Raw genomic sequence first — 71349 nt, forward strand, 5'->3', positions numbered from 1 at the left:
TCACAACCCTGGGTTTAGCAGGCCAATGCTCAAACCACTGAGCTATCCCTCCCTTGAAGGGACTTGAAGGGACTCGGCGGCTGGGCAGGTTCAGAGGTGGGTGCTTAAGCAGTTGACAGGCTGGTTGTGTTTGGGAGCTGACACCCAGCTGGCATAGGCAAGACCATCGGACTGGAGGCACGTGGCAACTCGGCAACTCCCAGCCGGGGTGCACTGAGACACGTCGCACCAGTCACCCTATGACAGGAGGTAAGCCCGGGGGCTGTGGGGAGTGGGGAAGGAGAGGTATTTAAACTAAAGGACAATGTTGGCATAAACAAATGAGGTAAACTGGTGAGGAAGAAATTGAGGCTGGAGCTTAGAAGTAGGTTTCTAACCATCAGAGTGAGGCTCTGGCACAGCCTCCCAATGGAAGCAGTCAGACCAAACAATCGAACTAGCTTTAAGTTGGAGCTTGCTAAGTTTATGAGCAGGGTTCCATGATAGGGTTGCCTGTGATAGCAGGGGATGGGACTCTGTGACCAAAGAGGTCCCTCCCAGTCTGATATTCTTAATGATGGTCCTGCAAAACTGGCTCAGTAGAAGCCCATTCAGGCCCATTGGGATGCTATGGCCAGAAACCAGTGCCGGACACTTGGAGGAGAGGAAGGTGATCAGGAACAGTCAACATGGATTCAACAAGGGCAAGTCATGCCTGACCAACCTGATTGCCTTCTGTGATGAGATAACTGGCTCTGTGGACATGGGGAAAACAGTGGACAGGATATACCTTGACTTTAGCAAAGCTTTTGGTATGGTTTCCCACGGTATTCTTGCCAGCAAGTTAAAGAAGTATGGATTGGATGAATGGACTATAAGGTGGATAGAAAGGTGACTAGATCGTCGGGCTCAACGGGTAATGATCAATGGCTTGATGTCTAGTTGGCAGCCGGTATCAAGCAGAGTGCCCCAGGGGTCGTTCCTGGGGCCGATTTTGTTCAACATCTTCATTAATGATCTGGATGATGGGATGAATTGCACCCTCAGCAAGTTCGCGGATGACACTAAACTGGGGGGAGAGGTAGATGCAATGGAGGGTAGGGTTAGGGTCTAGAGTGACCTAAACAAATGGGAGGATTGGGCCCAAAGAAATCTGATGAGGTTCAACAACGACAAGTGCAGAGTCCTGCACTTAGGATGGAAGAATCCCATGCACCGCTACAGGCTGGGCACTGACTGGCTAAGCGGTTCTGCAGAAAAGGACCTGGAGATTACAGTGGACGAGAATATGGATATAAGTCAACAGTGTGCCCTCGTTGCCAAAAAGGCTAACGGCATATTGGGCTGCATTAGTAAAGAGCATTGCCAGCAGATGGAGGGAAGTGATTATTCCCCTCTGTTTGGCACTGGTGAGGCCACACCTGGAGTATTGCGTCCGGTTTTGGTTGTCTCTCCCCCCCGCCCCCACTACAGAAGGGATGTGGACAAATTGGAGAGAGTCCAGCGGAGGGCAACAAAAATGATTAGGGGGCTGGGGCATATGACTTCTGAGGAGAGGCTGAGGGAACTGGGGTTATTTAGTCTGCAGAAGAGAAGAGTGAGGCGGGACTGGATAGCAGCCTTCAACTACCTGAAGGGGGGTTCCAAAGAGGCTGGAGCTTGGCTGTTCTCAGTGGTGGCAAATGACAGAACAAGAAGTAATGGTCTTAAGTTGCAGTGGGAAAGGTCTAGGTTGGATATTAGGAAAGACTATTTCACTAGGAGGGTGGTGAAGCACTGGAATGGGTTACCTAGGGAGGTGGTGGAATCTCCATCCTTAGAGGTTTTTAAAGGCTGGCTTGACAAAGCCCTGGCTGGGATGATTTAGTTGGGGTTGGTTCTACTTTGAGCAGGGGGTTGGCATAGATACCTCCTGAGGTCTCTTCCAACCCTAATATTCTATGATTCTATGACACTAGCCCAGTCCATCCCAAGTTTGACACACAGGGAAAAAACCAGTTAGATTAATACGGGAGTTGAGTTGCATGTTAAAATAACAGGGCTTTGTTTTCTTTAGACATGTGGGCCACAAAGAATAAACAGAGTGGGAGGGTTAGATTAGAACAAAAAAATGTCAAGTTCAAAATGCCTATGTGCTCTGCTTGGGAGTTTTGAGTCATGGATTCCAGCAGGGCTTTCTGATCTGTGCGGATCCCCAGCCACTGAGCCATGGGGAGAGAGAATTGGGTTATGAGTTACCCCTCCATTCCGGCTGCCTGAGTACGGGATCACGTAGTGGGATAATTCCTTGTATGTCAAGGGAATGAAGAACAATGAAATGAAAAGGCTGATTTTTAAAGAGTGGCATCCCCTAGGCTTCTATTCCCTGCCCATATGGCTGAATCACACTGTGTCATTCGTCACTGAATTACGGAACAAAGGCCTCAGAATCCAGCTTAAGTAAGACTTAACTGGTACCTTGTACTGGCCCTCTGCACCGGTGTAGAATTCACCCATGGTGCATTCTGCATCCATATGGCATGTGTGATGTTAGCCTCCAGATAAGGGACATCCCTTCAAATACCCAGGGACCCACCAATGATGTGGACAGTTGTCCCACACCGCCATGTGGTGTTGGTGTCAGATTGGGAAATCTGACCTGAATGGGAGTAGCCAAGTCAGCCCAATGGAGCTAATTACTATTTATATTGCAGTCATGCCCACAGGAGTCAGGTCAGGGCTCCGTGGTGCCGGGTGCTGTACAGTACTGAGCTGCAAAGTTCAGCTCTGGAGTTCAACCCCTCCCCACAGGGATGTTCCGGTCCCAAAGGTTTGTTTCAGCCCATTGTAGAGAGAGGGGTCTAGTGCCCCATTCAGATCTGAATTCAGAGTCTGAGCTACCCTGGACTTTGAGCATGTTTGGATCCAGGGGTTTGGTTCAGGCTCAACTCTCCAGCATTGGGTCCTCAGAAGCCAGGTCCTTTGTGATGTCTTGAGTTGCTCATACTTAAGCCTGGCCTTTTCCTCTTGCACTTTCATTAACTGCACTTCTGAGTCCATCTCAAAACACGTCCACATCAGGGCACACAGAGCCTGATGTGTTATCGGGTGCACAGTGTGAGATTCTCTGAGGGGTTCCCTCCTCCGCTCATTGCTTTCTGACTGCAGCATGCAAAAGAGAAACCTTGGATAAAAACCCAGGTTTACCAGGCTATCAGCATGAAGGAGGGACTCTGTTTAGCGGGGTTAAATTAAGGCTCTTCCGAGCAGTTTGGAAGGTCTGACATGAAAAATGAAGTATGAATTCCCGGCTGAACTCAAGTCACTGCTGTGTTTTGGCTGGTGTACGAACAGAGTTTGATTCATTAAAGTCACTGAGTTAATTAGCTAAAATTATGGGTTCATCAAGTCTGATTTTTGGGTCACAAGTTCAGCTTGAAGGTAGTTTACGGGGTGACCTGATGGTGAATCCAGTCAGTGGTGAGATCCTGGTGCTAGGACAGACGGGACTGTAGGCCGAGAAGCTCAGTCTCCCTTAGGCAGCACTGTAGGTTTGTATTTTGGAAATGCATAAAATTCTTCTGCTACCATCACTTCCATGCCAAAGCCTTTAAATCATATCAAAGCCACCATGTCTACAAGACCGGCTTAATTTACCATTAAATCAACGCGGTGGAGTAAAAACAAGCCTTTGCTTTGAACACGTGACTTATGTATGAGCAGCTAACTGTAGAGCATTATTTAAATGCATGTGTCTAATTCAAGCATAAAACCATTTAGCACGGAATGAGAGAAGCCAAAGATGGAAAAAACCTCTTTGGTCACTTTGTGCATCCCTCCCAATCAGTACAGGATTGTTCCACAGAGGACGATGGCCAGTGCTTTGGCAGCTGATAAAGACACTATAGGCCCAGATTCTCAAAGGATCAGTGGAAGTTAGGAGCTTAAATACATTTGAGGCTCTGGGCCTATGGACACTAATGCACAGAGAACCAGATACATACAAACAAACACAGCCTCTCTGGCAGCCCTTCCCACATGAGCGAGGGTTTCAGGATCAGTCCCAAACTGACTAGGTTACACACAAGAAGGCCTGAGCCTCAGCTAGTATTAATGTTAGTGGAGTGAGGTTGGTCTGCGCCAGCTGAGGATGTGATCCACGTTCTGCATATACATTTTCACACATACCTACGTGCTCAGACACCTAGACATAGTCAGGTGTTTATACCCGTGGGCATTCGTCACAGACACCCTCCAGGAACAACATGCGCAGTTACATCAAGGCCACACAGACGCTCGCACGCCCAGAGATCTCACAGTCTCTCAGACACATCTACATACACTCACCGTACGCACTTGTACACCCAGTCGTGGGTATATCTACATTTACACTCCCCCCCGACACCATTCCATACATCTATTGATGCTACTCCAATTCAGCCAGGCACAAGAGCAAGTACATGACTTTAAGCATCATTAAAGTCAAAGAGACTCCTCGTGTGTGTAAGCACCACGCTGAATCAAAGCCAATGTGCTCATTGCTGTAATAGCTTAATTATTATGATCACTCCCAAAGACTCCAATCAGGATCAGGGCCCCATTGTGCTGGATGCTGTACAGCACAGAGTAAGAAACAGGTCTTGCTCCAAAAAGACTGAAGTTTAATGCAAATCAAGACGCAATAAACATGCAATTAACAATAGGAGAGAAGTGGGGAATGAGGTACTGGAATTACAATGCCAGACAAATAGCCCAAGGATTGTCCCTTGCATTGGGACGTGCCCAGAAAGTATGTGTGCTAAAGGTTTTGTTTGGGGCAGTTATTGTCAAAGGCACACAGGTTAAGATTTGCAAAACAGTGCAGGGGATTTAGCCGCACATCTTCTCTAACATTAAACCCTGCTCTGAAGATCCCACGTGTCTTTACCATGGTCCAAATTCTGCCACCTTGGTTCATTGGGCTAAATTGTGACTTGGATAGCACATCAATGCAGCAGAGTAGGAGGGAATAAGAGCCCCCCCCCCCCCCCTTATGCCCCAGGGCAACCCAGACCTTGAGCCTGAGTGTATACATGGCTAAGTGCTCAGGTGGGGTAAGATTTTCAAGCACTATGCATCCAATGTGCCAGGTTGCTTTGAAAATCCAGCTACTTATTTTGGTGCCTAAATGAGAGCAGAGCTCTTCTGAAAATTCCAGCCTTTTCCCATCAAGGCAGGTGTGTGGGGAGGGACATAGGTGGAGACTTAGCCCCACCCCCTCCATTAATTGATTGGTGCAGCTAAGAGTTTGTGTATTAACTGATTGTTGATATAGGCCAGTAGCAAATTACTAGCTCCCAGGAGGCTGGTGGGGAGCAGAAGGGAATTGTGATGGGGGGCAGGCAGTTAATTGTTTTCTCCTCCTGTGAGAATTTTCCAAATTTTAAAAAAAATGTCCTTGTCCAGGATTGGGCCAAAAATTAAAATCTTGAAAAATTTCATGAATCAACAAATTATTATTATTATTTGTTGTTTGGGCCAATTGAAATGTTTCCCTTTGATCACTTTGAAAGGTCTCATTTTGATTTTGCCCTTTTGTTCTTTCTTCAGTTTGTTTTTAGTAGAAATGAAGTGAAATTTCAAAAAAGACAAAAGTCGGTTTGAACCGTAAAACCCAAAGTTTTTCCATTTGAAAAAGTCGAAATAGGACCTTGTGACAATTTCAAAACTTAATTTTTTTTCAATGCTTTTTCAAGTCAGGAACTTTTTCCAAACCAAACTGGGCGACAGGGGATGGATCACTTAAGAATATAAGAACATAAGAATGGCTATACTGGGTCTGACCAAAGGTCCATCTAGCCCATTGTCCTGTCTTCCAAGAGTGGCCAATGCCAGGTGCCCCAGAGGCAATGAACAGAACAGGTAATCGCCAAGTGATCCATCCCTGTCGCTCATTCCCAGCTTCTGGCAAACAGAGGCTACAGACACCATCCCTGCCCATCCTGGTTAATAGCTATTCATGGACCTATCCTCCATGAACTTATCTAGTTCTTTTTTGAACCCCGTTCTAGACTTGACCTTCACAACATCCTCTGGCAAGGAGTTCCACAGGTTGACTGTGCAATGTATGAAGAAATACTTCCTTTTGTTTGTTTTAAACCTGCTGCCTATTCATTTCATTTGGTGACCCCTAGTTCTTGGGTTATGGGGTCACCAAATGAAACTAATAGGCAGCAGGTTTAAAGCAAACAAAAGGATTCCCTGTTCTGTTAATTCCCTCTGAAGCACCCGGCCACAACTGGAAGACAGGATACTGGGCTAGATGGACCTTTGGTCTGATGCAGTATGGCTGCTCTTATGTTCTCACATTCTTTCCCTTTCTCCACCCGCAGTCTCGGATTTGACAAATTGGTATTTTGGGGTGAAAAAAACATTTTGTGGCAAAAATTCCAGCCAGTTGCAACTGTGATTCTACAAGCCAATATTTCTTCCTTGGGACATTCTTGGGGTGACACTGTTATATGCTGTGTCCTTGTGAGGAAAGCTAGCCCACTGATTTCAGTAGGACCACTGGCAGCTGAAGGCATTATTCAACAAATGCAGGGGAGGCAAGATCAGGCTCTGGCCCTGAGGGGCAGAACTCCGTGTAACACTAATTTTAAAACAAATCTCCAAACTGCCAGGGCAATGGCAGAAAGGTTTCTTGTTTAAAAGAACCTTTTTTGCAACCAGAAAAGGAGTACTTGTGGCACCTTAGAGACTAACCAATTTATTTGAGCATGAGCTTTCGTGAGCTACAGCTCACTTCATGAGCTGTAGCTCACGAAAGCTCATGCTCAAATAAATTGGTTAGTCTCTAAGGTGCCACAAGTACTCCTTTTCTTTTTGCGAATACAGACTAACACGGCTGTTCCTCTGAAACCTGTTTTTTGCAACCGGTGGTCAGCAGTGAAGATTAATAGCTTCTCAGCAGGATAAAGCCAGCACTAATTAGGAGAAGGGAGACACAATGCAGCCTTATGCAGCCTGTTTTGGACTATCTAGTGCATTTCCTAGCGAGTCCTCTTACATAACATGCCCTTGGCACTTCTTCTTGAGCTGTCAACACTTTGGGAGGGTCAGAACACTAAGATCTCGTCTCAAAGCAGCCACAAACAAACACAATAATAAAGAAGGACAACAGACACAGGGAAGCCAGGACTTTAATCAAAAACAAACCCCCCAAAACAAATAAAAAAACCCCCCCAAAAACATCAAAGCTGCCAAAACAACCCCAAAGCGGAACAAAGTGCAAACCAGCTGCAGGGGAGGAGAAGGGGAGCAAAGACCAAGAATAACACCAGCAACTCCTTGCAGTTTTGTAACGAGCTGCTCTGGCTCTTTAAAAACTTGCAGCCCTGTGCAGTGATGATAGTATTTGGAGAGCTACAAGTGGCTGAGGGCAGGTCCAATAAGCGCCCTCAGCACCTCCCCCCCAAGAACTCTGGTTACAAATCCTCGCTCTTTTGCCCATGACAGAAATGTATATAAACCCCCGGAAAAGCAGATGCACTTGAAAAGACAGGTACGGGGGGCGCGGGCTGGCCCCCTCCACGGGCGCTGGAGTTGGCGAGGCTGGTGCTGACAAGAGCGCGCTCCTGGGGGTTCCCGACAGCTGGATTTACCGGTGCGAGCGGGCTTGGGGGCAGGTTGTGATTGCTTCTTTCCCCCTCGCACGCCTGGATCAGGCTGCTGCTCTGAAACTGACCACCCCTTTCGGCAGCGCCCGGGATCATGCTGCGGCTGCTGGGCATCTTTGGGCTGTGCCTAGCTGTCCTGCCCTCGCTCGGCTCCCCCCTGGAGAGCGAGATCGTGACCCCGCTCCGCTTAGACCCGGACATCAACGGCCGGCACTATTTCAAAAGGGGCCCGGAGGAGCCCAGCCCCCAGGGGGTGATTTTCCAGATCTCCGCTTTCCAGGAGGATTTCTACTTGAACCTGACTCCGGACGCGCAGTTCATTGCGCCCGCCTTCGCCATCCACTACCTGGGCGCATCCCCCAGCGCGGCCAGGGAGCGCCCCGACCTCAGGCACTGCTTCTACTCCGGGGATGTCAACTCCGACCGGGAATCCTTCGCCGCCCTCAGCCTCTGCGGGGGGCTCCGGGGGGCTTTCGGGTACCGGGGGGCTGAATATCTCATCAGCCCGCTCCGGCAGGACGGCGGGAACGGGGCGCGGAGGAACAGCCAGGGCGAGCACCTCTTGCAGCGCAGGGGCGCGCCCATCCAAGCCGGAGACCCCACCTCCAGGTGCGGCGTGGGCTCCAGCTTGAACCCGGCCATCCTGCAAGCGCTGGAGAAATACAAAGGCTCCCAGGCGCCGCGGAAGAAGCAGCTGAACGAGACCAGGCTGCCCAGGAAGAGCGGCCGCTCCAAGCGCTTCGTCTCCGTCCCCCGCTACGTGGAGACGCTGGTGGTGGCCGACGAGTCCATGGTGAAGTTCCACGGGGCGGACTTGCAGCACTATCTGCTCACCCTCCTGGCCACGGCGGCCAGGCTGTACAAGCACCCCAGCATCCTCAACCCCATCAGCCTGGCGGTGGTCAAGTTCCTGGTGATCGGCCAAGACGACAAGGGGCCCAAGGTCACCGGGAACGCGGCGCTCACCCTGCGGAACTTCTGCGCCTGGCAGAAGAAGTGGAACAAAGTGAGCGACAAGCACCCCGAGTACTGGGACACCGCCATCCTCTTCACCAAGCAGGTGGGTCTGGGCTCCGCGGGCCGGGAGGGCAGGGGGAGCAGCGGGCCAGGCTTTCCTGCCCTGGCCCTGGCTGGGGCAAGGCCCGTGGCACGGCACCCTGCCTGCCCTGCCGCCCCTTGCCCCCTCCTGCCAAAGCTCGGTCCGCTCCGGTTTGCCGATTGCGCAAAGCAAGCCCCCTTCCCGTGTAAACCCGGCGCGGGCGTGATTTTGCAAGGCCACTTAACTTACTGTACTTCTTTTCTGGTGGCTCGTGCCGATACGGCCCCGTCTCCCCCAGCTCCAGCCTCCCAGAAAGCGCCGAGCGATAGACACCCCCAGCGTGGCTTGAGCAGGGAACCTGCGGGGGGCCGGGGGGGGGGGCGCCCCCTGGCCAGCAGGAGGCGCTCCAGGGATGAAGAGTCGGGCAGCGAGCTCAGGCTCTTCCCCCTGAGCGGCGCGTGTGGGTCTGGGTCATGAGCTTGGTGCGCGGTTTCCGAGGCCGGGGGACTCTGCTGGGGAGCAGCCCTCCTCCCAGCCAGCCAGTTACAGAGTTCTTCAAGGGCCCGAACTCGGGCTGGGAGAGCAAAGATGGTGGTGAGGGCAGAGGGTCGACTCAGAGCTACAGGGCAAGGCCAGGGCTTCTGCTGGATGCATGGCATGCCTTCCCAGCAGCAGCCCAGAAAAATCTCTTTGCAACCTGCTTGAGTCCATCTGAGGACAGCCTCAGAAGCGGAGCAAGCATCCGGCCCTGGTTTCCGAGCCTTCCTCCTCAGCTGGGAGTAAATGGAAAGCTGAGCCCTGGAGCTGCACATTGCACCTGCCAAAGAGAGAGCCTCTCCCAGCTTCACACTTCCTCTGACTCATTCGCTTGAAGAGCCCCACGAGAGCCTGGAACTCTCTCTCCTCTACTGGTCCTGAGTGAATGGAGTGCTGATGAAAGGTGTCAGATCCCTGCAGGCTGGAGTCCTCTCTCTGTCCACAGAACAAGTACGGTACTGGCAGCTGTGGGCTGGAGGGAGACCCTCTGAGGCTCCGCTGAGAGATGGAAGCATTCCACTTGATGCGTTTCAAGCTCTTTCTCTTTGCCTCATTCAGTCCTTGGACTCAGCTGATGCTGCCTGCAAGGGTGCCAATGTCCATGCTGTTTGGGATGATTATTTTGCCGCATGGTGAACTGTGCAATGGGAACAAGACTCAGAGCGGCAGCTCACTTTGCATGGGCCCCAAAACAGCCAATAGATGGGAACGAGTGACTTTCAGTCACTGCCCACTTGGACTGGATGCAAACAGATGACATGCTTGAAACTTCCTTGGAGAAACTCTGCCACACTCAGACAGCCTTTGGGCTCCTGACTGCCCTCGGTCCCTGGGAGGAATCCCACTTCTCCGCATGGGAAATGCTTGCACACATCAAGCTTCATATTTGCCCCTTAAAATACTCAGAATACTTCACCCCAACTCATTAAAGCACTCTGGGCTTTGCATTCCCCTTTCCATGGCTGCTATTTGCTGATTCACATCACATTGCTTGAAGCTTTCTCCTTTCTGCTACAGTGATGAGTGCTATTGACAGACTTAACTAATCACCTCCAACTACCTACCTAGGCCTTCAGTGACTCCAGACCGACATAGGCTAGACTGTACTCTTAGCTACCCCTCTGCAGTCCTTACACAGTGTGTAAACCAAGACAGAATCTGGCTCAGTGGACCAAATCCTCATCCTGTTGTTGAAAGCAATGGGAACTTTGCCACTGTCTTCAGTGGGACCAGGATTTAGGGCAGTGACTATGATACCGTGTGGCTATAGCCATTAAAGGGGTGAGATGTTACTTGCTGAATTTGGAAATCACCGATGGAAGGTGTCACGCAGAAGAAAGAGGCTAGTCAGCAAGAGAGGAAGTGTCTACGAATACACAATATCATGGCAATCAGCTAGGGTGGGTTGGATGATAGGGAAAAAGCACATAGAATAGTGACAGTGATTCTTCAGTTCTCTTTTCTCTACCTCCCTCCCACCCTGTTCTCTTTATCCTGGGGGATCAGATCCCGGAGCAGATCAGTAACCCCTTTGGAAGCTGTGGGGGCATTTCCGTAACTTGTGTCCTAGTACACTCATGGAAGGAAAGGATATTGATGACCACAAGACTTAATGATCAAGAGGATATGAGCACCACTGACCTGTGACACCAACTAGCGACCTCTGATCTACCCTGGAATGGTGGCAACACAACCACTGAATTTCAGCAGTGGAAATTCATCTCTTCAGATCAAGTCCTTTAGATGGACATGAATCTCTTTAAATGGGAACGAATACAGACGGCCTGATCCAAAGCCTGCTGACATCAACCACTTCAATTGGGCTTTGCATCAGGCCCTGTCTGGTTTATGATTGTTGCAAGGACTGGCAGCATGTTGACCCTGTCCCTAATGGGCCAGATTCACCACGGCATAAACCTGCTGAAGTCACTGGAGTTACACCAGGGATGAGTTTGGCCTTAAACATGCGTGTGCTGCCACACTGGCTGCATTTTTGACGCATGACAAAACCGTCCATTCCTGAAACCCCAATGCAAGCTCAGCGCAAGGGCACGTGATCAACGGAGACATCTGCCTTCCCTGAACTTGTCCATCTGTAGTCTCCTGGTACCCAAGAGTTTATCTCCCTGCCAAAAGGCTGTTACATAAACCCTTAACTTTTATTTAGTCTAAAGGCCAATTGATAGGCAGTTTCCAGTTGTAGTCAGCAAGTCGCTGATAGATGGAGTTGTCCTTTCTCAATCTGGCATCAGGAGCTCCCGCACAGCCTTGTTTTCTATGATGTCAGTTGCTCTGGATTGCGGATATGTCCTTGGTGAACTCATTTTGTGCATCTGGCCAATTCAGGTCTGCCAAGCAAGTGGGAGCAAGAGATCTCGTTCTTCCCACGTTAGCTGGTGCTTGAACAAGGGGCCATTGGAGCATACGGCATTAAGCTGCACAGCTGCCCTTTGTGACTACACCTAGGGAATGGAGATTGGTTCGGCAAGCGGCGTCCAGTAACTTGGCTGCATTGACAACCATCTGGAGACTGATGCTCTGCAGCTTTGTCCGGATTGACATCAGCCAACGATGACCATGGAGGTTCTTAAAATGTCTACTGCCCGGTCGCTAAATGGATGGCTTTGCCAAACAGCTGTTCTCTTTACTGCTGTGCACCAGAGGCGGGAGACGGTATAGAATTCCATTATCCATGAACTCAAGGGTGGGGAGCTTAGAAAACATGCAGCTGACAATGAAAAGCTCAAGTACCTTTGAGTCAGGCTGACCCAGTTGTGTGTCTGTGGAGGGAGGAAGTTCCATCCTCAAAGTGCTTGACACAACTGCCGCAAGGTTCCCTGCAGCCAACTTGCAAAGCATCTGAGAAAGACGTGGATTAGGAATCACTGGGGAGGCGGCCACGCCTGGTAGGAGAAATCCAATGGGACAGCAGCACAGTGGTTGCATAATCCTGAGTTTTTCTAGTGGGGATAAGGAGAAAGATGAGTATCATGTGGGATTATGGAGCCCATGGGAGATGGGACCACAGTCGCTGTGCTTGGCTGGTGAGAGGCAATGGCTCGGGCCCCACGTGGAGATGGTGGCATCTCTGTAGAGCTTGCCAAACTGTGGCAATGACAGCTTGTGTAGGCTATTCTCCAACAGCCACACAATGGAGGGGGATGAAAGAGGGTGGGCTAGGAAAGTCTAGGAAGAGACGGAGAAGAAATACGTCTGTTTCATCTTCCACAAACGCAGCTGGGCAGGGTCAGAGAATGGACTAGCTGTTAGAGCAGGGAAGGATAGGTTCTCTTGCCTTGCTCTGCCATTGACTCTGTGTCACCCCGGATGAGTTACTTCATCTCTCTGTGCGTCAGTTTCCCTATTTGTGAAGTGGCTGGGAAATACAGGGTTATGGTGAGGCTCTGGGCCTCGGGATGAGAGGGCTGTTGGAGCAAAGTATTATCACCTTGTAAAGGACCAGTGGGCAGAGCCAGACCAGGAGAGCTGTGTCTGGATCAGGCAGGGAGCTGGCGTGACAGACAAGGCCTTAGTTTACTGTAAAATCCCATTCTTGGACCGGTATTAGTATCATTTTCAGCATAGCCAAGACGAAGTGAAGTAATGAGCATGACTTATCTGTGAACATTCTGCAAATCCCATTGGATGCAGCAGCTGTAACTGGGCTGTTTCCACCTTCCACCCTTTCCCACCATAGCCAGATCTCCGGGGATTTTAAATGGGTGACACTTGCGTATGCGGTTAGCATTTTCCTGGCTTCCAGTGGGATGGGAAAGCTCTCCTTAATCCAGGTTCGGATGCTTTCAGCCCCCTCTCGAGTTTTGGTGGAGTCATGTTACATGGCTTGATGCTGGAATCTCTGGGGAAATTCTCTGGCCTGTGCTGTGCAGAAGATCAGATTAGCTGAGCCTAAAGAATCCATTAGCCTTAAAATCTCTGTGGATTCAGGTAGGAAAGGAGACTGTTTTAGGGCAGGCAGGAATCGTTTGTTTGCGTCTTGCTTTGGATTCTTCCTGCTCCCTCTTTCCAGCATGTAGTCTGCCTATCTAGGCGTCTATAATTTGCCATCCCTGTAGTACACAGCTCCTGCCTCTTCCCTGTAGTCCCAATAACCATCTTCCCGCGCTTAGGAATACGCTTTGCCCAGCTGCACAGTTTGGGCTTGGTCCTCTCCTGTCTTGCCCCTGTGCAAGGCGGGTGCAAAACGCTGCTAGGCCAGGAGCCTCCACTTGCTTGCCCCAGTGGTGCAGTTTCACACCCACACATTGCACAAGTGTCAGTGCTGACAGAAGGACGTGGAGGGTCAGGCTCTTTGCATGGCAAACTCGCACTCTCTTTTCTCTTTTGTTCTTCTCGTTTACTCCCCCTATTTCCTTCCCCTCCTCTTCTCCCCCACCTGTAACCCTGTCTCCTCCCAACTGCCCCTCTCTCTTTTCTCCCGCTCCCCTCCGGCTCTGTGTAGAGTCTTTCCCCACGCAGAGGAGATGCTATCCCATTGTTACTCTGGGAGCCCCCAGATGCATTCCCAATCCCGTGTTTTGGAATCTCTTTCTCTGCTGACTCCTCTTTGCAGCTCCCCTCGCCCGGAGCCCCTACGCTGACCTTTCTGACCCAGGCTTGGGAGCTGGCTGGATCTCCAACGTGGCTGGAGGAGGGGTTCTCCGGGGGGGGGTGAGGGGCACGGCAGGTGGTTGTGGTGCTGCCATCTGGCATTTCAAAGGGGAATGGCACCGGGAGGGAGGCTGAGGTTCACATTTGAACCCGGGCCCAGAGGTTAAAGGAGGGCCGGGTAAGAGCTGCTTGTTACTCTATCCCTGCAGTCAGCGGACAAGGTTCGCAGCAGTAAGTGGGTCAGTGTGTCAGAGTGCAGGTGTTCGGCAGGGAGCCAAGAGCCGCTCTCAGCCAGCAAGGAAACAGGAACTCTTAAAAGAGCAATGAGCAAGGAGACTCCAGCCTCTTCCCGCCGTGTCCCCACGGTGCCCTCCCCACTTTTAACCAAGACCATTTGCCCTCGGTGGCTCTGGCTGTGGCAGATACTCCATGTTCAAGCAGACTTACCCAAACTACAGCCCTGGGCTGCTTTGCTTCTCGGTTCCAGGGGGGAGCAGATGAGCCAAGAACCGGGAATAAATGGTTGTTCTGTAAACACTATACCATCTTCAGCTCAGCACACAGCACGGGCTGGTTCACAGAGTGCTGAGAAGGGGCCCAGCGTTTGGCTCTGTCTGGCCGGTTTGCGGCATCAGCCCGTACTCGTACAGATATGACCACAACTCTGCCCTGACTAGTAGATTCCGGGTGTAGAGCTCCACGCACTTTACAAAGTGAAGGTCAGTTTCAGTATCCCATTGTCCAGATGAGGAGGGTAAGCTGCAGAGAGGGGAAGTGAACTGGAAAGGGTCCCACAGCATATCTGTGTCTCCTGACTCCCAGTCTAGTGCCTCATCCATTGGATGCTGCTGCTTCAACCTTCACAAATGTGCATATTTCCCCTATATTTATGGAAGGCATTTATCTGGCCCCTGCTAGCATAGTACCTGAGCACCTCATAACCTCTAACAAATTTATCTTCGAACACTCCTATGCAGTAGGGAAGTGCTTTTATTCCCGCTTTTACAGATGGGGAAACCAAGTTACAGAACAGTTAAGTGACTCACAAGATGCTGGAGGCAGAGCAAGGACTTGAACCCAGGTCTCCGCTAGCATCGTAACCACTGGACCATCCTTCCAGGGGTGACGTTCAGAAGCAACGCAATAATCCACAGATTCACACCTCCTTCAGTCTGTGAACACCCAGACCTGCAGCTCTCAATGCTCCCAGGAAATGACGATGGGGCTTTCCCTCCCTCCCCCAACACAAACCAGGTCCTAACACTTTGGATTTCAGAGGGTCTGGTTCTGATCTCACTTACCTCCGTTCTATGCAGGTCTGGCTCTGTTGATTTCAGCAGGGTTACTCCTGATTTGCACCAGCATGAGTGAAAGCAGTCAGGCTCCATGGTCTTCATGTTGCTCACCGTTTCCCTTGGGCAAGATTTAAGAAAATGCAAAAGCAGAAAGAGTGAGATGGAAAGTTAAAGGGCATAAAATAGGAGCGAGATCACAGAGATCCGACTGGCTTGGCAACACACAATCCTACTTTATCTAAACCAGATTACATTAGACTAAGCTAAGTCCCCTCTGTCCCTCGTGGGAAGCTGTGCCGCAGACTAAAGCAGGTCACTTACCCTGTCTGGGCTCCAGTGTAAAGCGAGGCTCATGATACCAGGGGGTATGAAGATTATTTCCCTGGTGGTTTGTTAAAGTGCTTTGAGTCCATCAGCTGTGAACGTCCGAAGCACTGTATGAAGGGAAGTGCCCAGGTGCTCCTACGCATTGCCGTGATGCTCACCAGGCACATGGACAAGTCATGCTGCTGATCTTCCGGACCCAGGGACAGCTGCAAGGGCAGTGTAGAGCCAGTCTGTCTGAGGAGTCGAGATCGATGTCCATCCCTGGCGGGCAGGATACAGGGGCCTGGCCATCCTGGCAGAGGCATCAGCACGACTCCCTCTGATGTCAGTGGTCAGGAGTTCATGCAATGGTGATGCTGCCCACACGTGACGGAGAGACTGTTGGCCTTAGGCCTATGGAATCCAACAGGGCCCCGTCACCAGGAACTGACTCAGCACAGCACTGCAGGCCACTGCAACAGGTGGGGAGGAAACTGGCTAGGTTTCCTCATGCCTCGCTGCACATAGGCCCCCAGAACCTAGGGCTGCCCCTTGGAGATCAACAGAGACAGAGCGGTTAAGCCAGCTCTCCTGAATTCCTCAGCAGCCAACAGGCTATCTCGGTGATGGATTTGCTGAGTGCCCTCTTGTACCCTGCCTGTCAGAGAAAGAGAGATTTCCCTCAAGACATATGAGCTACAGCCCTCAGCAGTCAAGGGAAGAAAGCTCTAGGAGCCTCCTGCCTGGGCCAGGCCCTGGAGATAAGCCGCCAGTTGCTCTCTGCCCAGTTGTGACTTTAAGCTTCAAAGATCAAATGAACCAGATCAGGCTTCCACTCCCCCAACTCTGTCCATGCACTTTCAGGGTCAAGACCTTCTGCCCCTCCTTCCTGAGACTCCCACTCAGCTCTGCCAATGCCCCTCAACCCTGATCTGCAGCAACCCATACTATTCCTTCTCCGGGTTCCCCGTATGGCTCTGCCAGCTTCTCTCTCATATCCGAGTTGTGGTCCTCTCCTTGTTGCCGGCAGTGTCAAAGTGTGGGATGGCTTTGTGATGCTGATATATTCTCACCAGGGACCAGGGTGAGCCTAACACATTCATTTCACACCCAGACAAGTGCAGGTTTGTCCATCCAGTTCTTCAGTCGTGAGAGGCTTGCTTCTTTACTATGCAAAGGACAGCCCTTTCCCGACAGATTATTACCTTGATGTTTTCAAAGTATTTAATGAATTCTCAGCCACATGCTTTCTACTAAAGCCAGTGGGGCAGGGCCAGAACCCTCTGAAGTTGTTGACATTGGTACTTATCGAGGACGAACCTTGAATAAGCCCCCAATGGTTTAGGTTCTTATCGGAACTGCAGTTTGGAGATGACCTAAGCCTCTCTTGTGCGATTACACAGTATAAGAATGGCTCTACTGGGTCCGACCACTGGTCCAGCTAGCCCAGGATCCTGTCTTCCGACAGTGGCCAATGCCAGGTGCCCCAGAGGGAATGAACAGAACAGGGCAATTATTAAGTGATCCCTCCCCTGTTGTCCAGTCCCAGCATCTGGCAGTCAGCACGGGGCTGTGTCCCTGACCATCTTGGCTAATAGCCATTGATGGACCTGTCCTCCATGAACTTATCAAATTCTTTTTGCTGTTGGCCTGGAGAGGAATGCAGCACGAATCACTCTTATTTATTGTGTGATAGCACCCCAAAGGCCCACCTATTGTAGCTTGATCCCATCCATATTTAAGGTGGGAGAGATTCCCTGCCCCTTCCCACAGCTTGTCCTGCGAACACATCCTCTCCTGGATTCCTGCGTCTCCCAGCTTGATCTCAGAAGATGATAAAAGGGTGAAAAATGATGCTCAGATCTTCACAAACAAATGAAATGTCAGCGTGTAAATTCCAGGGAGTTACTTCTCTTCCCAGACTCTCCCCTGTGGGTGCACTTCAAAGGAGAAGGCCGCACAGCCAGGGGCGAGTCCAGGGCTGCCTAGAAGGGAAAAACTGAGCGGAGCTGTCAAGTGGAATCTGATAGGAGAGTCCTGGAGTGAGGCCGGCACTGGGGATGGGTCATCCTCGGTAGGTTTCCTTAACCCCCTCTCTCCCTTGAGCTCTGGAGAAAGAGAATAGTGTGGGGAAAAGGAGGAAGGACACTTTGTGCTTACGCAACAATAATACTGTGTATTTGAACAGTGACTTATCTGACCGTATGATTTGTATTACAGTAGCACCTATTGGCCTCAACAGAGATCTAAGCCCCTTTGTGCTGGGCCCTCTGTAGACATATAGTGAGGTACAATCCACTGGCCTTCCTTCGAAGAGCTCACCATTGAAATAATCAGAACAAAGGCTGGGAGAAAGGGAGTGTGGTTATCATTATTTAACAGATGAGAAACTGAGCTAGAAAAATGCTAAGTGACTTGCCCAAGGTTATCCAGAGAGTCTGCGGCAGAGCCAAGAATCGACCCTAGATCTTTCGCTCATGGAATGTGATGGTCCAAGCACCTACAGGGATTCTGGCCCCAATCCAGCCCCCTTTGCAGACAATAGCAAAACTCCCACAGATTTTAATGATACAGGAGCTGACCCTAATTAATGCATTCTCACTCCACGCTCCATACCAGGTGTGTAAGGGTCGCCAACTGCCTTTTACAGATGGGGAAATTGAGGCACTGAGAGGTTAAAGACCCAAACCTTCAAACTGGAGTACCAAAATCCATATTTTGGCATCCAGATAATTGGTCTGGTTTCACCAGAGGTGTTGAGCCCTGGCAGTTTCCATTGACCTTAGCAAGAGTTGTGGGTGTTCAGCACTTCTGAAAGAGGGGTTACACCTCTTGTAACCTGGCTCCTTTCACACCCACCCCTCCTCTGGAATTTAGATTGGATGCTCCTTGGGTCAGGGACTGTGCTTACCATGTCTCCTGTGAAATGTTGAGCATGCTTTGGGGGTGCTATAAGATAATCAATACTGTGTCTGACTTTAGGCACCTCAGGGTGAAGTTTCTGGTTTAAGTGATTCATCAGTGGCAGAGGTGTGAGAAGAACCCAGGAGCCCCGACTCCAAGTGCCCTGCTTGGATTGCAGTTCTTTCAGACGGGAAATTTCCCTTCCCCCATGGCTGTGCATCCCCAATGTCTCTGTTATCTCTGTTATGTAGCAGACTATTAACGTGACTGCATGTGTTCTGGTTTAAGGGAATTCCAGGCCCTGATGTAGTTAGCCAATCTGGTTCTGTTCACCTGTGAGCTACAAAATAAGGAAGCAATTTATATTTGGCAATGGTACTGCTCAGCTGAAGTCTATATACCAGCCTCTGTCTCCATAAGCAACATCTGCTAGACACAGTCAGTCCTGGCTCCTAACAACTCCAGCAGAGAGAATCTCTTATGGCATAGATGTGGCATAACCCCCTGCTTGCGGCTTCTGCCTTTGGTGGCTGTCACTATTGTCTTCTTCAGTGTGTCTGTGTGGTCACATGGGAACTAGGGGGAACAGCAGGGTCAGACCTAAACCTCCCAGCCTGGGAAAAGAGGGGAATGGGTTACAAGGAGAGCAGTTAGTTGCCTTCAGGGCTTCCAGCTGGGAGATAAAACTTACCTCTCTGGTGTCAACTGGGAGGCTGCAGATTTCCCCAGCTGCAAAGAACCTTTTGGCAGCACCTCATCCGAGCAGGAGAAGCTTCCTCTATGAAAAGCTGTTCTGGGTTTGACAGAGATACTCCCTTGTTTCTCTTTTTGGGGCTGGGGATCATCTCCCCACCTATCTGCTTCCTTAAGTCTATTTGCCTCAGGTGCTTAGAAAGCCCCCATCTCCTAGGGGTGTGACAGAAACAAGAATCAAACCCCACTCTCCCGAGCCCCAGATGAACATCTTAACCATTGGACCACCCTTCCTAGTAGTTGCAGTCTCACAACTGCATCCTTCATCTCCAGCATGGCTCCCCCAGCTGTTTCTGTGATTTCTTCCTCTGCCACTTCCATGCTTATTCCTTCTGAAAGGTTCTCCTTTGGTGTGGCACACAGACACAGCACCAGCTGGTGGTGAGAGCATGGGTATAGGTCCCAAGATACCTGGCTTCTACTTCCGGCGCTGTCACTGGTTTGCTGTTACTTCCGGCGCTGTCACTGGTTTGCTGTTACTTCCCTACTCTATGCCTCAGTCCCCACATCTGTAAAATGGGAAGAGTGATGCTTACCCTCTTGGAAATGTGCTCGGAGATCTTAGGATGAGTGGTGCAAAGTATGATTATCATTATAAGGGTTCAATCCATTGGTTAAAAAGGCAGCCATTTCCTGCAAGCTTCACAGAATGCCATCTCCTCCTTCACAGAATGAATCATGCCATTCACTGGCTAGTGTGAGTTATCTGTGTCTGGGAAGCACAGATAAACTGCAATGACCCATGAGGGCTGAGAGCTGCAAATAGTTTGTTTAGGGTAGGGGAGTTTAAGCAAATGTTTGGGGAAACTGGTGCACTGTTTGCATATGTGAGGGAGGAAGGCTGGTCTGGTGGTTAAGGTCCTAGCAAGGGAAGCAGAAGGCCTAATTTCAACTCCTGGCTATAGGACAGACTTCCTGTAGGACCTGGAGCAAATCACTTAATCTCTCCAGTCAAGATTTACTTATGACTTTGGATGTCTCAGTTCTTGTGGAACCAATCTGAGATACCCTAAAGGGACCTAATATTCAGAGAGCAGATGCTCAGTGCTTTCTGAAAAATCAGATCTTGTTTAAGGTGTCTTGAGCTGGGCACTCAGAATCACCAATCACTTTTGAAAATCTTGGTGTCTGTGTCAATTTCCCCAGCTGTCTCAGTCTCCCCATCCTTTGGCAGTCTGGAGCATTTAGTCTCTAAACTCTTATAGGCAGGAGCTATGTCTGCCTCTATGTTTGTACAGCTCCTAGCACTCTGGGGTCTTGATCTCAGCTGGGGCCTCTAGGCACGACAGTAATACACATACTCAATAATCATAATGAATATGCATGTGTATGCACTGTGCCTATAACAATAAGCATGCGTGCAGAATATTTTGATGATATCTTGCCTATGCTTAAAAAATATCTCCACTGTGCAGAAGCCCATTCTGAGAGCGGACAGACACTCTACAACAGAGGGCATCCTCAGGCTATCCTCTGGCAGGGCCTAGTCCTGCTTTGGTTTCATTCAGACAGACTAGCCCTGGACAAACCTCAGGCAGTTCACAGATTTGGTTCAGATAATCCCTCTGAAGCCTGGCTCCTCTGAACCCTGCAGGCCTCTGGGATTTGCAGAATCGGGCTGGGAATCTGGTGATCAGGTGGTTCTTTGTGCCATTTCTGACATGCCCAGGAAATACTCTCCTATGAGTTCACAGTTCTCCAACGCTTCTGGACCCATCCAGAACTCGGACAGGCTGGAGTCACTATGAACTGGAAGGGGAGACGGAAAGGAATGGAATAATCTTTTGGCCCTTAAAAGGTCAATTGCAGTTTGAATTGCAGGCAAAGGTGGGCCCAGTTCTTGTTTAACTCAGACTGCCTGCCTGTTCCCAGTGCAGGGCTGGCATGGGGCCTGAGCCAAAGCCCACTGAAGTGAATGGGAGCCTTTCCAATGAATTCAACAGACTTTGGCTCTGACCCATCAACCTCTCAAAGCCAAGCAGAGGTGAGAAGCTGACCAGTCTCCTTCCTTTGGGTCTGATCCAAAGGCAGGAGCCTTCCCATTCACTTCAGGGGCATTTGGGTCAGGCCCTTTGTCCTTTGGAAACAAAAAGAAAACAGGCTGCCTCCCCTGGTGTTTAGGCTGGGCCCCTCCCTGGCTATAGGGCCCTTAGAAGTCAGGAATCCGTGTCACTGAAGACTCAGGAAGATGTTATATATAAGCTATAGCTGGTGCCAGGGTTAAGTCCAAACGTGTCATTTCATCGCACTGGACAGTCCAAGGTAGTGTGTATTTTAGGTCAGTGTGCCACAAAGGGTTCCTGGCTCCTGCTCAGTGTGAACAGGGACGCACAGTTCCTATCCTGTAGTCTCCTATTGTTCTTGTTTCCTAGGGGTTAGTTAGTGCAATGACGAAAGCCACGTGCTGGCATCGCAGAGGGGTTTCTCTGCTGCTGGCGTCTCCGGGTCTGCAGCATCGGTGCGATTCTTGCCCACCGCTAACTGGCCCCATTTGTCCTCTCCCCACGTTCCCTGTAGGATTTGTGCGGTTCCACCACCTGTGACACCTTGGGGATGGCCGACGTTGGCACCATGTGTGACCCCAAGCGCAGCTGCTCGGTCATCGAGGACGACGGGCTGCCATCTGCCTTCACCACGGCTCACGAGCTGGGTAAGGGGCTGAGGTTCGGGGCAGAGCATGCCCGTCCCCTTTCGGGGTTGCTCTCTCCTTTGTGTGCGGCGTGGCTTTTGGGGGAACAGAATTTTGGCTTTCTGGACTCACCCCTGTTCCTCGACTTCACAGATCTCAAAGCATGTGGCACCCAGTGGGAATCTGAGATGCAGGGGAGTGATGTGACATGCCCCAGGTCACACAGGAAGGCGGAGCCAGGATAGAACCCAGGAGTCCCAATTCCTAGCCCACTGGAATGTGCTGCCCTGCTGATAATAGCATGACTGCGTTTTCTTGTGCAGTTTGCTGACTCTCTGTTCCCCTTGCTGTACAATGCGAGTGTCACCGGGGGTGTGCTTCCATGAACCGCACGAGTGTCCAATCTCCCGGGCAAGCCATTCATTCTCTGGGTTCTCAAGCCTCCGCCTTGCATGTTGTCCCTCAAACAGTTGCCAGACCATTTCTGGTTTTAATAGCGAACGCCTCCATCCATCATTCTGTGGCTTAGAAAGCTGCCACTTTAACCAAACCCACAGCAGAGATGTGGAGCCCCAGGCTGCGGTTGCCACCTGGGGAAAAAAAAAAACAAAACAAAAAACCCCACACCCATATCCCAAACCTGCTAATGTTTATGGCTCCATAGGAGGGAGGGAAGCCTGAGCTGTTTAAAATAACCCTGAATTGCAGCCTCAGGAAGTTTAGACAATAGCCAAGTGTCCGGAACAGCTTTCAGGGGAAACTCCACCTCGGGGTGAGAAAGTGACATGCACCGGCTTTCCTCCCAGTGCTTCTGGGAGGTGAGAGAGGAACCGTTGGAAACCAGCTGCTAGGAAAGCAAGAGGGGCCAGTGTGGGCGGGTCAGCCGGCCCAGCTATATCTTACTGTTGTTATTGCCACTTTAGTTCAGTTTCCAGGATTCGGGTGTCCTGAAATAACACAGCGAGGCTGGGATGCATTAGGCACACCCCTAAATCCAGAGACACTTGTAGTCTCTGGGGGGTTGAGCAATGACATCGCTCCCTCTCTTCAGTGTTTTCTTTCTTCCTTTCCTTCTTTTCTCTCTGAATAACCCGCATCCATACAAGAAGCAGAGGGTGTGTGTTTTGGCCAGCAAAGTGCCGGCTCAGAGACCTCATTGGCAGGCTTAACGTGTGTGAGAACTTGTCCGTCTTAAGGACGATCTGATTTAAACACAAGGAATGGAGCTTGTGGAGCCCGGGGTGGCGGGACAGGACACCCAGACCATTAACCACCGAGCTGCAGGCATTTTAGAGCCATTAGTCGCACGAGCAAAACGATTTCTTCTGGCTTAGCCACAATGGCCAAGATCTGGGGTGATGTGTCTCATTAGCATCCGGGAAGAACACACGGGGTGGTGGGGAGAGACATCAGCTGCTGAGGCTCTGGTGGTTTTGCTGTTACAACAGGGCCCATATAGGTGTGGTGGTTCATCAAAGCAAATGAGGGCTCCGTGGCATTAGCTAGAGCAGGATCTGTGCCAGGATCCTAGGGGACTAGCCAGATATGTGTATAAACTGAGACTAAGCGTGCTATCCATGTACAGGAGACTTGGTCAGATCAGAGCCTCCTGCTAGAGAAGGAGAGGTTGCCTTGTGATGAAAGGATGGCCTTGCAGCTTCGGCATGGGCCTCCCGGGTTCTCCTCCTGGCTCTGCGCGAGGCTTCTTAGACAAGTCACTTGGCTTTGGTGCCCCAGGCTTCTCAGCTGTAAAATGGGGATAATGGGACGGACGTTGTGAATTGGTCCAAGATCTACAGGTGAAAAGTTCAGTGCGAGAGCTCAGGATGACTAAAGGCCCCTCTCGCTCTTCCAGGGCACGTGTTCAACATGCCCCACGACAACGTGAAGGTCTGCGAGGAAGTCTTCGGCAGGTTGAAGACCAACCACATGATGTCACCCACCCTCATACAGATCGATCGCGCCAACCCCTGGTCGGCCTGCAGTGCCGCCATAATCACCGACTTCCTGGACAGTGGACATGGTGAGCTGGGCATGCTGGGACGGGGGACGCGGCTGCAGTTGCTGACGGCGGCTCACGCAGCTCTCAATAAAACAGACTTAGCGGCAAAATCCCTGCCCGGAGGGGCTTACACTGCTGCCGGGGGACGGGCCATCCAGCTGGTAAGGGTTCAGACACAAAATGTGGAGACACTGCGGGGAGGAGAAGCGGGTAAGCAGCGAGTGCAGGCGTTGGGAGCCTGTAGCTACCTACTCCTGTGATGGGATCCATGCTTGCTCCGTGGTGAGATCCGCTCCATCCCAGTGCTCTGGGTCAGTGCGGCCTGGGCTTTCATCTCGCCTTCTCCCAGCTGCAGGTCACCTGTCCCATTTCGCCTGCTGGGACCTGCAGCTGGGAGACCCTGCAGCTCTGGAGCTTTAAGTGTGAAGAATTAGAGCCTTTGCCTCTCACGGGGATGTGGGGGTGGGGAGAGAGGAAGCGTCTGTGCTCCTCACACCAGATGTCTGCAGCCTTGAAGCCCTCACACAGCTGAGCTGGGACGTCCCTTGGCTCCACAGACTCCGGCATGGTTCTCCCTTTTTAAACAGTTTACTCTTGGCAAGCAGTAAATCATATAAGCTGTGTTCGTGCAGGGGGTCAATAGTGGCCGAGGGCAGGTCAGCTTGGGCCCTGGCTAACTCGGACTCAGTTGTTTCTTGGTTTCAACCTGATTAAACCAAAGCCAGGTCAGGCTAGAGACCTGCCTCTGCCCACCTACATCCCCTCCCCCTGCATGCACCATCTTGCTGTACTCATTCCTGTGAGGTCGACATGATGTAAGGGCTAGATACACAACTACTGCAGCCCTCTCTCCTGAGATGCGCCTCTGAACAACTCACGGCCAACATGCTTATGTCTTGTGACCCAGAGGGGTTGGTTGAGATTTTCAAGGACATTCAGCTTTAATGGGAGATGTGTGTCTAAATCCCCTAGACCGATCTCAAAAGCTCAATAGTTACTTCTGAGTGTGAGGGGAGGCTGGTCACTGGCCAGGCTGATGAAGCTGCTAGTCAGTGCCAGTTGCATTGGTAGGTTTTGCTTAGTGGACACCTGTACCCGTAGGAACGGGATGGAAACCACTGAAACTACACACGCTGTTGATTAGAAAAATCACACAGGCCTTGTTAAGAGAGAAGAAAATCCAGCTTTAGCTTTACTTGATGGCCTCCTGCCGCAGTGAGTTCCACAAGTTATAGTGCGCCAAGTAACAGGTCTGCCTGCATCAGCCATGAACGTCTGCTTTGCATGCTCTCCAAGGGTTGGGTGCAGCAACGCCGTGTACTGAATGCCCGGTCACTCGAATGGTATCTCCCATTTGATATTTCTCTCCCTGCCCCGCAGGGGACTGCCTGCTGGATCAGCCCATCAAGCCCATCTCGCTGCCGGAGGACCTCCCTGGGGCCAGCTACAACCTCAACCAGCAGTGCGAACTGGCCTTTGGCCTCGGCTCCAAACCCTGCCCCTACATGCAATACTGCACCAAGCTCTGGTGCACGGGGAAAGCCCGGGGTCAGATTGTTTGCCAGACGCGCCACTTCCCCTGGGCTGATGGCACCAGCTGCGGGGAGGGGAGGTTCTGCCTGAAAGGCGCATGTGTCGAGAGGCATAACATCAGTAAGTACAGGGTGAGTACCTGACGGCTCTGTGCTGGGGGATGCGAGTGGGGAGGGCTGGTGGAGGGCATATAAGGCAAAGCCCGGCAAGGCAGCTTGAGCTGAAGCTGAGAACATGTAGCTCAGAGTTCTTTGGGCACTGAAACCAGGCCACTTAGTGCCAATGCTCTCCCAGGGGCTGGCCAAGGGAGGGGCATGGCCGAAAGCCACCGGGCTGTACCTCGCTGCAGGGAGGAAAGCTGCCAGAAGTTGAAGGGGTTTGTCCATTCCCCACTTGCACAGGCGTGCTAGTCATCATCGCCCTCGAACCCAGCGATTGTGACAGTTTCTCCAGGGCGCTGGGCCTGGCTGCAGTTATCCAGGGTTCCTCTAGACCGGATAACCGCAGCGTACTCCTCATGGAGCAGCCTCACCACGGCGCGAGCACTTGGCGGGCTCAGAGTGGAGTTCATCTCCGCGGCCGCCATCCAAGACACTGGCTGTGACGGTGGGTGTTGCTTGAACACCTGGCCATGAATAAGCAAACGTGTTGCGAACAGGCCAGCCAATTCCAAGCACTGCGGAAAGTCAGCAAGCTAGATGGGAAAGTCCCCACTTCCCATCTGTAACCCGGGAGGCCAAGCCGAGTCCCCAGCAGGTGTATAAACAGCAAATGCGCTTGTGGGGATGGAGCAGAGGAGGAAACAAATGATTATCTTTTGCAAAGGACTTGGGGCCCTGGTTGCTAGGGCTGAGGCTCCCTCTGACTTAGCTCTTGCCCCAGGACAGAGCTACGCCCAAAACGTCACTCTGAAGCAGCTCTGTTCTCCTCTTGGTGCCTGGCAAGTGTTTTCTCCTGACACCAGGTGTGAATGGCTTATGCTGGGTGTGGCAGCTATCGAGAGTAGAGTCCCTTTCTGCTTAATGCTGGGTACCTCCCCCCCCAGTCGGATTCCCTCCACCGGGGACCCAAATATTGCACGACTGGCTGCTTTTGAAGAGACATGAGGGTAGGGCCAAGGGATTTTCCTCTTAACACCCTCTCTCCCGCAGGTGGATGGCAGCTGGGGGAAGTGGACCCCGTACGGCCAGTGCTCTCGGACCTGCGGTGGGGGAGTCCAGCTAGCCAAGCGCGAGTGCAACAGCCCAGCGCCTGCCAACGGAGGGAAGTACTGCGAAGGTGTCCGGGTCAAGTACCGCTCCTGTAACCTCGACCTTTGTTCCGAGTCAGGTGAGGCTTCCCCAAGGGTCGGGGCCAGCCGGGAGGGGAGAGACCTGCCCTGGCACTAGTTCCTAATAGGCACAGTTGGGCCTTTCAAAGAGCTGTACGTGTTAAAGCAAACCACCAGTCCCAAGCAGCTACCCGCTATCCCGCTCAGTCCCGTTGCTGTTGATTCTCGGTTGTGCTCATGGCGCTGTTAGGTGTCACTGAAGTTAGTGGCGGATGAGGGGTTTGGAGGTGTGAGCCTCAAAAGTTATGGAGGTTTGGGTCAGGTGACCCCAACGTTTGGCAGCTTTTCTGCAGGTTACACACCTCTCTCTGGTCTTCAAATCAAGTTGGAGATCTCAGTAGGTACCAGAGGAAGGCAGTTCAATGGTTAGAGCACCAGCCTAGTACTTAAAGGGAGACAGACTCTGTGTGTGACCTCGGGCAAATAGATTAGCCTCTCTGGGCCTCAGTGCCCCATCAGTAAAATGGGGACAATAGCACTGCTTACCTCGCAGGGGAGTTGTGAGGATAAAAACACGAAAGACCGTGAGACGCTCAGACACGATGTGATGGGACCCGTAAGTGGAGAGATGTTCCGAAGGTTGAGTGCGTGGTCAGTACTGATACACACACCACAGAGCGGTGTCTCAGCCTTGTGAGGCTGCAAAAACGAGCAGGTGAATGAGGGAAAACAGACGGTCGGAAGGGATTTTCATGCTGGAAGTGAAGAAAACATCTCTAAATATCAGTCCTACAGTGCGTTTGGGAAGATCTAAAGTAGGTCATGGTTTAATGGGAGCTTGTGTCTTTTAGTAGAATCCAGTTTGGCTCGTCTCTATTGAAAATGGGGGCGCTCATTCCTTCTCTGCTCTATTTCCACTCAGTCCAGGTGAGCTGGAAATACCATAAAAATCCCAGTTTTCATGGTCCTTCTGCCCTGGCCAACATTCAAAGGCCCACAAAACCTGGTTGATGGGGGCAGAAAGGGAAAGTTAACCAGACCTGAAAAGAGCTGGTTTGGGTTTTTAATTTGCCCACGTTGATTAGGAGGTGGTATTTGCAGCTGGTAACGTGTGACCTAACTCCACCTGCAGTAACAAGCAAACAATACATCATGAGAGACTAAAGCTTGGACAGATGTCTGCAACTGTTTCATCTGTGCATAGCAGAGCTAAAGTTAGAGTATGTGAAAAATATGCAGAAATTTTTTATGTGCGCACAAAATAACTGTAATCAAAAACCCAATTTTCTGGAACATTTTGAGCACTTTAAGCTGGTAAAAAAATAAGCAAGAACATTTTGCAAAAAACGTCAAACATTTTCGACGAGCTGTAGCTAGCCTCGTTGCAGCACCCACTGCCATGTTTGCAAGTTTAGGGACAATTTCACGAGAGACAGTGGGCCCAATTCTCCTTGGCCTTGCTGCTGTGTGCAGTCATTTACAGCAGTGCAAAGGGGGGGGATAAGCCACCAGCCTGTTCTATTGAAGCCAACAGAGCATCACCAGTTTACTCCAGCCTGGCCATGGCACTAGAGTGGAATATTACACACTGGATAAGTGGAAGTGACTGCACAGTTTGCAGGGCAGGGGAATATAGTGCTAGGGCATGTGTGTGAGAGAGAGATTATACACTCCAACTAAATCATCCCAGCCAGGGCTTTGTCAAGTCTGACCTTAAAAACCTCTAAGAAAGGAGATTCCACCACCTCCCTAGGTAACCCATTCCAGTGCTTCACTGCTCTCCTAGTGAAAAAGTCACTAAGCCCAAGACAAAGCCACTGAGAGCTGGGTACAAAGCACTCTCAGTTGAGGGGTTCCGGCTAGGGAACAGTCTTCCAGGGGAGGTCAGGCGCATCCAGTGTCTGAGTATCGTTAGAAAACGCTGTACAACTTTGAGAAAGCCAGGTTCCATAAGTGACACTGACGATACAAACCTCGCTTTCTATTTCCAACCCTCTGTCAACACCCGAAACACCATCCCCCAAGCAGAATTTTGACTCCCAAAAGGGAGAGTTGCAAAAGACACCATGAAATCCTCTCGGAGCTTTGCTACTCTTACCAGTTATATGTGGAAGCCGCCCAGGTACTATGGTGATGGGCAACAGTCTAAAAACCTTTCAGATAGATATTTAACAACCCCCTAAATATCCCTGCACAGTGAGAGACCAATACCCCAAGCTCCCTCTGAGCGTGGCCTTCTCACAGAATTATTCAGAAGGACATCAGACGGTCTGGAGGGTAACCAAAAGGACTGATTTGTGCAGCTCAAGCGTGGATCCATTTGGAAAGGCCTGTTCAGTTAGCTTTTCCTCCTCCTTCCCGCCAGCAGGACCCAGCTCCTAATGCCAGCTACTCCAGCTTTCTCGCAGCACATGCCTCTTCTAATGTGCTGGGGGGAATTGCCTAATTCACCACAGCTGGGCTCAGCCATAGTCATGGACAGGAGCCACAATCTCTGCACCGGGGCTGTGTACTGTAGTTTCCTCTGCTCAGGAGAGAGTGTTAACTCTTTCCTTGCCATCTCCTGGTTAGGGTCTCGTTGTCTCTTCTAATAATATAACTGTCAGATGTCTTCTTCGGGTTTTATTGCACACTGCTCAGAGGCCTTGCAAGGAGTGCCTAATACACAGATAAAACAAACAAACATAGTATGGAATATCCATGGTACGCCCACATGTTGAAGACTGTGCAGTTCTGGTCGCCCCATCTCAAAAAAAGATATATTAGAATTGGAAAAGGTTCCAAGAAGGGCAACAAAAGTGATCAGGGGCATGGAACAGTTTCCATATGAGGACAGATTACAAAGACTGGGACTCCTTAGCTTAGAAGAGAGACAACTAAGGGGGGTGGGGAGAGATAGGATAGAGGTCTATAAAATCATGAATTGTGTGCAGAAAAAGTGTTATTTACCCCTTCACATAACACAAGTACCAGGGGTCACCCAATGAAATTAATAGGCAGCAGGTTTAAAACAAACAAAAGGAAGTATTTATTCACACAAACGCACAGTTGACCTGTGGAACTCATTGCCAAGGGATGATGTGAAGGCCAAAAATATAACTGGGCTCAAAAAGAATTAGACAAGTTCATAGAGGATAGGTCCATCCACATGTATTAGCCAAGATGGTCAGGGATCCAACCTCAAGCTCTGGGTGTCCCTAAACCTCAGACTGCCAGAAGCTGGGACTGGATGACAGGGGATGGATCACTCAAGAATTGCCCTCTTCTGTCCATTCCCTCTGAAGCATCTGGCACTGACGACTGTCGGCAGACTGGATACTGGGCTAGATGGACCACTGCTCTGACCCAGTATGGCCATCTTATATTCTTACTGTGTTGCTTTGAGCAAGTCACTGCCCAAATCTGTGTCTCACCACTTCCCTATCTGTAAAATGAGGATAATATTTACTCTCCTTTGAGACCCTTGGGTGAAGAGCTTTATTATCTTTTATTACACACCTTGTTCCCATTTCTGAAAGACTGCAATAACATCAAGTGGCCACCCCCCGCCCCCTTACTAGATATGGCCTGCAATACGAGGCAGTGATTTCCAAGAAGTGAGCCATTCATGCAGACTTTACAGTCTTGCCGGTTTCATTTTTCCCTGGAATAAAAAGGTGGCAGTTGTTTTGAGCAATGGTTGTAGGACGTTACCCCTGGAACTGACACTGCCTTAGCTGTAAGTGTGGCCTGAAGTGGCTCTCTGTACCCCCCACCATGGTGATACTGTAGCGCTGTTATCCTACACCCACAAACCGCTCTCCCTTGTATCCTCTCTTCATTGGGGGTGCCCTGACTATACAAAGAGTCAGACAAGTTTCCTCTGGTCGAGGACATAACATGTCTCATGAATTGCAACACCAAAGCTTCATTTGCTTCAGTAAACCCAGAGAGCCAGATAGTCTGGTAGACACCTACAATCCTTAATAGTCCAGTTGGGGACCAAGTCAGACCAGCCATACATTTGGAACCAGAGCCTAGCCACTCTAGTGTAAATCAGGAGTGACTCCACTTAAGTCAATGGAGCAGAACTGGAGTAAAACCAGTCGCAGGGAGAGAAGAATCTGACCCTGGACACCCCCAGATTCCATGGTGCGATACTGTATGGCTGATGCTTCCTAGCTGAGGATGTCCTCTCTGGTGAAATGCTCACGTGTGCTTTGTTTCCTTCCAGGGCTAGGAAAGAGTTTTCGAGAGGAGCAGTGCGAGGCTTTCAACGGCTACAACCATAGCACCAACCGGCTCACCGCCACTGTTTCTTGGGTCCCGAAGTACTCGGGAGTCTCGCCTCGGGACAAATGCAAGCTCATCTGCAGAGCTAATGGCACGGGTTACTTCTACGTATTGGCTCCTAAGGTGAGCAGGAGGACAAACAGTGTGAACCAGGGAGCGTGGGGGAAGGGGGGGCGGCTGTAAATGAAATCAGGTAAGGAGCTGTAGGGAAACACAAGGGCACCTGGAAATGAGTGAACAGAAGGATTTTTTTTGACCCAGCGGGTGACATGTAGAATTCACTGCCCCGGAGGCTGGGATTCCAGAAAAACGAGCCTGTTCTTTGGCTATCAGTGTTATCGTGGGGCATAAAGGGGACTAGATGAGAGGCCATGTGCCAGATGAGCTGGTGTAAATCAATGGAGCCGTGCTAATTTACGCCAGCTGTGGATCTGGCCCCATGCCTGGACCTGTGCTTGTAAAGCATCCCAGATTGCATTATGGCACTAGAACAAGAATAAAGGATAACAACTAGACACGTCCCTCCGGGGATTCTGGCTCACACGCACAGGGCGGGGCCGGCTGCCAGATTTGGGACTGGGCATGTGGTGCGCACATGACACCGCCGAAGGGTTAATCGAATCTCAAAAGCTGCTAGTTTGCAGGGTGCTGCCCTCAGGATTAAATGTGAGGAAGGAGAGGAAGAGGTGGTTATAGACGTGGCAGTCAGCAATCAAAGAGCACCGTTCTGTTTAGTACCTCTCGAAGGCACAGCCAGGAACGGAGGCAAAGGCGGCTTTATGTCCTCCAACACAACAACACCTCCACACTGGGCTGCTCTTTAGTTTAGAGCAGCTGCCGGCTCAGTGGCACATGGGGCTATGATAGTCCCAGTTGGGCACCCAAAAGTTCTTTCTTGGAATGCCGGTGGAACACGCACAGGTGGGGCAAATATCTTCGCCTGAGCTCAAAGTGACTTGATTGCTCTGCTTTCCCTCTGCCTGCGGGTCAACTTCAGGTTGTGGATGGCACTCCCTGCGCGCCCGACTCCACCTCGGTCTGCGTCCAGGGCAAATGCATCAAAGCGGGATGTGATGGCAAGCTGGGCTCCAAGAAGAAGTTTGACAAGTGCAGCGTGTGTGGAGGAGACAACAAGAGCTGCAAGAAGGTCTCGGGCTTGTTCACCAAACCCATGTGAGTGCCAGAGGATCCTGCTGCTTTCCCAGTGTGCCCTATAAAATGGGCTCATGGAAGGGAGGGACCAATGGCAGTGTTTCCAGGGATGGGAGAGCTGCCTTTAGCTTTCTTGGTTGGGCCTGAATTTTTGGAGCACAAGGCTCCAAGTTCTAGGCTACTCTCAGGGGTTTCAATCTGGTCTCTTGCACTGGGGGAGAACTGTCTACAGTCGAACCTCGCTAGATCAGTGGCTCTGCACCAGGGGTGCGTGTACCCCTGGGGGTACGCAGAGGTCTTCCAGGGGGTACATCAATGTATCTAGATATGTGCCTAGTTTTACAACAAGCTACATATAAAAAGCACTAGCAAAATCAATACAAACTAAAATGTCATACAATGACTTGTTCATACTGCTCTATATACTATACACAGAAATATAAGTATTTTATATTCCAATAGATTTTTTATTTTTATATGGTAACAATGAGAAAGGAAGCAATTTTTCAGTAAGAGGGTGTTGTGACACTTTTGTAGGATTTTGTAAGCAAGTAGTTTTTAAGTGAGATTAAACCTGGGGTTATGCAAGACAAAGCAGACTCTTGAAAGGGGTCCCGTCATCTGGAAAGGTTGAGAGCCACTGTACTAGATGACTCAGGGGCTGATCCTGGACCAGAGACCCTTTCAGCTGTAGGTTTCTGAATCAGACCCAGCCCAGGTTGGGAGTGAGTGGATGGTTTTACTGTGGCTTTCTAGTGGACTGTGTAAAATGAATGATGGCTCTCAGCCTAGTACCTAGTGGTCAGGTGTCTACATCAGAAAGACCCAGCACCATAATTGCCTGCCTTGGTAGCCGTCTCAGCAGGGGGACCAAGGAAACCCATGGAGACTGAACTCCTCTCTCATCACTAAAGGTGATCCCTTCAGGGTTGAGGCCCACTGGGGAACAGGGAAGCCTACCCTGATGCTGTCTGTCCAGCACCTCTTGTGTGGATTTGTCAGGGCCAGGAAAGTCTTAGGAAGCGAGCTATCGAGCAGCTGTGGGGCTGCAGAGTACTGAAAGGGCTGGAATGGGATACTGTGGGTCAGGACTGAGGCATGCCGGCAGAGCTGTGGCTCTGTGTTAGTCTAGCAGAGGGGGGTTCAGGCAAGGGGAAGGGCCCCGGCAGAGCTGGGAGGGAGAAGTTTGGGAAGCACCGGCCCTAGAGAGGATGAGTCTCACCGCTAAGAGCAACAGCCTATAAATGAAAGGCCCAGGCCCAGTGATGTTGGTGATGCTGACACCACCTCCCGGGTGGCTTGTCTGCTGTTCTCTTACAGGCACGGCTACAACTTTGTGGTGATCATCCCAGCAGGAGCCTCCAGCATTGACATCAGGCAGCGGGGCTACAAGGGCCTCATCAGCGACGATAACTACCTAGCTCTGAAGAACGGCCAAGGCAAGTATCTGCTGAACGGGCACTTCATCGTCTCGGCTGTGGAGAGGGACCTGATGGTGAAGGGCAGCGTGCTGCGGTACAGTGGGACGGGCACGGCGGTGGAAAGCCTCCAGGCCTTCAAGCCCATCCAGGAGCCGCTGACCGTGGAGGTGCTGTCAGTGGGGAAGATGACCCCACCACGCGTGCGCTACTCCTTCTACCTGCCTAAGGAGAGCAAAGACGACAAGTCCTCTTACCGGAAAGATGGGAAAAGCCCGCCCGTGCTTAACAACAACGTCCTGAGCATGTCCAACCGCTTGGATCCGGGCAGGCCGAATTACAAACGCGTGTCCTACAAGTGGGCAGCTGGTGGCTGGGAGGCCTGTTCCGTCTCCTGCGGCAATGGGCTGCAGAAGCGCTCCGTGCACTGTCGCGACTCCTACGGCCAACTGGCCTCCGCGTGCGACGCCGCCCAGCAGCCCGTCGATGTCAGGATATGTGGCGACCCCTGCCCCACGTGGGAGGTGAGCCCCTGGTCCCCCTGCTCCAAAACCTGCGGCCGGGGCTTCAAGAGGCGCCTGTTGAAATGCACGGCGCGGGCCGGCCAGCTCTTGCCTCGGGATCGCTGCAACCTCAGGAAGAAGCCTCAGGAGCTGGATTTCTGCACCCTGAGGCCGTGCTGACCCCGTGGGCGCTGCTTCCAAAGAAGGCCTGGTGTCTCTCTGGCTGGAGATAAATAGCTGAAGGCTGAACAGCAGCTGGGGGGAGGGAGAGGGGGAGCTGTCTGAGGTGAGGGGTCTGTTACATAGGGCATATCAGCGGACAAAAGGACTTGTACGTAGGGCGAGAGCGTGCCAACGTGAGAGGGGTGTTATAGAACAGGTTGCTCAGAGATTAAGTAAAATAAACATCTACCTCGAAGCTGCCAAACTGTCCAGGCTCCCTCCCCATCCAGAGGATGCTATGGGCGTGGTAGGAACAGGATCGGTCTCTGGGGACTGCTCTCCGGGATCGAACAAAACACCAAGGACAACAAGAGTGTGTTTCTGTATCGCCATGGCCAGCCTCCCTCAAGGCTTCAAAGGGTCACGCCCCAACCCCTGAAACACTAGTGCTAGATGGGATCAAAAGGAATTACCATTGCAAGGACGACAAACTATACTGCTTAACGACCGGTGCAATAAAGTGCTGGGGTCTATTACGAACCGATGCCTTCAGGGCTTGCTAGCAATGACTCCGCAGCCGATGTGTTGCTGCTCTCCAGACCTATGCAGCAGCGTTGTCATGCAGGGCTGTATGCTGGCCACTGATCGGCGGCTTTTGCTTTTCATGTGTATGGACCGAACAACGTAGATTCTTATGGTGCTTAATATCCATATTTTTATTCTCCTTCCTCATGGTTTACGCAAACCCTGCAGACCTGGGGTAATTTTGTCATTTCCATTGGATCCTCTCAGAAGACTATGCCTCTTTATATGGTGCTTTGAGAAGGGTGTGTGAAGGGGCAGTGTACCCCTAATACAGCGTGGGTATGTATTTTAAAGAAACCTCTTTTGGACAGATACCATTTTACACTTAGGTCCCTTTTTGCTGTGCTAATAGTGTAAAGGTGCCTTAAAACGAGCATAAGTTGCATTCCCATGACCCTTTTACGCGGCTGAAGCTTAAAGGGATCTCGGTGTATGTGAGAATATGGCCATAATTCTAGGAGGTACTGCACAATCGTGCCCCACCACAGTGCTTCCTGGTGGAAGAATGAGACACGCTGCCAAGAGCATTGTATGCGTGACTGCCCTGGGTGGCAAATACTGAGTCTTTTCTCAAAATGGTGCTCCGTGTATGTCACTAACTGTCACTCCGTGCCCAGTACTCGCACTATCCTCTTCTCCTAACGTCTTTGTTCAGGGTTATTTCTTAGGGCTTGTCTACACTATCGCGCGGGGTCGATCACGAATAGCGTAGCTGAAGTCGACGTACTTAGATCGACTTACCGCGGTATCTTAACTGCAGTAAGTCAACAGCTGACGCTCTCCAATCAACTCCGCTTGCACTCCTGGTTCTGGCGGAGTACTGGAGTTGATGGGAGTCGATTTATCATGTCTATACTAGACGCGATAAATCGACCCCCGCTGGATTGATCGCTGCCCACCAATCTGGCGGGTAGTGTAGACAAGCCCTCAAAAACACAGAGATCTTCGGTGCTGAAATATAAAAGAAACAGGGACTAACTCTCCTTCCAGCAGATGTTTGTATGGGCCTTTCTGGCCTTCAGATATATGCCACATACCCTGCTTAAGCCCATCCCTACGTTTATGGGTGTGTCTATCCTGCAACTGAGGAGCGTGATTGCGTCTTGTGCAGACATACTTGAGCTAGCTTTAATATAGCTAGCTCAGGTCCCTGAGCAGAGACATTGCAGTCATGCATGCTTCAGCCCAGGCTAGCCTCAGCAGGGGCCCAGGAAGGTTTGGACAACCTTTGCTGAAGCACAAGCCAGCAGTTTCATTTCTCCAGGACCCAGATTAGATAGATTGAAGGTACCTTGGGTAGGTCAACTCAAACTATAATCACACCCTGCGACTGCAGTGTAGACAGACCCTAAGTCTGCAAGTGTTCCCCCTGGTATCAAGGGGACAACTCACAGGCTTAAAGTGAAGCATATGCCTTGCTGAATTGGGGCCCCCGTGGCCCGATTTCCCCACCTGTTCAATGGGGATCATGATACTTGCTCATTTTTTGCAAAGCTCTTTGAGATCTTAGCATGGAAGATACCAGAGCAGGGGAAAGTATTTTTTATTATTGGCCCTTGGCTGGGTTGCAACTCAGGCACTGAACCGAAGACCAACTGCCTTCCACTGCCAGAGAACGGCAGCTAGCTGTAACCCCCCCCCCCCCACTCTAAAGTACATGAGCAACTCATATGCAGATGTTGCTTGGCAATGGGCTAATTGTCCATTCCTGCCCTTCTATTGGGCTCCTCGTGGCTCCATCATAGCCTGTCTTACCCACATGCTCCCTTCCAGCCAGCCCACTGAATATACTTTGATAGGACACTCTTCCAGAGTGAGCTTGCCTTCAGGAGCCCACCTCTCAAGTGTGGGCCCATAACAGAACAGCTCAAACAAGAGATTTGGATGCTGCACTGAGCATCTGCATCTGTTGGATGTTCTGTCCAAGCTTTGCCCATGGATCATTCTCCAGCCCCAAAGCCCTATATTATCAAGAGGATTCCCTCTGATGTTGTGATGCCAGCAACAGTAGTTCGGGAATGTCTTCTGGGGCAGCTTCTCCACCCTATGGGGAAGATGATTCTTCCTTGTCCCACTGAAGCAAGTAGGAATTTTGGCATAGACTTGCATGGGACGGGACTGGGCCCATAGATCTCTGGGCTTCAAAATAACCCCAACTGGAAATTCAACAGAATTCTGATTTTTGATTACAAAGGGCATTAACCACACCTAATGCTGGATTTCAGATCAAGGAACTATAGCACTGGGATTATAGATGGTTCTTCGATGGCAAAACCCCTTTCTGATGGATAGATTTAGGGCCTCTGGGATGGATCCTCCTCTGGTGTAAATCAGTATAGCTCTGTTGCCTTAATTACGCTATTGACTTTGATAAAGCTACACCAACTCTCTCTCCCCACCGTCCTTCACAGATGCTGTGCAGAATGGGTGATGGGGTTTGTTGTTACCTAACTCCAGCTGTGGTTCAGCACTGCACCTTGTCCTCTTTAAAGGCCATAGTTAACAGAATCAAACCATGCCCCGTCTCCAGGACAAATCAGCTCTTCAGTGTTCACTGCACTTTTCTTCCCAGTGGTGAGTGATCAATGAGCATTGATAAGATAGCGTCAATGCTCAGCATTCCCATAATCTCTCATGATATAACATTAGTATCGGCATAGGGGAGAGAGAACTTGGACTGGTTGGTTACTGGTTACAGAAGAGAAACAATATGTTTTAGTGAGAGAGGATCAGGAGAAAGGAAACTAAATCCCATTGGGCAAGCAGTTATCAGGGTAGTCAAAGAGTTCTGCACTAGCCCAGTGCTTCTCAAGCTATGTGATGTGGGGGGGACCGGCAATTTTTTTCCCCCAATGTGCGCGCAGACCAGCAGCCGATGGCTGTTGGACCGGCACCGGTCCGCGGACCACCACTTTGAGTGGCACTGCACTAGGCCATACTGGACCAGGCCCTAGATTATACAATGTCTGTATGTAACACTTCTACTTTACCTATTTCCCTGTCTCAGAGTCCACCCCCTCCACATCCTTAGGAATATACATGACATTTATTGGTGGGGTTTCTGTGTCTAGCACAGCTGAACCCCTACCGCTTCCAGTTGTGCAGCTGGTCCTGAGGGGCTGCCCTTTGTGTCTTTCCACTGAAAGAATTGGTTCCCAACACCATCAAGAATTGTCAGTCGTGGGGGGCAGGGGTGGGGGGTTGGGTTTGTTTTGTTTTTTTGTGGTTCTTTTGCAAAATGTATGGCAGAAGGACAGAAATGCCTATTGTACTGGCTGCTTTGTGTATACCATGTATACTGTACATCAGTCTTTGCTGTTTGTGCATTGATAGCAAACCTGAAATAAAGTGGTATTTAACAGTTCCATCTGATTCTTTGGGGGTATGGGTCCGTGCATTCTGCCTACTTGGGAGCAGAAACTGGCCATACTCTCAGCCTAACCCTACTAGGGTTGGACTTTTATTCCATACGGGTGTAGTCTTCACACATGTTAACTGGTCAAGGTACACCCTAAAGAGCCTAAAGTTTATGGTAAGGAGCTAGCATGTATCAAACAACAAGCTTGGCTTACCTACATGGAGGCTGGCAGAATGAAATTTGTTTTTAAATATAATTTCAGATATACTGATGTTTAAAAAAAAAAGGTTAAAAACAATCAATTTATGTGTCCACAGTTGTGTGAGGGGCGGGTCAGACAATCTGACAGTAGAGATTCAAGAAGTTAGCGCTTTCTAACAGTTAAAACAGAGTTTACAGTGGAGCACCTCTGAAGCCAGGCTGATGTGATGGACATTCGTATCCCCCGGGACCTGCCAAAAAGATGTGGAAAAGGTTGTCAAGTGACGGACTGGCTCAATGTGCCAGAACCCCTTGACGCCACAGAACAGTGAAAAACTTTGGCTCTGGATAGAAGAACTTTCAACACTGGCAATGTGGAGTGACTTGTTTCAGTGCTCTGTTCAGTGGTTTTGGGTCAAATGCAGCTCCTCAGCTGACCTGATGGTTCTCTTACCCCTACAGGCCGGGGATCCATTCTGTGCTAGTTTCAACAAACATATCAATGTCTTTTCTTGTCAGGCTTGCCAGTTCCTTCTTCAGCGACTCTACCAGGGCTAATGGAAAGCTGTATTTTGGTAGCCTTATGGGCTGCACATGAGGTTCCCCCCCCCCCCCAACTTCAGTTTGCCCTCTAGGTGTCCATCTCTGGAAGTAGGTCCTTATATTCTGTTACAATGCTGGACAGGACCCAGGGTGACTGTTCTCCCTCTTCTCTCACATGGAGGATATTTTGGTATTGCTCTGTGATTAAATCTATGGCTTTTGCTGCCCTGCTGCCCAGCAGTGGGTGGTACGTTTGTGGGCAAACATATTTGCTAAGTGATAATATCTCTTATCGACATCCTGCATTTTGTTAATTGGCCTAACAATGGTTTTATTGTACATCACTAACACTTGGTCACATTTCTCCACTCGAACATTGCTGCTTATCGCTGTTGCTAGGATTACACTGCAGCTGGCTCCACAATCTAGCTGGAATAAACTTTGTCGTTGATCCAAATATGGCAGTTGAATGGCTAGCAGCCTCCTCCTGCAGCGCATTGAGAGTCTTTGGATGTGCTAAAATCATATTGCAGACATCATTCTCTCTTTCCTCCATCGCTGCATGTACCGTTGCATTTTTCTTCCTGGGCGCAGCTGTAGCATTGGGACATAAAATGGTTCCTGTTCCCCACACTCCTTGCACCACTGCCCATAGCCCAGGCACTTAACTTCTGCCATTTTTGCTGCTCTCCCTAGTATATACACGGATGTCTGCAATCCCAGTCGGTCTGCCTCCATCCTGCTTCTTTTAGCGAGAGCCTGTGTTCTCGTTCTGCTGTCATTGTTTTGATCCTGTCTCTGGACGGTTCAGATGCCTGCAAATAACAAGGGTATTTCTCTAGGGTTAGAGCCGTTTCTCTCCACAATCCCTCTTGTAAGCTTGAGTCACGTCACCTGCATGCCCCGCCGTCAAGGAATCTTCATGTCTTCAGAATTACATGTGGGTGCCAGAGCTCTCAGTTCTGTAAATGTTAGTATCCATTCCCTCTTCTGTGTTTGGTTTCCAGTAAAAAAACAAAAACACTACTCTTTCGACAGTCTCTCTGCCTAGGGTCATAGTACTCAAACACACTTATTAGCGGTTCATGTTTTGGGCATTATTTCTGGCAACAGTGTCTCTCTCACTTCTTCTCCTTTTCCCCAATGAGAAAGCTTTTTTTTTTAAACTGTATCTTCATTTTCTCATCTTTTGCCCCATGATCAGCTTCCTATAAAGACTCAGTTCTTGCTTCCATGCTTGTGCAAGGTTTTTGGGAGAGAAATTTAGCATTGCCTATGGTCTCCATCCCTCCATGCTGCCTGTTTGCTCTGTTTCTGGATGATGCTTTGTTGGTCTCATTCTTGCTCACTGAGTCTCACGAGACTGACCGTTTCCACTCTGTTTCATGCATTGTGTGCTGGGTAATGGCATGAGATTACTTCAACTAACCATTAAAATAACTATTTACAGGGATGCTGCAACTGCAGCTAACATTCCAACCATGTGCACGCAGACTGACTTCATGGTGCCTCTTCCAAACGTATTCCTCCTGCAACCTGTGCTCCTTCTCTGATGTTCCATGCAGGTTGCTATAAGCTGCATCTTCATCAGGCCCACTCAGTGCTTATGTTACACCAATTACTCCTTCTCAACTTAGACTCACACAGAGTTACCTATTCATTTACATTGGTGTAATTCCCATGGACTGCAATAAGTTAGCTGTGAATCTGGCCCACTGAATGTAACTGAATCTAATCTGGAGGAATTCCCATGCTTTGGGGCTAGAAGATGGTTGCTTTGATTGCTGAAAAGGAAGGTGTACATTAGAATAGCCTGCACAATACTTTAACTGACCCTTGTTTACACCTCCTTGAGGCTCCTCTGGACCATCTTATTGACCAATGCTTGAGGGAGTCTAGGTATACAGAGGTCTGAAGGAGTCATACTCAAAGGGACGCGAAGTTATACCACTTTGCACATCACCTGTGAGTTCTTCCTGAATGCAACTCCAGATTCACAGGGGTGCCAGTGAGAGCAGTTTGGCTCATTAGCAATGTTGCTAGGTGCTTAGAAAACATTAGATATGCCTTCCGTTGCTTGCTCGCGGAACGATTCCCAGCACACCCTTGATGAGTCAGTTTCTGCTCCTTAAGTCATATCAACACCAACATGAGATAAGCCCCAATTCCTTCCCTGTAGCAGGACAGGTCTGCACAGAGACGACGACTGTCACATCCAGCTCTCAGCAAGGACAGTTTGTCCTTTAATTTTATCCCAAACAAAGGAAACAACAGCTTGATTATCATATTGCAGTTGCTTGGCAAATTTTGAGGGCACACCAAAAAGTTTGGGGGTGAACATCTTTTGCACAAGAAATTGCTACCACTCCCGCATCTAAATTATCTATGGAAAAGTGATTGATAGTTTGTTCTTCTTTCCACAAAAGAAGAAAAAAAATTCTGTTCAACTAGGTCACAATATTGCAAGGGATTCAGTTACAAACAGCTTTATCAAGATCACATGGCCAGATCCTCAGCTAGTGCACATGGGCTGCGATCCAGTGATTGGAATGGAGCTATGCTCATTTACACCACCTGAGGAGCTAGCTGGAACGTGTACATGGCATAAATGTCTCCTGCTGCTGGAGAAGTTGGGAATAAGGGAGACGGAGATATTGATCCTGTCCCGTTACGATTGCTGGATTTCTAAGATACCAGCAAACCAAATGTGTAATAATCGAGTCTGGTAGATGCTGGTTTGGTAGTGTGGGCATCTCTCACTCTGTCATCATTGCTTTAGAGTGAAATTCAGAGGACCCGCACAATTTAAATCCCACTTTTGCACAAGATCTATGTGCCACTTAAGTCTCACTTAAGCACAATGAGCTTTGTGCTAACCCTCTGCACTGGGGTGAACTTTACTCTTATTCCATACCTCCTCCTCTGAGTGCCCATGTGAGGAGAGGTGGGGAACTGAGTTCAAATTAACCCCTTGTTCACTGGGGACTAGATAGCACCACTGCATCTCATCAAATGCCCCTGGGGCGGGGGGCGGGAGGAATCTATGTGGATGCAAAGAAACCATCTCCAGGCGAAAGACTAAAGGAAACAACCACCACTATTTGAAACCCCAGCTCAAAGTAAAGTGATTAGAGTCTATGTTTGGTCAACTCCAAGTTTGTTTGCTCAGTGCCTTGTCTGGGAATATCGCCTAGGGAAAGCTGCACAATTGCTTAATGTATCTGAGAAATAGACTATTAAAGGGCATGACATAAATGACGTACGTGATATGGAACAGCCATATCAAACAAACTGTTCAGGAACAGGACATGGCCGAAGAACAAACAACATTAAAAAAAACAGAGAGCCAAACTAGTGGCAGAGGAAAGAAGTTCTTACGGACAGGCAAAATCTCAACCAAGTGCTTTATCTCAACCCCAAAATACAGAGTTTGAAAAAGAAGTACGTAACATTCCAACAAAGGGTTAGAAAATCAGTTTTGTGATAGGGGTGATCCATCAGTGGCCATTAGCCATGATGGTCAGGGAGGCAGCCACATACTCTGGTGTCCCTAAACCTCTGACTGCTAGAAGCTGGGACTGGACAATGGGATGGATCACTCAATAATTGCCATGTTCTGTTCATTCCCTCTGAAACACCTGGCACTGGCCACTGTTGGAAGACAGGATATTGAGCGAGATGGATCATTGCTCTGTCCCGGTATGGCCATTCTTATGAGATGTGTTAAGACCAATATGGTCAGGTAGCCACCTAAATCCATATCTATGCCTATGGATTTGGGTGTCTAGCTGTAGGCACCCAAATTAGAACTTTTCCCCCAAAAGGATCACTTGTGTAAGGTCCTGAATGCTGTAGGCCAGAGCTGCAGCAGTTGTGATTCACAGAGCTCCTTTGACTACAGTGGAGTTCTGGTGATGGATACCAGCTGAGGATCTGCCCCTGAAAACTAAAATTATTGAGAGTTCAGAATGCTCAGCACACTTTGCAGGATTGAGCCTTATGGCTCTCTGACTTTCTTCAGATCTGTTATCCCAGTGAGAAAAATCCCATACGACCACACTGAATTTGACAGTTACTCCAGATTTACACTGGAGTACCTGCACTAATGTAAATCTGTAGATTTCCCTGTGGTCAGACTGGGTTTAAGGGACATCAGCTTCTGGGTTTCTGACACGGAGCTGTTTTCTTTCCTATTCGTAGGGTCTCCCTAACAACGTGGTTCAGTCTGTTTTTGTCTGCATCTGGGAGATACTATCACCAGGTCCCCAGGAGACAAGTACTGATACACCTTGGCCACATTGCTCAGATAAACCCGTTTTTAACCACAGCCAGTCCTTACGTCCCTCCTCTCAATATGTCTACCCCTCCAAAATAGCCCCCAGCATCTAGGAGAAAGGGAGCAGGAGATCACTTCAACTCAGCGTCCTTTACCCACCATCACCTCAGCCTTTGGCTGGGTTAACTATAATCACCCAGGAGCCATCCCCAGGCAAGCCTTGCTCCAGTGAGGCAGCTGATGTATATATCCACACCATTTAGAAAAGAGCAGCTTAAAATAGTTGGGAGTACTCTGCACAGCAGTGAAACTCGATGCTGGGTTGTTGTTGCACCTCTCTCAAAGGATGGCTTCTCTTTAAGGGGAAGCAAGGTTCAGGAAGAGATATGGAACCTCTCCCACTTCCCAATGGACATGGGCCAGCATGAGATGGACAGTCTATTGAAATGGAGATGCCACATCACCCTACAGAGGGAGGAGAGCTAATCGCTCCAACAAAGGAGGACTGTTTATTACTGTTGGTCTGATGGTAGCTCCTCAAGGGCCCAACTGAGATCATGGTTCTAGGCGCTGCGCAGACACAGAGTAAGGGACAGGCCCTGTGCTGCTGACAAACAACCTAATGGGTTGGAGGGGAAGCAGAAGCACAGAGAGGTGAAGTGACTTGCACAAGGTCAGCAACAGATCTTGGGGCTGAGCTAGGCATCCAGATCTCCTGAGTCCCAGCTCAGTGCTTGATCCACTGGCTCAGTCGTGCTGACTTCCCCTTGCAGAGCGTTATGGCAAACCCAGTGCCTTCTGGGCAGAGTCCCCAGTCAGCTAATGACGTTAGGCTGTAGCAAGGGGACAAGTCTGTCCAAACAGAGCCAAGTTGCTCCAGCCACTCGCTGGGGGCAACCCCTCCGGTTTGTCATGGCAATTTGGCAGTAACTGCTATATGACAGTCACAGGGATGTAGCGAAGCTTGGAAAGCCTATGGTGTTCATGGGCGATATTCAATTTGAGGGGAAATGATGGTTCTTAGGAACTGTTTTAATACCAAGAACCATAAGACAAAGGAAAAGGTATTTGTTCAGAGTGTCTGACTCAGCTGTCTGGGGTTTCCCTCAGCCGTGCCCAGTGCTCCGGGTCTCTTGATGGCCCCGTGGACTGGGAGAGGCTATTCCAGGAAGGCTTCACATTTTAGGGATGGGTCAGCTTGTAACTGCAAGGCCATTTCCTCTGAGTGGGCAGTTTCCAAGCTCTCTGCTGGCCACCCTGGGTGACGAAGTGCCCCAGGCATTAGTCACTGACCTGACAGCATTGGGCCTCCTGATCTCCTCTGCACTCAGGCTGAGAGCACTATTTATAGAGTGCAGAGGAACGTTCGCTCTGAGAGGGGAGGGAACGAATTCAAGATACAAGGGGGTAGCCTTGCCTCGCTGCATGGCAGGGCGAGCCTGGGGCAGTGCTCAGAGGGGGAAGCTGCAGTAAAACCCCAGCGTACAGCGGCAAGTAGCATTGTGGCACTTTCCCTTGCGGGCCGCTCCTGAACCAATGCCTCAGGGCCGTGCCGGGCCACTGGAGGTGCCTCTTTTCACGGGCATCAGAAATCTGGGCTTCAACTACCTGATGAACATGCAAAAAGCTCCCAAAGAATGACAGCCTAGCGGTGAAAGCACTGGAGCGGGATTCACGAGACCTGGATTCAGTTCCTGACTCTGGCCCAGATTTCCAGGACAGATGAACTGTGAGCAGTGACACTCCCCTCCCTCACAGGGGTGTTGAGAGAATGATTGATTCATGTCTAGGAGGTGCTTAGGTAGTACAGTGAATGGAACCATAAAACTATGGTATTGAGTTGACCCTCAGTTACCACAGTATCTGAACGCCACTCAATCTTTAGCGTATTTCCCCTCACAACATCTCTGTGACGTACAGAAATGCTATTATCTCCATTTTACAGACGGGAAACTGAGTCACAGAGAGGCTGTGTGATTTGCCCAAGGTCACACAGGAAGTTTGTGGCACAGCCAGGACATAAGTGGAGCAATAGACAAGAACAGAGATGTAGGCATGGCCCAGTTCAGTTGGGGTAATTACTACATTTTACCTAGCCTAAATCTCCGTCCCTGTTACGACTGCATGCAGTATTGTTCTTCGCTACTTGTGTGGCGCTGCTAAGCAGCTCTGTGTAGCAGCCTAGAGCAGGCTGGAATAAGTGACTCCTATCTAACTAGCAATCACGGTTACTAACCTTTCAGGATGAAAGGAGTTGTGCAAATATAATCTTCTTATCAAAAAGGAACTGTAGAACCTCTTATTCCTTACCAAGGTCACCTTGTGGCTTTGTTCACTGTTCAGACTGGGAACTGGCTATAAGGCACTTATAAATGTTTCCCTGCTGCCCACCTTTAAATGAATGTTTCTGGGTTTTAATTCCCGTTCGCTCTGTTAGCACCTCTACACGTGCCAGCAGCAGGGCCAAGATGTGCCAACAGCAGGTTGCTTTCAAATACTTGCCATTAATAAAAGCACAATAGCACCTTATAAATCACATTGGGCCGTGTTTTGCTTTTAGAGGGAAGTCATTTACTAAAAGGCCCAGTCACTTCGATGGAGCCACCAAACAGGAATTATTGCTGTACTAATACAACTCGCTTCCCCTCGCCCCCCCCCACCTTCTTTCTCTGAACTTTATGGAGGTGTTCGGTGCTGCGCTGAATGCATGGTTTTAGGGACATCCCAATGGTCTCCTGGAGGTGGACTCGCAGGAGTCCCTCTGAGAACGCCAGCCCAGGAATTCCCTGAAACTCTCCCAGCTGTCAGGGATCATTTACAAAGTCTGTACTAGTGGCAGACAGGGAGAGGGACTAGTACAACCGAGGGGTGAGGGAAAGAGTCAGGTAGAAGGAGGTGTAGATATCCCTGGAGTCAGACAGCCGGAGGTGCAGGTAAGTGGTGTTAGGTAGAGGGGAGAGGACTTAATAGAAGTAGCCATAGCATCAAGCAGACAGAGGACTTCTGCTGTCTGTTGAACATTATAGGAGAATCATGATGCATGCTTTTCCCCAGCTGCATTTATCCCAGAGCATTCTGGAGGAGCGCACCTCCTCTTCTACCCTCAGAATGGCTCTGAATTTGCCCTGATGTAATATGCTCCCCTTCGGCCCAGGGCGGTCCCTTCGATGCATTCGTTTGTGGTCGTCAGCACTAAACCCTGGGAATCTAGTAGTGACTAGAGCTGTTCAGAATGTTTCAAACAATTTTCCTCCCATGGCTTTGGTCTTCTCCCAGGGAAATTGCAGGGGGGTAGTTGGCAATTTCTCCACTTACACTAGGGCATGATGGCAGGGCTCCATCCTCACTCCTTTTGCACAGGCACATAAGGCCGTTAGGTTCTGGTGCCTTTGACCTAACTGGTAGCCAGCCCAGGTCAGCAGTCAAGGAAAGGTCAGCTCTGTGAAGGGAGCTCCCAGGGGGTCTGCATTGCAAAGCTATTGTCTCTAAATACCGACCCCCAGCATGGCTGTGGAAACTTTCCTATCCAGAGTGTAGTATTGTTGTGTACTATGTGGATAAGCAGATCTTTAGGCTTTTGGGCCATCAGTGTAATGCAAATCATGAGCAATAAACTTTGCTAAGTGATTTAATACGCCGTGCGGTTGGTGCCCGGGAGGAAGTCAGATGTTGCTTTCTGTGCAAATCCACTAATTTTTCGCTCCCAATTCATTCCTTATGTATCCCCGTTTAAGTCAATGGAAGGAAGATGGCTTGATCTGTGCATATGAAATACTTTTCAAAATTAGATTCTGATCCTGGGTCTGGGACTGAATGGGATTTTTGCTTGTTTTTCTTCATTCTAAACGGAAATAAAAGGAATTGAGGGTGGGGAAGAGAAGTGTATTAAATGTATTTTGAGGGAGAGAAACCTTCCTAAGCAATGTTAAAAGGCCTCCTGGTGTTTCTTTTTGGTCAGAGGATTTAGTTCTGATTGAGATGTGGCTTCAGATCAACTCGTTGAGCCTGGGTTCCTGTTTTGTTTTGTTTTTTTTTTGGCCAAGAGACAAAAACAAACAGACGTAGATTGAATTAATGGGCCTAATTCATAACATGTGGAGTGAAATGCTGCTCCCGAGTGCAACCAAGCTGCGCAGGATGACTTGGGGCTCTTAGCGAGTCATGCCTAGCATCAGAGACATAAAATACAGGCCGTCATGTGGGGTCGGCAAAGCCAAAACAAAAATGGCAGCCTGCACCGGAGGATGATACCAAGTGACGTGGTCAACTCCTTTCCCGCTTGGATGACTGAAGACAGCTGATTCGCTTGATGCCCCTTAGTTTATTCTGCTGTGGTCACTGTTTATTGCAGGACTCCTGTCAGCTGACCACTGAATTAGCGTGCTGGCTCCATCTTTTTTTTAAATTGTAACCACTTTTGCAGACAAAGCAGCTGAAATTAAGTCTCCAGCTCTTCAGAAGGTAAAGAGTGAAGAACAAATTGGGGACAATTTTTTCCACTTAGTAAGGGTGATGTGTCTTTAAGAGAGGTGGAACTCTCTTGCTCCATCCAGTGGGAGGAGCTAGGTCCTGGGCACCCCAGCTGGCGCGAAAGGGGCAGTTTTATGATATCTGTTGAGTGGGCAAGAGGTGCGAGTCATTGGAGGACACTGGGTACATGCAGCCTCAAACTTTGAGCAGGTTTGAGGAAGCTCATGGCACAGTTGGGGCCTGCTTGATTGAAGCCAGGCTAAAAATCTTGTACGGGATGGACTGGCGAGGAGCCTGGTGGCAGACCTTTCTGGGGGTCCACAAAGATTCAATGGATCAGCATCAAATTTAGTCCCCATCCACTTACAATGCAGAGTGGATGGTTTGCTCAATAAACCAACCAACAACATCTGGAACAGAATCCCTGCCTGACACCTGCTTCTGTTGTTTTAAGCTGCTATTAGTCCTTTAGAGCAAAAGAGTGAGAGTACGTTCAACTCCAGATTGGAATGGCACAGCAATTAGCAGACAGGACCTACCTAGCTCGGACATAGCACTTGCATCCATAGCTCTTAAAGCGCTTTACAAAAGCGGCAGGCGTCATAAGCCCCATTTTAAAAACTGAGGCATAGAAAAGTGGTGGGGCTGCCTGAGGTCGCCCAGCAGGTCAGAGGAAGAACCAAGTATCAATCCAGCATACTACGCACTGAGCCACACTACCTCCCATAGGCCAAAAGGGTGAAGGATGGACGATGATCAACAGGAAAGCGCCTTCTACTCACAGGTGGCGAAATCCTGAAGTCCCTCCTCTGTCAAGTCTCCCATGGATGTCCAAAGGAACTTTGCAGTGGCAGAGTTGTGGCCATGGTGATTAGTTCTCAGCTTGAGCTTGTCAGAGCAGAGAACAGTGAAGCACCAGGAAAAAGGGAGAATTGCCCCCATTCTGACAGAAGGCACGAATTAAGTGTCTCTTTCCTCCAATGTTGTCACATGGAAATGCCCCAGTGTGTCCCAACAGAGTTCAGATACTGACAAGTTACCTTGCATGCAGTTTGCTTTTCAGTAGAGCTGACCTCACACTGCAAAAGCAAGATCTGAATCAGAATTTCAAACTCCCAAAGCCCACAGTAGATCAAATCTGGGAACTTGTCTCAAGTCCCTCTCCAACTTGTGTGTGAGACTGGGGCACTTGAACGGTTTCCTTTGGCTGACTGCAGGCTTTGCTAACTGTCATAGCCTTCTTGCCACAACGTGTGCTCTCCAGAGGCAGCTCTGCCCAAGATTTGAGTCTAGCCAAGAGAGGCTCTCCATGCAGGAAAGTCTTTTTTTGGCCCCAAGCCAGTTTTGACTATCTGATGCTGATAATGGCCCCGGACACGTGCCTGCAGGAAGTCTGGACCAGTGCCAGATAAGCATCAGATCTATATCAAGAAAGGACGGACCTAATGGCATGTTTTACATTACTAGGAGGTGGGTGGGGAATAGCTCTAAAAGCCTCTAAGTGCTGCTGATCTGCAAAAGTGAGAAAGTAGGGGAAATACTGATCAGTTATGGGGTGATGCCTACTGAGCTTCCTAAAGAATCAGACTCCCTAGCCAGGAAGCTGATGTTAGAGCTGCCCAATTATGCAACATGAAGATCATCAGATTTGTCCAGCAATTGTAACCTGGAGAATGGGCCTAAACAGATTGGTGGCAAATATGCTTTCAGCTCCTTGCTGATAGTCTCGACTGTACCAGTGCTGTATGCTGGGAAGCACTGGAGCTCCATGCTGAGGTCTCCATCACAGACTTTGCCTTTATGAAAAAAAGGCTTAATCCTCAAAGAAATGGCACCAGAAGGAGGAAGATTACACTCCTCTTCTGAGATCCATGTCAGCATCTCTAATGAAGGGTGGAAAATGAGTTGAATAAATCAGGCAGCTGTTAAAGATTATAACCTTTAACTAAGTAAATCCTTTAGAAATTGCAGCCACGGAGTGATCAGGGAGCACTTTCCATCCGAGTACCACAAAAGACACTGCTTTTGGATTTGGCGTAATTCACATCAGGTGCAGCCAGGACACCAGCCGATTCTGATGAAATCGCGGAGGGTAATTTAATTTAACGGGATTATTTTTACATCTTTTTCTTGTAAACGAATTTAGCGCTGGTGAAAGGTGCCAGCCCAACATCCCTGGAAACTGAAGGTCTCTCATTTTCTACATGATAAGAATATCAGTATAACAATAACAACTAACAATTATATGGGAAATTCTATGCTACAGAGCTACTGCTCTTTCCTGTCCCTTGAAGGATGGATACTGGCTAGTGATTCAGAGATTAGCAAGAAGCATTTTCCCCCCTTTTGGGACAGGGTAACTAAAGTCCCTAGTTGCACTTTTTCCCACGTGGGTGTCCAGGGGATTAAGACCCATAAAATCTAAATTCTAATCCCAGCTCTGCCACAGATCTGCTATTTGATCTTGGGCAAATCCTTTGATCTCTCTCTGCCTTGGTTTATTTTTCTCTAAAGCAGAGATAAAACTTCTCCCTCCACGGGCTGTTGTAAGGATAAACTCCATTTATGACTGTGGGGTGCTCAGAACTGGGGCCATGAGGGCCATATCAGCATGTCAAGTGCGATTTTCTGCACGTAGATAGAGATCTCCTGAGCTCCAGTTCTCCAATTTTTATCTTGCACTTACACATGCCAAGTCTCTGCATGCACGCTGAGCAGGATTGCCTCCACATGTAACTGTAGCAATGGAGAACAGCTGCAGGGGTGGTGAGAAATACCACGGACGCTACGCCCAGAGACTTTTAACACACTGGAGTCCAAACGGACTCATCAAATGAGATGGCCAAAGCCAGCCTTCCACCATTGCAGACTGTCAGCTGCTCTCTGCCTGCCTGCCACCATGGCTCAACAGGGCGGGACCCATAACGGTGATAGACTTATTAACAAGTAGAGCACAGTATCGACACAACTGTTTGGCTAGAGCTACATACTGTGCACGGTTTCCCTTTCTGCACCAGCCCCTTTGATCTCCGCGACCTTGACCTCACCTCTCAATGGACCAAATCATCTTCAGCTCTAAGAGACTTCCGACAGCAATGGGTCTGGGTCTCCTTTACACTAAGGCCCCTTTATACCACTCTGGCAATGCAGAGGAGCCTTAAAGTGGGTGTGTGAGATTTAGGAGACTGAGAACAGAGCAGCTCAATCCTAATTAGTTTGAGAAGGGTAGGGGGCAAGTTAGAATACCAGTTGGAAAATCAGCCATAAGCTACTCTGTGCATTAACTAGCTGGTAAATCTAGCTCAGTTAGACATGATGGGCTTGCTGCAGCAAATACTGGATAAAGTTCTTAAGCCTGTGTTATATAGGTCATTATAATGGATCCTCCTGGTCCTAAAAGCTATTACATTTACCCAAGCTATAGTAGGTAAGAAACTCTTATGTATTGATATATACGGTGTCCCTGAGTCAAAGACTTTAAGCACATTCTTAAATTCAACCATATTAATTCAGCATAGGGTAAACAGACAGCAAGAGTGAAAAATCGGGATGGGGGTGGGGGTAAATAGGAGCCTGTATAAGAAAAAGCCCCAAATATTGGGACTGTCCCTATAAAATAGGGACATCTGGTCACCCTAATTCAGCAAAATATTCAGCAATGGGACTTAAGCACATGCTTAAAGGTAAGAACAGGCTTGAGTGCTTTGCTGAATCAAGGCCTGTGCGCATTTGTGCCTTAGAAATAAAATAGATATCATCTCTCTCTCTCCCCCCTTAGGTCACAGAACAGGGTCCTTCTATTGTTAGTTTACTACCTTGATCTTCCAGTTAACTAGATATCATTCATCATTTTTTTCATCATTCATATTTTTGAAGTCCAATACTTAATATCTGAATAGCAGAAACCTCTTATATCAGCTTTAGGGACAATATCAGCATGTTTGAGATGACTCCTTACATTCCTGATGACATAGGTTATCCAGAACCAATCCCTTCTGCTTTATAAACACAGGCACAAGAGGTACAGACAGGACCTCTGGACAGGAAACAAGAGGAAAAGAGGGACTGAAAGCAACATGGAAGGAGAGAGAGAGGGGATACAGGGCTGGTTTCCTACAGATGAAACGAGAGGGCTTGGTCTTCCCCTGTGGTTTTGACCTTGGGATAGCTCATATGTGTTAGTTACCCTGTTGTAAAAAGATCACCCATTTTAGCAATGAAGGCAAGGCCTAAGGTACTTATATGGCCCCTATTACCACAGGGTCTGAACCCTCACACCTTTTAGTATCTTATCCTCCAACATCCCTGAATACTATCATCTCCACTTTACAGATCAGCTAAGACACCAAGGTCATATCTACACTACGCGCTAGGGGTATGATTCCCCTGCTCGTGCACACATACTCCTGCTGGCTCTCACACTAGTGCAAACGTACATAGCAGTGATGCTGTGGAACAGCTGAGTAGTGCCAACTCACCAGTTTCACACGGGGTTGTACTCTGCACAGGCTCAGCCGCGCCCTTAGTGCCGCTACGAATGATTCTTTAGGCTGCACTGCTGTTTAGAGCTGGAGTCCAGGTTTGCCTTTTGATACCCATCCCCAGGCCCTTCTCGTACACATCACACCACGCTCATGAGCTAGGAAGCCGAGTCCCTGAAATTCAGGGAGCAACAGAGGCTGTGTTCATTCAGGAGGCCAGTCTGGCCTTAAAAATCTGTGGGTGAATATGCTGGATACCACCTTGGAAATGCATTTGCCCCACTGCGACCCATTCACGGGGTCCATCCTCACCAAAATTCATTCAAATGGATGCACTGAAAACTGGTTCCAGGGCACATGCAACAGATCAGGGGCTGGTTAAAGCCACTGGAGATATCCCCAATAATAATGATGTATTACAATGGGCTACTGTTATGGTCTCACAACTTCTTTGTCTATCTCCTCCTCCTCCTCTCATTCCTTCTTTTATTGCTCTTCCATTTTTGCTCTTTCTTTCTTGCTGTTGGAGATAACAGGACTAGCTGCCCATCTACCAGGGCACCTGACAAGTTGGCTTTCTATGCCATGCCAAAAAGAGAGGGCACAGGGAGCTCTTGAGTGTTTGACCCTCAAGCCCAGTAGCCGCAAGGCAGGGATCTCTCAGGGAAGTGGCTGCAACTTAATCTACAGCATGGAAAAGCCACCTGAAATGAGTTTGTTTCGGGACAAATAAATGAGCAACAATAGGAAGCAATTAACCCATACTCAGAAGTCTCCTGTAGGCCGAGGTGTCTGAAATGGGTGCACACGCTCTCTCTCGCTCTCTGGCTGTCTTGCAGAGCCACCAGGAGTACCAACCCCACCATTTAAAAACAAAAACACACCAGGTATAAAATATATTAGCAAAACACCTCATGCCTTCTCAGATAACAGGAAAAGCCAAACAAAAACCTAGACTTCTAGGTCTTCAGCCTCACCAGTCGCTGTCCCTTTATTCCCAAGGTTTACAGCTCCCCCCCCCTGCAAAGGATGGCATAGGAACCCAGTCCCACCCTCCAACAATACACAGCTAGGGTCTGGTTCTCACAATCCCTTGCTGATTCCCTGAACTGCTTCCTACCTTTGCAGGGATCTGCCACAGATCTGTAATTTCCAATCACCTCTCCCTGGAGTTTCCATTCTCCATGCAGCTTTTCCTAGCTGGTTGCTGAGGTACTGTCTCAGGGTAGTTTCTAGCCACTCTGGCAGCCACCCGCCTTGACCTCCGCTGAAACCTCCTTGACCTCAGCTGGGGTTAATCAGCTGCAGCTGAAGAAGTAACTGACCCATCCATTAACCCCTTTCTGGCTGTCAGTGTGATGGGGTGTATAGACCCCAGACTGCGGCACATATCAAGACAGTGGGCCCGAGTTGCTGCTGCCCTGAAATCTGGGTCATTGACCCCGGCGCAGAGTCAGCTCCACGTGGGTATAAAACACTGACCGGGTAGCATTGTGCACCCTGCGGTAAATGCCTACATAGTGGGAAATGAGAGCAAATGCCAGGCCCAGTGGGACTATTCGCATGAGTAAGTGGACCTTGGGACGGGAAAGAGGAGCAAAATTAAGCTCATCATAATCTAACATTAGCTCCCCTCCCCATCAGACAATGCTCCTAGCCCTCGCCCAAATAGGCATTGTCAGCGGCAGGTTTTTGGATGCTTTCCAGGCTTGACTTGCTGATTGTTCTGAGGTTCACAAGCTCATATTATTATCCATGGCCGCCCAGAGGATTCAGGGGGGCTGGGGTCTTCGGCGGCGGGGGTCCTTCCGCTCCGGGTCTTCCCAAATTGCCGCCGAAGACCCGGAGCGAAAGAAGCGGTGGCGGGTCTTCGGCGGCGGGTCCTTCACTTCAGGTGTGTTCAGCGGCACTGAAGGATCCCCTGCCGAAGTGCCACCGAAAACTCTCATGGGGGCCCCTGCAGGACCTAGGGCAAATTGCCCCACTTGCCCCCCCTATGGGCGGCCCTGTTATTATCTTCCCTACAGCAAACACATCACGGCTTTTGTACGGCAGTAAAGTTTACAGGTGCCCCAGTTTCTGGCTGGGAGCTGCCCAGGGTTTGGGGAAAATGCAATGCACCTTTTGTAGAGCACAGAACAAGGAGGAGGTGGAAATGGTGAGAAGAAGCCACCTCCAACCTCATGCTGCCTTCCCCCCGTGCAAAGGAAGCTGGGGCAATTTGAAAGCCACTTTGTTCATGGCTACAGAATGCAGCTGCAGCCTTTAGAGCTAAATGTGCATTGCTATATAGACTCAAATGCCCAGGGGGAGTCTGTGGGAGCAACACGGGGCCAGGCCCCTAAGAAACCACAGCAAGCTTTTGCTCCCAAGAGAGCACATTTTCCTGCCTGGGTCCCATCTCTGAGCCCACTCAGCTCCGATGAGTCTCACATTTTGGATTCCCCAGCAAAGTCCCCCATTGGTGGTTGGCATTACCTGGGCTAAGCCATCAGCTCACGGTGCCAGGGAGCGTTCGCTGTGATCCAGAGAGAAGGAGGAGGAGGAAACTAGTTAGGTATTGTCCCTCTGACACAATGGCATTTGCCTTTGCAGATGTGATTGCTGCTGACTAAAGAAACAATGACCATGGGTGAGTTGAGGCCAGCAATCTGTTCTCCATGCTGCCAAACACTGACAGAATGGAATCTGGAAGGGAGACAGCTCTGATCGGAAGATCAAACTCTCCCCGCTGGCCACGTCTCCCATTCAGCAATAGCTGACCTACAAAACCACTTTCCTTTGTCCTCTCTGGCTCTGTGCTTAGGTACAGCTCTTAATGGAGTTGGGAGCTAGCTCCGCTTCCGTGCACTCTGGGTGTGGACAAACGCTGGGAGAGAGGGCAGAAAGGTGTGGTCTAGAAACGGAGGGCTCGCGGAGAGCAGAGGGCTAGGATCAGGGTCTGGCACTGGCGAGCCTTGGGACGTCGCTGGGGTCAGCATTTGCGAAGTGGGGTGCCAACAGTTAGGTGCCTAGGACAAAGTTTTCAAAAGTGACTAGCCTGGGCGATGGATAAGGGAGGCTGGGGGAGGCTAAGCCTCTCCAAACGCCTGCTAATGCTTCCTGCCACAGCCCTGGGGACAGGCCTCAGAGCTCCCGGCTGGGGCTCGGGGCTCCTCCGCACTGCTCTGGGTGCTGGCGGGCTGTCCCAGGCTCAGGGTTGCTCTGGGCACGGGCTGGGGTTTGGGGCTCTGTCAGTGGGCTGGCTGGTGGGGGGGCATAGTGGGGGCGGGGCCCCAGGCAGAAGAAGCAGGACAGGGGGTAGCCTCTCTGAACGGGGGGTGCAGATTCTGCCCCTGGTGACTAGTGATTTTGGGAGCCCAACTTGGAACACCTTAAAGGGGCCTGGTTTCCAGGGGACGGGTGGGGGAGTGGGGTGCCCAGCACTTTCTGAAAACCAGGCCTCTTTAAGGTATCTCAAGTTGGGCTCCCAAGAATTGGAAGAAACCAAACCTAGTCACTTCTGAAAATCTTGGCTGCAGTATGTAGTGCACGCAGCTGGGCCGGCTGAGCTCTTAAGGGCGCTGCTCCCCCACCTACACAGCTCAGCCAGGGAAAAGATGTCATGCCGGTTGTGTTTTTCGAAAATTCAAAACACCCTTGAAATAAACTTTTTTAAAAGGCTTAAATGACAGGAGAAGACATTTGCGAATGTGAACTGAGTTTGCAAAGCAAACAAAATTGTTCCAGAGGTTTGATCTCGGGTAGGGTGAAGGCTGAGATGCTGTACGCAGAAACTCTAACGCACAGTGGGAGAGACACAGGCTGAGGAGATGCTTATGACTTATCTAAGCTGCTGTATCCAGTTAATAATGGAATAGCAGCTGTGCTGTGGAATATGCCAGGGGATAATGATGGAGTGGAATTTAATGATTGCAAATGATACAATGAAGATCAACAGTTCCGACCCGATCTAGAAGAGACAATAGGCAGCCACAGGGTCAGAGCTGAAACTCCTTGTTTTCCACTAGGACTGTCTCCAGAAAAGTATCTGATGGGCATCACTGTGTCAGACCCGCCTGAGCAAAGGCTGCTGTTCACCCTTCCGCCGAGTGAAGGCAGAGCTGTGACCACTGGGAAACTTCCCTCATTGCCGCTGCAGGGAGGCAGGGGATGTGCAAACGGATGCCCCTTTGCAACGGAGGAGACGGCTGGGGGAGAATTCCGAGCTGCCACCACAGACTTTCTTTCGCAGCGTTGAGGTCAGATCCTTCTCACGCTGCCAAGGCATTTGCAGGCCTCTGCTATGCTAGCCCGTGGGGTATATTAATAGCTCTTAGCTCCATAAGTAGAATCCAGGGGCCCCAAGTCCCATTCTGGTGCCCTGTCAGACCACACTACCCCCTTCTCCCACTTGCTCCATAGACATCCCCTCTAGCATTTTTAACAGGACAAGTTTCTGATGGCAGAAAACTGGTAATATAAAGGAACCTGCTTCTGATTCACACACTCTCATTTTCCTTTTCCCTGCTACCGACTATTCAACCTACACCCCACAATCTCCTCTGTTTCAATGGGATGCCGAGAGCTTGATGGTGCAGCGACGGCCAGGCAGCCAAGGGTTAAGTATTTCATAAGCCTCCCCCCCCCCATCGTGTTTCTGAAGAAACAAACAGAGAAGAATCCCACCCTTTCCCCCCTCCCCCGACTCTTTTTCTTGGCTCAGTCCAGAGAACACGCAAATAATAATAATTTGTACTTTGCTCTTTTTCGGTGCCATGTTTCAGCAGCCTCGGGGATTTAATAAATTAAATGACAAAATGAACAAGTAAAGCAATAAACCCAAATAAACAAATAACTGATAAATCTGGAGTGGAAAGGAGATAAAACCCGACTGCGTTCCCCCTTGCAGCGTGAGGCACAAGGGCTGAAAATGACTGTAAACCAAACAGCGTGATGGGAGAGACAAACAAAGGGGCTTCAGGGCTTCCTTGATGGATGCCAGAAATGTGCTACAATGGAGAGCCAGGGAGGGAGAGATACAAACACTCACATTGTCTGTGTAACGGGCCTTGAATCCCATCCCCTGGGACTGATTCTTCTTTCACACTGGTGTAGAGATGGAGTTGCTCCACTCCAGTTCCCCGGTAGGAGACACGTCTTGCTTCAGGAGACACACTCCCTCGTCAATGTGCAACTCGTCTGACATCCTTTCGCGGCGGTGGTTCATGCGCTTATCCAGTGCTGCCGGCCCCTTGCCAATTTTGGGCCAACAACGGCAAAGCAGGGCTGACAGCTATGTCATCGCAGAGTGGCAGCAACTCTGGGCTCGAGAGGCGAGCTGACAAATTTCAAAAATGCTAACTTGCATCCACCCAGGGACGCAGACCCTGGACTCGGCTTAACAGGCTTCTGACTGGGCGTGTGTTGGGGTCACCCTGAAGTATAACCAAGGCTGGTGAGAGCCAGAATGTAACCCAAGTGTGGCCAGCAGGCTGCAGTTACACACAGACACTCAGGGTGTGGCTTGCATCCTGGGAAAATGTTTGTGAGCTGCCCAGGTGGGAGCTACTTCAGCAAGGCGTTGTAGGGCACCCGAGGTTGCAGGGCAGGGGTGATGCAGCAGCTCATTAGTCTGGATTGTACCCTGGTATATCACATCCTCCACACCCTTGTGAGGAAGGGAGACGTTATTAATCACAGTCTGCAGAGGGGGAGCCTGAGGCACAGAGAGAGGGACTAGCCCAGAAGCCTGGGCAGAACCAGTTCTCCTGAGCCCAGGTTACTGCTCCAGCAACATGACCCTTCTTCCTCCCAGCGGCCCTTACACATGTGAGCTGGCCCATGGAAGTCAGTCAATGAACCTGAGCATGATATGAAGGAAGGCTGCAGGAGTGAGCTTTCTGTCCCGGGCTGATTTACAGAGGGTATTATTCGCCTTTCCTTTGAGCAAGTGAGCTACATCCTGGTGACCTGGGACATGTAATCACAAATGCATCAATGTTTACCAACGGAGGGACGGATGTTGCCAGGTGGGAACATCTCTTCTCCCCATTGTACATGTTTCCCCTTCCTGTAAATTTGAAGCAAAATGACACTGGTATCAGCATGTGCGTGTGACATGCTGCAAACCCTCATAATGGATTTGGCTTTTGCAGCTGCTGACATTTCTTTGTTGTTTTCTGTTGCTCTGTGCCTATTTGCCATGCACCTTCCACTTCCACCCTTCTCGGGGGTGTGTGTGTGTGTGTGTCCTTTTTGTTGCTAATTGATGGTCACTCATCCATGAGTCATCCTTTACTTCTGCATTGTTTTATTCCAGGCATCCTCTGAAGCAACAGCCAGCATAAAGTTCTCGTCATAAGCTCGCCTGGCTTGAATGCAGGCATTTCCCATCACAGTCAGCGTAAGAACTAAGTCCAATCACATTCCAGTAAGGGTGCCCTCTGCGATGCTGTAGGACTGTCCTCTGCTGACCAAGAGAGAGACAACAGGGGATCAGATTCAAAGCTCAACAGGACAGTGGGGGTGTTTAAACTGACTTCAAAAGACTTTGGATCAGGGTCTGAGAGAGACAACGGAAGAACAGCCGTAGTGGGTCAGACTAATGCCCCATCTAGTCCAGGATCCTGTCTTCTAATAGTGACCAGTACCTGATGCTTCAGAGGCAATGAACAGAACAGGGCAACTATCGAGTGATCCATCCCGCGTTGTCCACTCCCAGCTACAGGCAGTTGGAGGTTTAGGGACACCTGGACATGAGCTTATATCCCTAACCATCCTGGCTAATTTATCTAGTTCTTTTTTGAGCTCAGTTATACTTTTGGTCTTCACAACATCCCCTGGTTCCACAGGTTGAGTCTGTGTTGTATGAAGAAATATTTCTTTATGGTTGTTTTAAACCTACTACCTCTTAATTTAATCAGGTGACCCCTGGTGGGTCTTTATTTAAGGTGCCTTTCACTGTAGATTCTTTGGGCTTGTACACACTACCACTGTCTAGCCTAGCCCTAATACACTAAAGTCAGAAGTCAGCAAAGTACTAAAATGAGTGCCTAATTTAAATCCCACGAGGAATCCCACTGTTTTGCTGGATCAGGGCCTACTCCACAGCATACAAAAATGGTAAAGAACATGGCCTTTATCTCTCCTTGTTATTTTATTCCTTCAGGAACTCCCCTGTTCCTCTATTCTCCTCCCCACTTCAACCCTAAAGGCTGACCATCAATATATATATATATATACTCACATTATAAATGCACAATTGGAAAAATAAACCTTCCACAAAGAAAAGAAACCCCCGGCAACACTCACTGAGATGTGTGTCCTGCTCTCTAAGCAACCACATCATCCCATTATTGTCATGTCTATACACTCCCTTATTTTGTTTTTCTCATATTCCCTTGTTGTGCCATATCTCATGTAGATAGTATGCTCCTTGGGGCAAGGACTAGGTCTTTTATATGCTCTGTAAAGTGGTCTGGGCTGCTCAGAAATATTCCATTGAAATCAGGCTTTCTGGCCAGACTACATCTTCCATAATGCACCATGGCCAGGGACTATAATGATGAAGAACCTCCACTCACCAAGAAGGGATAAAACAGTGCATCATGGGAGATATAGGCTGGTGAGAGAGTCTGTCCCACATAGGAGAATGGGAGTACCTGAACTACAACTCCCATGAGGCACCATGGTGCCATATTGAATAGAAACATTTTGGTTTTCAGTGGAAATATTTCTCCAAAAAGTCAAAAACTTCCACAGAAAAATCCCCTCTTTTCTGATCAGTGCTATCTAGCACAATTTAGGTGTGAAACCACTACTGATAATTATTCCTAATCTTTACCTGGATAATTCTAAACACCCATTGATCAGCTCAGATTTTTAAAGGTAATTTAGGTGTTGCTCCATTCAGTGGTTCAATGCCTTACTGACTTAGGAGCCCAAGTCCAAGTCACTTCTGAAAATAAGATTTAGGGTCTCTCTCCACTGCAGTGATGGCTTCTGACTGCCGCTCGAGAAGACATACCTGAGCTAGCTTTAATTGCCCAGACCCCTGAATGATTAGTTGCAGGGCTAGCCAGCTCTGAAACACATGGCTGCAACTTCACTGCTCTGTTACCCAAGCTGGCTAGATTAAAGCTAGTTTGGGGATGTCTAATCAAGCTGCAGTGTAGACGTACCTTTAGGCTCCTGATCCAATTAGGTGTTGCAATGCTGAGTGAAGCAATGCCCAAATACCTTTACAAATCTGTGCCTAAGTGCTTTGCTGAATAGGGATGGATTGAAACGGGCGTTTAAAGTTAAACAGGCCCTTAAGGTTGCTTTGCTGAATTGGCATCAAAAACTCCACAGAGGACAGCCTGAGACTCTCTGGTCCACCATGCCATTATATCAGTATGAGATATGCCTACATGGCTCCATCTTTATGGGCTATGTACTTGCAACTGTTAACACGGTGAATTCAAGAATCCTGCCTAATGATTCTCCTCTGAGAACAACAATGCCTATGCCAACAATGCCCACACATACACCCAACTTGCCCCCTCCCTCCAAACTATTGTCGTTTGCTTTTTCAAAATCGTATTTTTAACCTTTAAGCAGATCTCTCTCCGTGAAATGACATCTGCTGAGTGTGTATAAACCAATTAGCCCAGAGTGTTTGTTCAGCCTTTGCGATCTAGGCTTCCATGTTTACTTGCATCGGGCTTGTTTAAAGCTGATTTGACAGTAAAATGAATGAGAGCATTTTTGTTATGATTCAGGCAAATTTGACATTTCCCCAGGGCCCGGCTTTTCAGGGGCAGGGTGCCTGATCCAAAACTCAGGGGCGGGGAGTCTTTCCAGTTGGGTTTGGATCAGGCCTTTCGTCAGTGTCAGACAATTTCCAGGGGACTAAATAAAGGAGAACAACAAGAAGAGGTCAGGTGGGCAGAGTAGGTTCATTATTCCTGTAGTTTCACATGCAGAGACGAGTGTCAGAGTCTCAACTGGTGTAAATGGGTGGAGCTCCCCATTCATTTCATTGCCCCTTTACACCAGTTGAAGATGGGCCACTGGTGTCAGGAATTAATTAGGCTCCTAGTTTCGCTTCCTGATTCTGCTACTGGCCCACAAAGTGGCCTTGGTCAAGTCACTTTGCCTCAGCTACCTCCATCTGCAAAATGAGGCTAAGAATGGATTCCCTCTTCACCAGGGTGCTGTGTGGCTTCATTCACATTTGCAATGTGCTTTGAGATCCTTGGATGAGTATGAATCATTCCTACTCAGGTTGCGGGTTAGGCTTGGTGGTAGAGAGAGGGGAGGGGATTCTAGCTGGTGATAGCAACCATCTTTTAAGGAATTAGAAAAAGGTTCGTGGAGTGAGTTTTCAGTCAGTCACACTATTGTCAGCCAGACTGGGAAACTTGTCTGCAACTTAATGCTCATCCTGCTCAACCAGACTTATTTTTAGGTACATTGGCCTGCTTCTCTGTTGCCCTGCGCTTTGTGCTGTCATTTACCCCAGCACAAGCTAGGTGCAAAATGCGACCACCTCAGAACGGCAGCGTTTTACACCTGCCTTACACAGGAGGACATGACAATGCAAGGAGCAAAGTCGGGCGAAACAGGTTCGTTATTCTCTGGGCTCGCCTCTTGCTTAGAATCAAGCAGCTCCTGTAGGTGAGGCTGATGAGTCGAAGTAATAGGGAGAAGGGAAACAGCTGCTTGTGACGTTTTGGGGATCACCCAGAGCAGTCAGCGTTCTGTCACCACCTGCCATGTCACTTTGGGTGCCCTAATGCTGTGTGGTTATGGCTCAGAACTCTGATACCAGTAGCCAGCCTACAAGGCCTTACCCTGGCTCCCACCGGCCTTACCCTGGCTCCCATTGGCCTGCTTACTCCTTGCAAGGTGACCCCAATAGCTGTTCTGGTCCTGTGTCTCCCCAAGTCCGTCCCCCAAGCTCCTAACTTCCAGACACTCAAACTTTTCCATTCTGGTTCATCACCGCATGCAGGAGTGAAACCTGCCCCCAGTCATCAGTGCACTTGCACCATCCACCCCCTTGGCACCCCCGAGACCTGCGTAGAGTCTGAATAAACAAAAAGTGTATTAAATAGAAAAATCACAGATTCAAAGATGAAACGGTCAGGAAAAGCAAACTCACAGCAGTCACAGAAAATAAACACAGAGACTCAACCACAGGTTTCACACTTCTATATGAGCTAAATTCCCTTTTCTAACACAAGTTACAGCTTCCCAACATGTGATCCAGTGTTTCACAGACAGCACCCCCACTTAGATGCTGGCCCTTCATTTCTGGACAGCCTTCACTTCAAACCCCTTCCCTTTCAAGAGGGTTTGTAATTTTTTTTCTCTCTCTCCGACTATGCTAATTCATGGTTACACCGAGTGGGGGAAACTCCCTCCTTCCTTAGTGTTCCAAGACTGGGTGTTTTCTTTTCCGTTGTCAATGGCTTTCCATTCACTTTAATGGTCTGTCATTGTCTTTTCTGGGGGTTGTACAGTACTTGGAATTAGTCCCATTTGCTTCCCCACACTGCTGGTAGGTGTTGGTGCCGTTCAGTGTACAATGTTCTACACACATACCTATGACTACACTTATAGCCATAACCTCTACGCAGATCTCCTAGGGACCATCGAGTTCAGAACATTACACTCTTTAATTAAAAGAGCCCTTACCTGACGTATATTGATACATAATAACAGTGTATACAACCAGTTGATTCAATTACTTATTCTTTGGGGTTCACCCACTGTTCCCCCCTTAGGGTGTCTGGACTCTCATGGTCACACTGCTTCTCCTGGGCAGAGATTTTGCTTCCATAGAGAGTGGCCTGGTAGTTCCTTACACTGAAACCTCTTCCAGACAGCAGCACTTAGCATTTCTACAAACCAGCAGAGATGCTTTTCTCCTGCTGCTTCTTTTTGTAGCCTCTTTTGCCCTCCTCAATCCCCTTAGACTCCAGACCCTACTACGCTGGGTCACTTTGTGGATGGGAGACCTCCAGAAGGAATCTCCTCCAAGGTCAGCGTAATGATGAGGGTCATGCAGGTTTCCTCCTGCACTTTCAGTTGCATCTTTCCTGCTGGAGTTGGAAAGCCCTCAAGACTCTCTAAGTGAACTGTGGGAGCTGGAAGGCAGGGATTGGGTTTCTACTGTGCAGTGCTGGATGGTACCTGGGTTCTCTTCTATCAGAACCAGACAGGAAGTTTTGGGAAGGGTGCATGGTGAGAAGATGTTCCCATTCAAGCAGATTAGCAGGGCTTGCCTTTGGCTTGTATGGCGTTGTTTCAGAAGCACTGTGACCATTTGGAGGCATCTCCATAAGGGATGGCTGAATCTGATGGTGTAACATTGGAACCCAAAGCCAAGCTCAATCCCTCTTCTTTTCTGCTTCTTCAGTTGCACGTTTCCTCCAGAAATATTTGACAGGTTTCAGAGTAACAGCCGTGTTAGTCTGTCTTTGCAAAAAGAAAAGGAGTACTTGTGGCACCTTAGAGACTAACCAATTTATTTGAGCATGAGCTTTCCGATGAAGTGAGCTGTAGCTCACGAAAGCTCATGCTCAAATAAACTGGTTAGTCTCTAAGGTGCCACAAGTACTCCTTTTCTTTTTTCCTCCAGAAATAGAAATTCCAAAAATAGCATGAGAAAGAAGCTGTTTTGGAGGGTGTTTTTGTTCCATCTGGGAGCTAGAAGGGCTGGGAATTCTACAAGAGAACCAGAGAGCTCTCATGAGGTTTCCAGACAAATTTGCAGACCCAAGAGAGCCAGGTTACTTGGAAAATTCAAACCAAGATTGTGCATTGATCTGAAAATCTGGATACTCACCCAGCTTTGATCTTGTTAGAGCTTTGCAACTAAGCCCCTTCCCCAGATCTGTGCCCTTAAATCTTCCCCTCGTAATTCTAGCAAGGGACAGGAGGAAGTTTTGCAATAACAGACCAAGTCTCCTGATAATTTTGCTGTCAACCAACACAGGCAGGCCGAATAAACAGCACCAGACAGAGAGAGCTGCTTTCACTCAAGAGGCCAGCTGCTTCCAAAGCAGAGAAGCCTCTGAGCTGTTTAGTTCTTAAACGGACCCTGCTGCATTTATATGAGTTTTCCAAGATGTCATTGCCACTGAAGGGGAAGGAAATGGAGAAAGTCCTTGATTGGGTAAACAGCTTTCTCCAACCACTTCTTCTGGATGCCCCACTTCCCTAGGAGACATTGCAGTCCTCTGCCGGTCAACATGGAAGTGACTGATGGGAGAATCACTGGGCTGCAGCCTCCTTGAGTGAGGCAGACAGGAGGAGGCAGTAATAATGCAGATGCTATCAGGAAGAGGAAGACAGTGGCAATGAAGGTCGTGTTGGCTCTGGTCATCAGGGTGGGAGGCCTGGCCAATGATGGTGGTGGGATGGGGTGTGGAAGAGGTGGGAGGTATTGTAACAAAAGTGATGTTAATCTGGGGGTTGATGGAAGGAGTTTGGCTAAATGGTTAGAAAAAGGGTCTAGAGCCCTAATGTTTGTTGAAGTCAATGCAAACCCCCAGACTGACTTTGCATCAGATCCTAGGAGTCGGGACTCCTGGGTTCCATTCCTAGTTCTCCCATGCATTTGCTGTGTGAGCTTATCTTCTCCGTGGTTCACTTCACCCCCTGTATAATTGGTATAATCACATCGCTCCAGCTGCCTATACAGAAGAGAGAAACATGAGAGCTGGTCAACATTTTCTGACCGTCAGTGTTTTGATTAAAAACAAATGGGGGATGAATTTTTTCATGACAATTTTTGTGAAAAACTCATTCCGTTTTCCGACCAGCTCTAAGAAACGTATATTTTTTCTCTTTCAGTTCTACTGATCCTAGTTGTTACTTGGGTGGCTGTCATCAGTGCTTGTGTAGGAACTGAGACACAAAGAAGTGGAGTGATCATTCTGAGGTCACACCCTGAATCAATGGCAGCGCCTGCTAGGATGGAACCCAGGAGTTGCTCGAACCAGAGAGTCACATTGCATCCTTCAGTTAAATGGAGCCAGTGTTTTGCCAAAATTGGGCCTATTTTCATTGCAATTTATTTGTATTTCTTAAAGTTAAATCCCTCACCCAAGCTGTTCTCTGATATGCCTGTGCTGGAGGGACAGGGCTGGCTCAACAGCAGTGTCTCCCCGCATTCCCTGGATGCTAATGCAATTCAAAAATGCCAAATCTCAAAACTCCAGTGATTCCCAAGGGCAGATGGGGAGCCAGGCGCAAGATCAAGTGTGGCCACATAAATGCAAATGGGAAAACCACTCAAAGGGCACCTTTCAAGTGGAACTGAGCTGTCAGTTGCCTGTGACTGGCACAGTAACACCTCCAGGCCTGTAAGGCACCACACAAGTCATTCCAACCACTCATTTCCCAGAGACGGGGACCTGAATGAGTGAGATGAAATCAAAGGGCTCCTCAGCCCTGTGCTAGGACACAATCCCAATGCCCAACTCACGGCCTGCAACTGATTTCAGCAGTGCTTCCATGCCAGGTAAACATATCCCTGCCATGTGGGCATTGCTTCTTGACATCAACACTGGTTTGCCTCTCTCTCTCTCTCTTCCCAACCATTGGTTCCTGAGCTGTGAGATAACAGAGGCTTTGCAGGTCTCTTCAATGTAACAGTTTAAACAGGTCAGTGGATCTATTTATCCATGCATCAGTCCCCATACACACCCATCTATATATGCCCACACACCCTCATTTACCTACCTACCTAGGATTTTACAAGGCTGTCATAGCACCTAGGCACTCATGAGAGGGATACAAGTGCAGAGCAGAGAAAGTTTGATATTACATTAGCAACGTTTGCTGTGCTGCAATCCAAACGGAAACACAGCCTTTCAGCCGAATACAACATATTTCCTGATGAGCCCAAGAGTTAGTGAAGTAACAGCATCTGCCAAACAACACTTCATCGAATGCTTTAGAGAATTAACAATACGGGTGGTCTTTCCTAAAGGCCCATGAGGCATTTAAGGCAACCAGTTCCCAGTGAATTTCCCTGGGACCTGGGCACCTCACTCCCATGAGCTCTTTTAAGAGCCCAGATTGGTTTTCAGAGGTGCTGGGCAAGTGCAACTCCTGACATAGTAGAGATCTGAGGGTAGCCAGCACCTCAGATAGCCGGGGCCACAGGTTAGTTAGGGCGCAAGTTCTCAGCCAAGGGCGTGTCCCCCTGGAGAGTCACCAACTTGCTTCAAAGAGTCACAGCTGCCTTTCCTTTCTTTATGGCTCAATGAGAAAAGGGTCCCCCAGACGTTTTCCTGTTATAACACGGGGTCACAGGATGGAAGAGATTGAGAACCGCAGTGCTAGGGAATCAGTCTAGGGAATCCGTGCATCCGATGAAGTGGGCTATAGCCCACGAAAGCTGATGCTCTAATAAATTTGTTCGTCTCTACGGTGCCACAAGTACTCCTGTTCTTTTTGCGGATACAGACTAACACGGCTGCTACTCTGAAACCTAGGGAATCTGGTAATTCTAACCCAGTCATCCAGCAGAACCTCTCACAAGAGATTTGTGAGCTGCAAAGTTTGGATTCTGGTTCCAGACCCCTGCAGGGTTCAGAGGAGTCACACCCGGGGCTTTGGTTCCATCCTTTGCCTAGCTGGGACCGAGCTGCCATTGGGATCCAGATCCTGATTTCCCTGAAACTCTGAATCTGTTTTTTTTCCCCCTGGCCCTGCTCTGTTTATTCCACAATTTGGTGACTATATGTTTCTGCTGCGTCCCCTCAGTGTTTGGACCGGGGGTACAAACCCCACTCCCTCCTGACCCTCTGCTAACAAAGTATCTGAGTGTGGTGTCAATGATCCCCCCTTCATATGGCCCTTGGGCCTGACTCTTCTCTCTCACACCGGTGTAAATCAGAAGCAATTCCACTGCAGTCAGGGGATTTACACTGCTGTAAAGCCCCTTTGCTCTGTGGAGTGAAGGAAAAGGAACACGTGCCTTATGTACAGACCCCTTCAACGACTTTCAGCAGCAGCCAGAGCAGGTGGAATAGGATGGCCCAAAGGGTAAAGGCGACCTGAACACTGAGAGACAAGATGAGTTCTCTTTCCTGTCTCCTTCCCAGAGGGAAGGCCTTATCCGTCATTGCCCAGCAGTTCCTTTGTGCCTGCTAAGGATGTCAGCTGCCCTGGAGAACACCCCCTGCCCCAGGTGCAGAGAGCCCCTGCTCCTGGCAGGCTGCTGATGGAGCAAGGGGAGGGCAGGAAGTAGGAGGGCGTGGATCAGATGTGGATCAGGTGCAGAAGCATGCACATTAGGGGTGACCTTTACTCCGGTGATTCGTCACCCCTGCAGCGGCCAATACAGGGTCTCATTTAGGGTGACCCTCAGACTGCTCTAACCTGCATCCAGGGTTGCCCTAGTCCTTGGCAGCCCCTAAATCGGTGAGTTGCAAGCTGCCTCCAGTCTGTCCCTGCACTGGTGCCTCCCCCGGCCCCGCAGAGCTGAGTTTGCTCTCAAAAGCTTAATGACTTTTGTTTATGCGAGCTAAAAATATTGACTTGGGGAAAAAAAAAAAAGGTTAGTTTGCTTCATTGTCGCTTGGGGGCTTCACTGGCCTGTTTTGGAAAGAAGCTCGGATAAAAATAAAATGGTATAAAAAATCCCAGAGTGAATGCAGCTTCCTCCAGAGAGTGGGAAGCTGGAAAGAAAGATGGCTGAGACCCTGGGACCATGCTGCAGAGGGCCAGTCCCAGCAGGAGGCTGCCTGGCGCTTCACGGAGCATGTTAAAGGCACGGTCCTCACCCCAAGGAGTGTAAAGATATGTTCCTTCAAGACCTCCGTACTGGAGTTTGGGAATGCCAGCAAAGCTGGAGCAGTGCGCTAGCTGTCAGGCCTTTTCTACAGTAGAGGTCTCAGTCACGTGCAACTGAGCCAAGTGTCTTGCACCCCGTGAAGCACAAGTGATTCAATGCCCCAACACAAGCCAGGCTCGCAGTTTTGCCTCTGCTGTGCCGATCCACCTGCAATGCACTCGGGGTCCCAGCACACCTCCCAGAAGCAGTGCGTTGTGGGAGATTTAGGAAAGACACTGTGAGCTTCCAAGTGACCTAGGAATTGCAGGAGAAGGGGTCAAACTCCCACAGCTCCTTGTGAGACTCTTGTAGTCCCTGGGGACCGTGTCACAACGCGTCTGACGCGGGTACCATTTCCAAGCTGTTTGGCAACATGGAAGCTGGGAGCAATGCTCAGCCTGAGGTCCCTGGTTTATGCTTAAACTTTTGAGAAGATACTGGAACTCTGGGAGCAAATAAGCACCAAACCCTGTGTGCGTGGGTCCTACGCAGATAGACCTTGCAGTCTAGTTCAGGTTGACACGTGCGATGCAGAAGATGGAGATGGGAAAGGAGATTGGTGTAGGTGGCCTCCTGAAAGAAGGAGGTTTTAAGGAGGGGTTTGAAGTAAGGGAGGGAGGGAGGTGATGGAGAAGAGGCAAGAAAGGAATTCAAGCAGAGAGGGTGGTGGAAAGGGGAGGCGTGAGGACCGGGCGGGCACCGAATGGGCACGATGGAGGAGACGACGCTGCCCGAGTCTTTCTCAGCCTTTTGGAGGAAAGGTCTGGAGAAAGCTAAATACTAAGTAAAAATATCACAGGGAGGGGACATGCTGCTGGGGAGAGGGAGGGGCTCCGTGGCTGTTCTAGCCTGTGGCTGGATTCAGAGCTCTTCAGGCCATGGGCATGGTTCTGCTGAGCTCACTGGGCTTTTCTCTGTGGCGGACTGTGAGCCCATTGAGCGTCACGGCTGGCCAACAGGAATTGCCTCAGCCGCTGCTGGGGTGGAACATGGCTGCAGCCTCATCGCAGTCCGAAGCGATGTTGCACTCAGCATGGGCAGTGAAGAGTTAACTTCTCCAGCTGCAGCTCCAGTTGCAGGGTCCAGAGAGCTGAGTGTACCCTCCTGACCCCGTAACCTTCATCCATTTCCATGGCACTTCCATTCCAGTGCGGCCGCTCCTCTTCCTGCTGCCTGGATTCTAGGAACTAAGGGGAGGAGCTGCCTATGACACCCAGAAGGAGACACTCTCGTTGACAAAGAAGAGAACATTTCATTGTTCCAAGCACATGACTGGGGAGTTCCCACGTAGGGTGGTGCACAACTCCCACCGAAAGGGAGATCATTTTGCCATGTCCTTTATTCAGCAGTGGTGCCTGAATGATTAAATATGGAGGCCACGTCGCGTAATGGAGACCCTGTCCCCATGTACTGGTGTGTAGCACTGATTTATCACCTTTCATTCAGGGATCTCAAAGCGCTTTCATTTGCTTTCCTCGTGGAGAAGTGCCCCCATGGCCTAAGGACACGCCTGCGCATGGCTCTAATCTGCAGCCTGATCAGCCAGGACAAAGACTGAATGGGTGTTGGAGACCGGGCTCCTGTCTCAGCACTAGTGGGGATCCTATCAGATGAGGCATGTTTGTGTGGCAGGGTGGCACGAGAGAAGCTTGCATGGCTGCAGTATACGCTGCATCTCGTCTGTGGACGGACAGAGGATGCCAGTCACCGGGGATGCCAGCCTAGCACCATACACACATAGGCACCCTTAGGTCCAGACCCTCAGCTAGCGTAAATCAGTGTAGCCGCTGAAGTCAAAGCATCTGTGTCAATGTACATCTTCGAAAGATCTGACCCTGAGCTTCTTCCGTGATCTGAAAATCCCCTTTGGGGTCCGGTTCTGCTCTTGGTCCCTGTCTTGCAACAGAGCGGCCATCAATGAGGCTAGGTGAGCGTCAGCGAGGAGAGAATCAGGCCCGGTGCATTTGATCTGGGCAGCGATGCTACGACACGGCTGCCAGAGCTAGATGAATACCCTGGATCTTGGCTGGCTGGGTCCCGCTCCAAGCTTTCATGGTAGAAAGATGAAGTGCTACTTCCCGTCCCCTCGGGGACCTGAGCCAATGCCTGGCTGGGGTTATCTCCCCAGTCAGGGGAATGTTTGTTTAGTAAATCAAAGCGCTTCCTTTTCACTGCCACTCTCTTCAAAGGGGGCGATGTGCTGACGGGGCAGGACATGTTGGACCGACACTTCACCCTCTTGATCCTGCAGCTTCCTCCTCGCGGGTCAGCAGGATGTCCTGCGCTGGGCTCGATCCTGTGCTGGCTGAGGCCAGTCAGAGTTTGGGCCCATCCCTTTGAAGCTGTGTGAGGAAGGCAAAGCCAATCCCAGGCTCAGGCCAGTCACGCTGAAGGCTTCAGGACCACTTGTGTGCACCTCACATACTGAAGGTGGGCACCAGGAACAAGGGGCCATGGGGAGCGGGAGCAAAAGACTGCTAGTTTACAACTAGTTTATTCGAGGCATGAGGAATAACATAGGCACCCTGCCAGTCCCTGTCTTGGCATGTGCAGCTCTAGGAGAGGCTGTGAGGTATGGTGAAGAGAGGTCTCTCAGGCAGCAAAGGATGGGCAGGACTCTCTTGTATTCAAGACCTGTGGCCGGGCTGTCTCATGAGCCATGTTGCCCTCAGCGACCCCTCTCCCCCAGCCCCACTGTCCCTACTGAGACGCTGGTTTGTTCATGTGAATTTGTTCCGAGCAAAATGCACCATTGTCTAGAGTCATAGAGAGGGGTTTTCCCTGAAGGCATCATATGCGCTTCTGCCATAGAGTTCTGCTAACATTTGACATTCCTCCTGGCTGGTTATTCCAATCCTGAGCCGCCACCCCTCTCCGCAGCACACAGAGCTCTGCTGTGCCCTTCACTCCTGATCGACAGCACCCCTCTCTTCTAGACCCGAGCACCACCCACCACAGCATGGCCAATGCACCTCCGCCCTGACCTGCTATGTCCCCCATGGGTTCTGGCCATGGACCCTCCACTAATGAACCTCTCTTCTGTCCCATAGCAGCCCTGCTATTCTAGCTCTTGGCCACATCTGCGGATACATGCCAGTCCATCCAGTCCAAGGCCTCGCCTCACCACATTGCTGCTGATGTACCTCAATTCTGCTGCTCAGAAAACAGCTTTTCCATGGCAGACATTTTCCAGGCATGCCCAACTGTGCTTTGCTTTTGTAAAGGGAGGAAAACATTTATGAGGACTCAGACTCCAGCCATTGCCAACTGAGTTCTTTTGATTTATTTTAAAGGGCGTTTTGTTTAAAATAAGACAAAGAGATAAATCAATGACATTCATAGCTCTTCCACTGAGAAGGGACCCACTGTACCATCCCTCCTAGGCCATAAGGCCCTTATTGTGCTGCCAATCCCCTCCAGTGACCTTATATTGGTGATTTGATGTGCCAACGTATACAATTTGTACATTGTGCAAGACATTTCCAGTGGCAAATCAGGTCACTCAGACCTTGTACAGTGTCAATGAAGCCTTTACGATCGGCATTGGTGCAGGAAATCAATGGGGGTATTGTCTGGAAAGAATGCTATGTTGTCTATAGTGGCATGGGGTGAT

The 71349-nt window shown here is 49.7% G+C and overlaps 1 protein-coding gene across 1 annotated transcript; it reads left to right on the forward strand.

Annotated features, from left to right (window-relative positions):
• The first annotated feature begins 6987 nt into the window (after positions 1–6987).
• On the forward strand, positions 6988–37948 carry ADAMTS15 (ADAM metallopeptidase with thrombospondin type 1 motif 15). Its single transcript, XM_048827548.2, has 8 exons — positions 6988–8676; positions 21579–21711; positions 23546–23713; positions 25073–25356; positions 26377–26554; positions 30709–30890; positions 31765–31940; positions 33240–37948. Exons 1-8 carry the CDS (start codon positions 7711–7713, stop codon positions 34018–34020), a joined length of 2868 nt encoding a protein of 955 aa, XP_048683505.1. The 5' UTR covers positions 6988–7710; the 3' UTR covers positions 34021–37948.
• The last annotated feature ends 33401 nt before the right edge of the window (positions 37949–71349 follow it).

Source organism: Caretta caretta, chromosome 22, assembly GCF_965140235.1.
Source record: "Caretta caretta isolate rCarCar2 chromosome 22, rCarCar1.hap1, whole genome shotgun sequence".
Taxonomy (NCBI): domain Eukaryota; kingdom Metazoa; phylum Chordata; order Testudines; family Cheloniidae; genus Caretta; species Caretta caretta.

Excerpts from the sequence above, each read along its gene's own strand:
- ADAMTS15 (XM_048827548.2), top strand. The coding sequence starts at position 7,711 with ATGCTGCGGCTGCTGGGCATCTTTGGGCTGTGCCTAGCTGTCCTGCCC. Across the intron at positions 26,555-30,708 it reads CGACCTTTGTTCCGAGTCAG|GGCTAGGAAAGAGTTTTCGA; the intron begins GTGAGGCTTCCC and ends GTTTCCTTCCAG. Across the intron at positions 30,891-31,764 it reads TCTACGTATTGGCTCCTAAG|GTTGTGGATGGCACTCCCTG; the intron begins GTGAGCAGGAGG and ends GGTCAACTTCAG.